The 72,089-nt window shown below is 39.0% G+C and overlaps 1 protein-coding gene across 1 annotated transcript; it reads left to right on the plus strand.

The window, feature by feature from the left end:
• Window positions 1-21,498: 21,498 nt before the first annotated feature.
• RND3 (Rho family GTPase 3) lies at window positions 21,499-41,179 on the plus strand. The gene is made up of 5 exons (XM_066280397.1): window positions 21,499-21,907; window positions 22,396-22,483; window positions 34,402-34,511; window positions 37,420-37,554; window positions 39,192-41,179. Exons 1-5 carry the CDS (start codon window positions 21,758-21,760, stop codon window positions 39,441-39,443), a joined length of 735 nt encoding a protein of 244 aa, XP_066136494.1. The 5' UTR covers window positions 21,499-21,757; the 3' UTR covers window positions 39,444-41,179.
• Window positions 41,180-72,089: the final 30,910 nt, after the last annotated feature.

Genomic DNA, 72,089 nt, shown 5'->3' on the forward strand with positions numbered 1-72,089 from the left:
AATTTTTATCATCATTGTAACATTGTATTTACAGAAAACACCTTGTCTCACATTTATTAAATTGCAACACTTCATGAGATAGATAAAATTATCTCTAACTTGAAAGTAACAAAAATCAGATGCTGTTAGATTGACTTTCTCAAGGTTATAACACTAATTAGAAATACAAAACTAAGTATTGTAATTCTACCACCACCAACGCAACAATGAGAGGTCACAGCTTTAGAGATGAGCTTTCAATCACTGACATATTTCAGATTGTATGATGGTATCAAGTGAAGAGCCCTTGGCTAGAAGAGTTAGGAGGCCTTATTAACAGTCTTATTTCTTTTAACTAATCATCTACACCTTCCTGGACTTTAATTTCTTCATCTGTAAGGGGTCATATATGATGACTTTTCTAAAGTTTTTTCCAGCTTTCATGGTTGATGTTTAGGCAATATATCTCCAAATAGTATTGTTTGGGACTAAATAAACTTTACTTTGGAAATGTTTTTCTGAGCACGTTGCTGTGGATTTAATATGCAATGTCCTGCCCTTAGTGGGATGGATTTCATCATGAGTTTTTCCAGGGCACCAAATTAAATCTAATAATATTTAATAGTGAGGACTCTTGTCTAATTAGGACAGTCATGCTCACTTAATTGAGATGCCTCTAGGTGATTGTGTGCTATATCTAAAGAACCTGACGTGACCAAAGACTGATGATGCTTGCAGCTTCTTCAAATAATTCTGTTAGTGTCAAGTCAGCAGAGCAGCAGTACACAGCAAACTTTCTAGAAACATCATCTCTCCTAGGTGAGAAGAATCAATATTGTCAGGAAGAAGATTACTTTTCAGTTCTCTGAAAAAGATTAATTAGTAAACAGCACTCATGCTTCTACATAAAAAGCTACTCACCGATAGCTGGTTGAGTGTGTTGAATGCTTTACAGAGGCAGGCAAGACAGCAGACACAGTTGCACGGTGTCTGCCAAAGAGAATCTTATTATGAGACTTTAAGAAAAGGAAAGACTTCAAACATGTAGACACACAGACTCTCATCTTTACTAGCCCAATGTGAAAAGAAAGCACAGGGTCATAGTTTCTTCTTTACAATCTCTATAACCTCAAAAGATGCTGAATTTAATGCCTGCTTGTTTTTAGTCACCAGTCTTCTCTCTGTTTAGATTAAATGAGGGCTCTGTTTCTTCGTTTTTTAAATTGTTGCTATATTGAGGTTTGTTGCCATTGTACCGTATTATGAAAATCTTGACTTCTTTCAATATAGCTCATCCTATTGTCCCCACTTGTGGGAAATATATGACAATATTTTCCTTATAAAAATCACTTAAGGAAATTTTATAACAGAGAACATGATTATTTTAATATATAAAATAAAATATGTTAAAATTTTATCTTTTATTTATTTATTATTTATTTATTGGACACATAGAACTATGAATTGTGAATTGATTCATTTCAGGGGAGATTTTGGCTTTATCTGATATATGTTTATATCATATAATAATGAACATGTCTTAGAATAATCATAACATTTTCTGAGTTGCTGAACAATGCACACCTACAATTTATTCGTAAGCCAACAACCCAAAACCACATGTTTCATATAATCACTATAGGCTCACATTGCTTAATTTATTTTTCAAGAGGCGGAGGTTTCAGATAATTCACTTAATGAAGTTAAAGGTGTAAGTTTAATTATTGCTTTTCAGCAGCTTACATTACATTTTGGCTCAGTAATACCATTGAAATTTCCTCTACCCCAAGCAAGAATGTTCCATGTCCTCAATTTAACCCCTCTGAACCAGTGCTTACCTACACTATTATTAGCAAAAGTATTTTGCAACTCCGCTAATGCGGAGTTACTTATCTCACCGAGGCACTGCATTGGGCAAGAAACAAGAAGTGGAGGTTAAGAGGACTAAGGTGCTGAAGTTAGGTGGATTTCAGCACCTGGAAAAGAGACCCAAGTGGCTCCCTAGCAGAGATAAACATTTACTTAGGATTCCTCTTTTCGTTCACTTTGGTTCTTCCTCACCTCCATGTCTTTCTTAGTAGTGAATTGACAGTTTTCACTACAATGGAACTCAATAATTTGGGACATAATAAAATATTTACTAGCTTTTAAAAAATAATCTGATTTTGATTTTTGTTTTTACTATTTGGTCCTTGTCATAAAAGTTTTAATTTATGAGATAATGAATGTGTGTTTCATATTAGTTTAAAATACTTTTAGTGGCATTGAAAAGTCGCAATTTGGGAAGCAGAGTATTATACCATTTTTCTAATCAGTGTTGTGTTCCTAGTAAGTGCTCAATAAATAAAATGTATTGATTAGATAAATGCATTTTATTAAAAAACTCATATAATACTTTATCATGATTCTGGTCTTTCTGATTGCTTTATATGCCAACTTCAAGCATTAAATAAATTGCTTCAGTCCAGAGTTGATATCTTTCTCTTCATGACTATATGTTTGACATTATTTATTCTTCTAAATAAGGTCATCCTGTGACCTGCTGGATTTTTAAGACTCTCTACTTACTTTGAAATTTAGATTTATCGAATCAATTTATGAGGTTAAAGTTATGCTACCCCCCTTCACAGGCACAAGAATCTCCTCAGCTACAGGCTCAGGTTTCACCTTCTCTGCATTCCACAGAAGAGTTTTAAATTTAATTCTGGACTTTAGAAGAACCTGGATAGTAGCTTGCAGGGTTGTGGGTGGGATAGCAAGGAAAGCAAAGTGAAGTGAAAGTCAGATGGCTGGTCAATGTCGCAGAAGTGCCTCAGTTAATAATTTGTCTGTGACCCCGGTTTCTTGAAAAAGGGTGTCTGTAGACCTCAGTTTCAAGAGCTTTACAATAAAGGCACTGAAATCAATCTCTCTGACCTTATATTAAGATATTAATGCTTTTTGTTTTTTGGGTTTTTTTTTTTTTTTTTTTTTGCTTTTCAAAATTATCCTAAGAGCACCTTATAAAGCTATAGTGATCTGAACCTAACAGCTAGTGATATAACAAAGGTCATTTTCAGATTTATTAAATATCTAAATATACAGTGTGTCCGTAAAGTCGTGAACTTTTGACCGGTCACAGGAAAGCAACAAAAGACAATAGAAATGTGAATTCTGCACCAAATGAAAGGAAAACTCTCCCAGTTTCATACCTATTAAGTGCAGTTTGATGTGGGCTCACGCACAGATTTTTTAAGGCTCCTTAGGTAGCTATCCTGTATAGCCTCTACAGACTCGTCACTGACTGATGGCCTACCAGAACGGGGTTTCTCCACCAAACTGCTGGTTTCCTTCAACTGCTTATCCCACCGAGTCATGTTATTCCTATGTGGTGGCGCTTCATTATAAACGCATCATTATTCACGTTGCACTTTGGTCATGGATTCAAATTTAGCGAGCCACAAAACACACTGAACTTTCCTCTGTACCATCCACATCTCGACTGGCATGGCCGTGGGCTGCTCCACTGTATACATGGTGTTACGTCATCATCTGCGCATGCGCACATGCTGCCACATCATCCTACAGAAACTGGGAGGGTTTTCCTTTTATTTGGTGCAGATTTTATATTTCTATCGTCTTTTGTTGCTTTCCTATGACCGGTCAAAAGTGCACAGCAAAGTCAAGCAATGATCTAGAGGCTTTTTTTTTTTTTTTTTTAGTGAGTGGAGGGGAGGCAGAGACAGACTTCCACATGTGCCTGACCAAGATCCACCCCGCAAGCTCATTAGCGGGTGGTGCTCTGCCCATCTGTTGAGATCAGAGTCATTTTTTTTTATAGCCTGAGACGAAGGCCATGGAGCTAATCTCAGCACCCGAGGCCAAATTGCTCCAGTCCAGCCCTGGCTACAGGAGGAAAGGAGAAGAGAGAGAGAGAGAAGAAAGAGAAGGAGGGGTAGAGAAGCAGATGATCACTTCTCCTGTGTGCCCTGACGGGGAATCGAACCCAGGACATCCACACTCCAGACCAACACTCTACTGCTGAGCCAACCAGGCATGGCTGATATGAAAGCATTTTACCCTTTAAAAAAATCTATCAAAAATATAAAAATGAAATCACATTTAGTTATACATTTAAATAGTTGCCTTTTTTGGAAAATGCTTTAAGGTATTAAGACAATGCTACTAAGTTTCTATATTTATTTTCTGTTGTGGACTAAATTCTGCCCTCCACACATTCATATGTCTAAGTCTTAACTCCTAATGTGACTGCCTTTGAAGCTAAGGTCTGTAGGAGGTAACTAAGTTTAAATGAGGTCATAAAAGTAGGGCCCTTATCCAACAGAACTGATGGCCTTGTAAGAAAAGGAAGCTCTCTTCATCTTTCTCTCTGTCTCTGTCTCTCAATCTTTCTCTTTTTGCATGCATACAGAGGAAAGGTATTGTGAGGACACAAGGAAAATATGGAAGATAAGGTAACCAGAGAGAAACAAAACCCAGCCAGACTTTGAACTTGGACTGTCTAGCCTTCAGAACTGTGAGACATAAATTTCTATTTTTTTTTTAATTTTAGTAAGAGAAGGGGCAGCAGAAAGACAAACTCCCACATGCTCCCTGACAATAATCCACCCATCAAGCTTACTAGGGGGGTGATGCTCTGCCCATATGCCCATCTAGGGCCCTTGCTCCATTATAACTGGAGCTATTTTTTAGCACCTGAGAAGGAGGCCCTGGAGCCATTCTCAGTGCCCGGTGCCAATTCACTCCAATTAAGCCATGGCTGCAGAAGAGGAGGAGGAAGAGGAGAAGGAAGAGGAGGAGGAAGAGGAGGAGGAAGAGGAGGAGGAAGAGGAGGAGGAGGAGGAGGAGGAGAGAGAGAGAGAGAGAGAGAGAAGAGAGGGGGAAGGGTGGAGAAGCAGATCGGTGTTTCTCCTGTGTGCCCCAACCAGGAATCAAACCGGAAACATCCACATGCTGGGCTGATGCTCTACCACTGAGCCAACTGACCAGAGCAAATTTCTATTGTTTAGTCATGCAGTTCATGCTATTTTGTTAGGGCAGTGCAAGCTGACCAAGATATTCTTCAAATTTATTACAAGTATACAGAAATGAATAAAATATTATGCTGTAGAGGTCCATAGGAGTCCTCAGAATAACTCTAGAGTTCTTCTCTCTGGAATGCTTGGGTGCCTGAAAATAGTGACATCTAAATGCAAAAAAAAAAAAAAAAGGATCACTCTACTGAGTTGTAGGAGGGAAGGTCTGACTCTGGTAGATCTCTAATCCCCATTAGACTTTGTGGAATTGATATTCAGGTAATATATACCACATGTATAATTTTAAACTAAACAATTGCAAAGTCTGTCTATTAACAAAATCTCAACATGACCTCTTAAGATCCATTTTGCCTAAGAGAGGGGTGCTGGTGTTTCCTCCAATGTGAAGACTACTGTGGGTGTCCTATAGGGCTGCAATGTTTCACTATCAGATTTCTTGAACTTACACAACTTGTTCTGCCTTCACTTACAACAAGTAAGCATAGGAACAGCAAAAAAAGGTATTACAGAAATCTGAGATGAATGTTACTTTCCTAGTTACTAGAAACAAAAGAATGTAATTGAGTCATCATTCACAAGCCGAGAAGTTCAAAGTTAAGTGACTTGCTCACAGTGTAAAAAAGGAGTCAAAATCTGAAACCATATGGAATTTCATTGTCCAAGTTCTTATCCAACCCACTACACATAACTCCTCTTTCTACATATGGTGGATTCAACTGGAACTAAATAATGTGTGCAGCAGATTCCATGGCATAACAACATGTATTAGAATATCCTATAATGGGTGGATATTACTTAATGGAAAACAACCTAAAATAATGAGATATATATTTTAAAACAATTAAGCCATTTCAAGCAACTCTTTGTTATATGTAGTTGTTTTTCTTCCTTTATAAATTATCTAGGATGTGCCCAAGTCAAATGGTCCCCATGTATGTTCAAGAGAAGTAAACTTATTTCCTTTTTTTAGCTGGTTCTCATTTTGTTATCTCTCATAGAGGTTCATTCTTAAAAGAAAAATAATGAATTGGTGTGTGACCTTTGTCAAAATTATTTGTAAACACTCCTTCATAATGGAAAAAAATCAACCTTGAAACCAACTAAAACACAGTTATTTTTCTTGACAGAAGGTGCTTGCTTTAAAAAAATTTTCAATTCACTTTCAACTATCAGAAAATGCTATATTGTTTTATTTGAAATACAGGATCATTTGGAGAGAATGTAAGTGACAACAAAAGCAATCTCTGATTGCCTGAGCAAATCAGTCAAGTTGTTGCAAGCTTACATGTCTGAAATTATGAAATACATACTTAATGTTACTTAAACTTTCTTTTCGTTTAAAAACTTTTTGCCTTATAAACAAAATCTACCACAGTATTTATCTTTCATTGCTGTTTTTCAGGTAGTTTTAGTAACAAGTCTTTTATTTTTCAAATAAACTGGTAAGTACATTATTATTTTGAACAATTCACAACTTGACAACTTAAAATTTTACCACAGTATTGCTCAAAAAGAACTCCATTTGCAGATGACAAGTAGCATTATACTCTCCAACAGATCTTGTGAGAGCATTCTGGTCAGTCAACAGAGTGCTTAGGTAAATTGCTCCATCTAACACCACCACGCTGTAGTTTACAGTAACAGATAAATGTGGCAAAGCTCAGCAGGAAGTCAGCTCACTCTAGAGATGGTGTTGGATGGCTCTAAGAACAAGAGTATTTAATTGGTTTCAAGGTTGTTTTTTTGTTGTTGTTGTTGTTTGTTTTTGTTTTTTACAGAGACAGAGAGAGATTCAGAGAGAGGGATAGATAGGGACATACAGACAGGAACGGAGAGAGATGAGAAGCATTAATCATCAGTTTTTCATTGTGGCACTTTAGTTGTTCATTGATTGCTTTCTCATATGTGCCTTGACCGTGGAGCTACAGCAGACCAAGTAACCCCTTGCTTGAGCCAGCAACCTTGGGTCCAAGCTGGTGAGCTTTGCTCAAACCAGATGAGCCCGCATTCAAGCGGGTGACCTCAGGGTCTCGAACCTGGGTCCTCCACATCCCAGTCCGACGCTCTATCCATTACACCACTACTTGGCCAGGCAGATTCAAGTTTTGATTCTCTGTTCTTAGAATGAGTTTTTACAAGAAATAATAGGCAAAAAGTAAGGGCAAATAAAAATATCAAATAGGAAATGTTAGGGCTCTTGAACAAATACGTTGTTTACTCCTGCCATTTGTAGAGATAACCATTTTAGATAGATAAAACTATATTCTAATTTTAAAAAATCAAACTTCTGGAGGACAGATATTATGTTATCATACTAACAAGTAATAATCCTTGCTACATGAAACAGTTTCTTTACATGCTTCCTAAAATTTTTCTGTTGCATTTTATTGTACATTTTCTCTTATTCGTCTTCAGTGATTTGAAATCCCTTGTTAGAAGAAATCAAGAGTGTCTAGTCATCATCTTTCAAATAAGAAATTTTCATCAGCTTGATGATAGGTACTATATCTAATATAAACATTTCCTTCTCTATAATGAATAATGTCACCTTCTTGCATTTTTGAAATGTCATCTCTTCCCATTTCAAAGTCCCAGTTCACTCTGAGAACTGGAAGGGAAGGAGCAATAGATGAGAGACTGAGAGTTAAAGTTCTATTCACAATTCTGCCACAAAATAACTGTGTGCCTTTGGAAAAAATATTTCAAACTTTCTGAGTTCTGTCAACAGAAAAATGTGAACTTTGAACAGATTTATTTCTAATTATTTCCCTATCTCTGAAAGCAAAATTCTGAGGCTTCCCTGAAATCTATCAAGTTTTCTCACGTTAATTAAGATCTAGAACTGGACACAGCATGCTGGTGTTAAGTGTAAAAGGTCATTATTGTGACTTACATTTATTCTTATTTCTGAATCCTTTTCTTATAATAATATTTATTTTCTTTTTCTTATCAAAAAAGAGGCAAGGAGGTGAAGAGACAGACTCCCAGCATGTGCCCCAACCGGGATCCATCCTGCAACCACACCCTGTCTGGGGCACTTGCTCTGCTGCTTGGCAACTGAACTCCTCAGTGCCCGGGGCCAACTTGCTCATTCAAACCATGGTTATGGGATGGGGGGAAAGAGAAAGAGAGAGAGAGAGAGAAAGAGAGAGAGAGAGAGAGAGAGAGAGAGGAGGGAAAGGGTGAAGAAGTAGATGGTCACTTTTCCTATGTGTCCAGACCAGTAATTGAACCTGGGACTTCCACACACCAGGCCAATGCTCTACCAACTGAGGAAATCAGCCAGGGCCATAATAATATTTTTAAATTCTTGAACTTCAGTGGTAAAAAATAATAATTTTATTGTTCATGCTAACCTTAAAGCTTTTATTTTCCTGCTAACTTTGCTCATCTTAATTAAGATTATCTTTGAATATTTTAAGCTTTGTTTGTAAGTGTATCAGCTGAGGATATACTTAATTAACATTCATTTTGTTTGCTCATGATTTTTTCTCCAACCTATTATTTTATTATTATAATCTGGGAAACCATAGACTTACCAACCTGTCCACTTGGCAAAACATCATTTACTCCCTTAATTACCATTCCCATAAATTACCAGGTGAAATATTAAGCAGTATCAGGACTTCTGCTAGCCCCAGAGAAGTACCACCAGTGTTGACATTGGTCCTCTGACAAGTTCTATCTGCATAATGACCATGAGTTATGTGAACCACACAGAGCCAATTGACACTTTTTCCATTTCCTTGTTTATTTGTATTATATTTAGTGCATCTATGTTCTCTTGATCTATTTTTCTTGAGAGATAGAAAATTGCTCAACCTAAGAACCTATTTAGATAATATAAAACAAAAGGAAGCACACCATGTAAGGAAAAAGAAAAAAAGCAACAAAAATATTATAACCAACTAAATTACATTAATAAATATATTAAATGTATATGGATTGAAATTTCCATTAAAATCAGAGATTATCAGAATGGATAGTAATACTGACCCAATAATATGCTGCCAATATGAAACACACTTTAAAGATAAAGTCACAAATAATTTAAAAGTAGAAAGAAAATATATACCATCCAAATACTAATAATAAAATTAATATGACTGTATTAATGTCAAAGTGGGCTTCAAATAAGAAGTATTATTCAAAGAGAAGAGGAAAATTTTTAAATTATAAGTGACTAAATTGATTTTAAAATATGACAGTTTTCAATGTGATAAACCTAATAACGTAACTTTAAAGTGCATGAAAGAAAAATTGACAAATCTAAATGGGAAAATAGATAAAGTCACAATCATCACTGGAGAGTTTAACAGCCAGCTCTCAACAATTGATAGAATAAATAGGTTTTTAAAAATCAATAGCAATGTGTAAGATTTGAACAGCACTATCAACAAGTGACCTAATAGACTTTTATAGAATACTGCATCTGATCGATGCAGAATAAACACAGAGATAAGCCACGTTCACAGATTAAAAATATCAGTATTTTTAAGATCCCATTTCTTCTCAAATTTACAATAGATTTGATGCAATTTTAATCACATACCCAGCAGCGATCTTATGTGTGTGTGTATGTGTGTTTGACAAATGGAAACTGAAATTGATATGGAAAGATATGGAAATATAAAGAACCAAAAGTTACTAAAGTAATCTTGAAAAAAATAATTAGAGAATTTTTGCTACATTTCAAGACAGTTGAAAGCTATAAAAATCAGGAAGTGTGTTATTAGTGTAAGGATAGATAACAGGTTAATAAAACAATATAGAGAGTACAGAAATAGACTATACATCTATGGTCAAAAACAGTTTTTACAAATATGTCAATTAAATTTAATAATGGCCCCAGACAGTGGCTCAGTGGATAGAGTGCCAGCCCAGTGTGTGGATGTCCCAGGTTTACTTACCGGTCAGGGCACACAGGAGAAGCAACCATTTGTTTCTCTCCCCTTCCCTCACCCACTTCTCTCCCTCCCCCCCTCAGCCAATGGCTCGATTGGTTCGAGCATTGTCCCTGAGCACTCAGGATGGCTCATTGGACACGTCAGCCTCAGGTGCTAAAAATAGCTTGGTACTCAAGCATCAGTCCTAAATGAGGTTGCCAGTTGGATACTGGTTGGGGTGCATGTGGAAATCTGCCTCACTATCTCTTCTCCTCTCACCTAAAAAAAATTATTAGGAAGATAGTTTTTCCCCAGCAAAAGATGCTAAATAAACCAAATATCCATACACTTTTTATACTATACAGATTACATAGCTAATGTAAAAGCTAAAAACTAAATTTATGAAGAAAACAATTGGAGAATATCTTTGTAAAATTGGGGTAGGCAAATATTTCTAAACAGAATGCAAAAGTACTGACTATAAAGAGGGAAAATCAATAAGCAAGACTCAACAGAATTCAAAAGACATCATTAAAGAAATGAAAAGAAAAACCACAGGCTGGGATAAAATATTCACAATACATACACCTGACAAATATTACTCAGCAATAGAAAGGACCAAACTACAAATACATGCAATCACGTAGACGAATCTAAACATTACGTTGAACAATACATGAAATTTGGTAATGCACAACACTAATCTATGGGAATAAAGTCAGAATAATAGTTGCTTTTCTGAGAAAAAAGATTGGGCAAAAACATAAGGAAGCATTCTAAGGCAGTGTTTTATATCTTGTTTTGGGATATTGATAACATGAGCATATACAATTGTCAAGTTTCATTCCTCTGTACATTCAGGATCTATGTTTCTTACTGTATGTAATTATACCTCAATAAAAGAAAAAAAGTCCCTCAACTCAAAAATCTCTATGATCCAGGCCCTGGCCGGTTGGCTCAGCGGTAGAGCGTCGGCCTGGCGTGCACAAGTCCCGGGTTCGATTCCCGGCCAGGGCACATAGGAGAAGCGCCCATTTGCTTCTCCACCCCGCCCCCCCCTCCTTCCTCTCTGTCTCTCTCTTCCCCTCCCGCAGCCAAGGCTCCACTGGAGCAAAGATGGCCCGGGAGCTGGGGATGGCTCCTTGGCCTCTGCCCCAGGCGCTGGAGTGGCTCTGGTCTGCCGGAGGGGCAGAGCATCGCCCCCTGGTGGGCAGAGCATTGCCCCTGGTGGGCGGGCCGGGTGGATCCCGGTCGGGCGCATGCGGGAGTCTGTCTGACTGTCTCTCCCCGTTTCCAGCTTCAGAAAAATACAAAAAAAAAAAAAAATCTGTATGATCCATATCATATCATGGGAAAGTATAATACGACAATCTATACAGTTTATATTTGTTTGTGTGCCTAGAAAGAAACCAGTTCATTTGACCATATGGCAATCTGCTCTTCAGAACTGGACTTGAGTGGATTTTTCTCAATGCCTTGTAAGTGAATTATTTAAACAAGACAAAAATTAAATGTCTTATTGGCGAACGACCTCATCATTTCGTATAGTTGGCTTAACAGTCCCAAATATAGAAGTTCTTGGGAGATCCTGCCCTCCTACTCCTGGAAGCCTGGTGCTGTAGTCTGATGGAAGGCAGGCAGTGGAGGAGAGGAAGTGGTTCTTCCTATTTATCTAAAAACAATCTGAGTCATAGCCAATGACATGTTAGAATTGTGCAAGATCTCAGAGGTCATTTAGGTTAGCCCTCTAATTTTACAAGTTGGAAAGCTTGACACCCAGATAAGTTGCCCAAGGTAACACAGCTAGTTAGTGGTAATAAAAATGTCCATATTCCCAAAACCATGCGCAGTTATTATATCTGATGGTTTTTATACCTATAATTACACACCATTTTATTTTTCTTCTTTTGATCAGATTCATATATGTCCTTTATTTTTGGTTATATTTATTATTTAATATTTTCACCCCTATTTCTTACACATATTTATGCATATTATTAGGACACATACTGCTCCACACTTTTATTTTAACTTAACAGTATATCTTGAAGGTTAATTTATTTTAATATCTACCCACCATTTTCAAAGTAAAAATGAGTGAATCATCAGGGCATACATTGTTCAGTCTTCTTTGGAGTCCCCCTCAATCCATTTAAGGCTTCCTTTGATATATATTTGAATCAGATTTAGACCAGAAAGGAAAGATTGAGTAACTTAACTGTCTTTGCCTAAGCCCATAAGCCTCTAGGGCTGGCTTAGGACAGAGAAAGTTTCATTGCAAGGTAATTGTGTTTCATTTCTTCCAGCAACTTCTCCATTGAAGCTTTAAGATTAGAGAGGGGAATGAAATGCATCAATGAATCAAACCCTGTTCCATTTTATAAATTGAACACAATCATTAATTTGCATTTAGTTTAAATATAATAATTTTATGATTTTTTAAAATTTAAGGATAACATTTTTAGGATGTAAGCAAAATTTTTCTGCCTCAAATTTTGCTCAATCTCATTGTTTTTATTCCTGTGTAATTTTAGAAAACCTGAAGACATTGCTTGTATCTCAGATTTTCTTTGGAGATCAATTTTACAGTCTAATACTCTGTTTATATTTTAATGCAAATTGATTTTCCTGTAGATGTGAAGGCCTTGGCAGGCTGGTGTGTGTGAAAACAGTGGCTATTAAGGGTCTAGAATTACCAAAGTTGTTTGCCCTCTGGAGGACTTTACCAGACATTTTGAACCATTATAGAAAGAGGTTTTCAGGGTTAGAATCAGTGGTGGGATCTAGCAGGTTTGCACCAATTCAGCAAAACTGATACCTAATTTTTGGTTGAGTTTGGCGAACCAGTTGTTAAAATGGCACTTGTCATCAGGGTTCTCTCTAAGGTGGGTGCCTCGGCAGCCGCCCAGTGTAAATCACAAATTTACATTCCTTACTCTTTTTTTTTTTTTTTTTTTTTTGTATTTTTCTGAAGCTGGAAACGGAGAGAGACAGTCAGACAGACTCCCGCATGCGCCCGACCGGGATCCATCTGGCATGCCCATCAGGGGGCGACGCTCTGCCCACCAGGGGGCGATGCTCTGCCCCTCCGGGGTGTCGCTCTGTTGCGACCAGATCCACTTTAGCGCCTGGGGCAGAGGCCAAGGAGCCATCCCCAGCGCCTGGGCCATCTTTGCTTCAATGGAGCCTCGGCTGCAGGAAGGGAAAAGAGAGACAGAGAGGAAGGAGAGGGGGAGGGGTGGAGAAGCAGATGGGCACTTTTCCTGTGTGCCCTGGCCGGGAATCGAACCCAGGACTTGTGCACGCCAGGCCGACGCTCTACCACTGAGCCAACTGGCCAGGGCCTTTTTACTCTTTTTTAATGTTCATCTGCGCAACAGCATCCATAGTAATGTTCATTCTGTCCATAGGTGAAAAAAATTACAAGTGAGGACGCCAATCAAGAAATATCTTTAACAATTTTATTGGTTTTTGTCAGGTGTTATTTAATTTTTTTCATTAATATTTTAAAACTCTTCCTATAGCATAATCTAGTTTTATGTACCTCTTTTATTGTTCTTATTTAAGTACTAAATGCATAAAATAACTACCTTTCGGTATATCTTTTTTTATACTTAAAATGGTCATTATTAGGGCAGAGATCCAGTTGTTAAATTATTTGAATCGCACCACTGGTTAAATTGCTATTCCCAGTCTCTCTACTCACTCACCTGAATGTGTTTAAGAGCCCTGTGATATATTCTGTCAGCATCAGTCAATTTGGGAGGTCTCAAGATGTCTTTGAGTTGATGAGCTGCCTCAGGAGATATGTTCCAGCAAATGGCAACATCTTCTGCTTCTCTTCTTCTAATTCTTGTGGCCTAACTTTCCAGGGCTCCTCAGAACTGTAGGCCAGGTAGCACTCAACAAGACTCTTAAAATGCCAACTGAGAACTCTAGGGGAAAAGAAAACTATAAATTCACATATATAGAAAGCATCATTTTGGGCAAGTTTCCAAGATGCATTAATTGGGCAACAGCTAGTCAGCTTTTTTAGAAAATGAATCAAAGTTGAATGCCTTCCATTGTATATTATAATAAATAATCCTCTCCTAAGGATGCTAATATTAGTCTTTCTTTCTAATTCATGGCTTTTAATTAAAATAAATACATTCATATTTTTATTATTTTTTTCTTTTCTCACCATGCCAAGATTTCTTATGTACACAAAATTTGGTCTCAAATGTCTGTTTTAATTGTGTATGAACCACTGTAAGTGCCCTGATGCCAACATGTTAAGAGCCTTTAGTGACCTCATCTAGTATTACCCTAGGCTTTTATATGTGGGACTTGATGACATGGGGTATTCCCGAGAGCAATCATTTGATTGATGCCATAATGTTGCTGTGACAATGTGGAAACACTGTGGGACATTTTCAGAGGCAGCATGGAAGCTCTAACCCAGAACAAGTATACTGGCAGAAGCCCTCAGTAAATATTTATTAAGACCAATGGCTACATACAATGTGCTGAAGGTAGCTTTTTGCTCTGAGTTAAAATTAAGATGAATTATATTATTGATGTATTAGGACCTTCTCTTTGCTTTTAAAGCACAGGGGAGGGTTTTTTGTTTTGTTTTGTTTGTTTTCTTCACATAACCTACATATCTTGCTAGTTACCAGACATTGCATCATAATGCTTACACATTCATTTAACCTACGGCTGGTCTGTAATGGCTTAGTGACTTTGATGTGACCTGCAGAAAAGTCTTGGATAAGGGCCTCGATCATACGGTGGTGAGTCATTTGACCTATGCTTATGCGACCAGTTTTAAGGCTGTAACAGTCAGTTCATAATCACATTCAGCAGTGCTCCGTGAGTACCAGCCAGCATTGTAAAAAGCAGTGCCTTTCAGAGGGCGTGTTTTGGAGGTTGGAGTGAATAAGGAGGGCATAGAAAGCCCTTTGGATTACAAGATGCTTATGAAAGGCAAAATTCTTGTTGGCTGGGATAAAAGAATGTTTTTCTTTTCTCTCAAAAAGGTTTTCAAAACTTAATGGTGAAAGATCTTGAGCCTTTGGGGTATACATTGCAGGATGCCCACTTCCCCTAAAAAGGTGTCAAAGGAAAAAGTAATATTTTGGGTTTTAATTTACGGCCTTGGGATAAGAAAAATTTCACTATAAGGATCTTTTAGAATAAAAACATGAAATGTTTTGAATAATAAATAAAGCAAATAAAATAATTTTCCTTCCATTTCTACAAAAAAAAATGATTATTGTCATATTTTCTACAGTATTTAACAGATAAGGCATAAACTCCTTGGTGAGTGCTACCTGTCCAGCAAAGAATATGATCTGAAGTACTGAATCCGCTCTGCTGAAGTCAAATCAGTTGTGTCAAAAGGAAACATCTTTCCTCCCTAAAAATTGGTCTGAAGCAGTAGTTCTTAGATTCTGGTCTGGAATCACTGGTGATCCATTATAACCCTTGTTCATGGATTGCACGAGATTCAAGTTCTAATATAGCCCCATTCAAGGCATTCAACTTTACATAAATATATTAGAGTATAAGAGCTAGACAATTCTTTACAAGTTTGCCATCAAAATTATTGCAAATTGACCTCTAATTCTCAGTGCAGTCTCCCAGGGAACATCCATGGCCTTTTTCCTTTATTGGTTGGTTGGTTTTATTTACCAAAGCCCATTTCCCAAACAGAAATTGAGAGCTGCTGGTCTAAAGAGCAACAGCTGCAAATTGAGGTTAAATGCTTTCAGATATATTGTCTGTCTTTGTCTTTGCCAAAGCTAATTACTCCTCTCAAGTTATTCTGGGCAATTATTTTCTCTTTCCTCATTCTGAGTTCAGGAATAATAAAATAGTGGTTACTGGGGTGTTTTTGTTTATAAGTTCGATCTAACAGTTATGCCTTTCATTAAACAAACACTAACCTCAACTAAATGTTTACATATACCCTCCCCCACGTTTTCTGAAGATTTCAACATAAGGGATGAGAATTTCCACAAAAGATTTTTCCAGAAACTTTATAGGACATCTTTGACTCCATCTTTTAAATCTTACGTTAAAATATTGAATGCTACTTGACCATGTATGTAACCATGTCACTCAGTTTTGTACATCTCATCAGATTGGCGAAATCTCTAAAAGATCGCCTGATTTATTCTCAGTAATAATTTTTTCTTTGATTACTCCTAAAACTCTGCAAAATGTATACTTTTTGAATGTACTATATACTTTTCAAAGGGAACAAGTTATGAAGAACTCATTCTTTAAATTCTTTTCTGAGGAAAGTTCCTTAGATATTTATCATATTGCACTAACAAGTTGATATCAACTTTATTTGGATGTTTAGTAGATTAAGGAGTCAATAAGTCTTACAATTCTGTGTTAATCATTTATATGTTGATCTTTTGTTTTCTTTTCCTAACAAACATTGAAGTATAAATGAATGTCATCAGGAATCAAGACAATTAAGTTTGGAAGGGGCATTTGGGAAGGGCTCTGTGTGCCCTATAAAATAGAGAACCAGAATTATGTAGTCTGAGTTTCTAAAGAATGCAACAACTTCTTTGTCAAATTTGCTGTAAACAAAGAAAATAATAATCAATTGGGCAATGAGTTACTATTTAGTGTTCACCCAGATGTGTCATTACCTTTTGGTTAAAGAGTGAAGACTAAGTCCATACATCAGCAGTCAACCATATTAGCAGTCAGCATTAATGAGGAAAAACAATACAAATTCTGAAACCCAAACTGGAGTACCCTGACCAAATGGCCTACACAGCTTATCTGAATGTCCTTGACAGGGCATACAGCCATAATTTTAAGAGAAAATAAAGGAAAAGGAAAAGGAAAAGATTCCATTCCGAGGGAACACATTCTTCCCAAACAAGTACAACCCATTAAATTTTATGAATGTTTTCCCTCAATTGCTTTCTCAAAAAAACCCCCAACAAACCAGAATTACCTACTACTTTTTTGATGTTACATAAGGCCAGCTGAGTGACCATCCCAATGAAGAGAAAACCGTGAGAGTATCACCCTTCAGTCCAGAGCAGTTGACAACTTTATGCCTTGCCCTTATTTTTATATCAAAGTTCATGTATTGGAAACTAGTTCATATCCACCATTTTATTAAATTCTCAAAAAGAATGCCTATGACTCATATCCATATTTTCTGACAGAACATCTATGAAGGCATCCTGTATGTTTTCTTGTTTTTATGCCATCTCTTTGCTTCATTGATGATGCCTGTAAGAGACCTGTGCTTTCTCCTCACGGTGCATCTGCTCCTTCAGACACTTCTGCTGGAGCCTGAAGAGAGGCAGGCAGCCGTGAATAAATAATTAGGATTATGTCTTACACTGTTTCACTGGGAGCTGAGATCTCCATAAGACACTGAACGTGAAAAGGGGGTTGTCTGCAGTGTTTTTCTAAAGAAGAATGTTCAAAAGTATAGGGCATGATATTTTCTACACAGTCTTATTGTGCAACTTAAAGGAGGCAGATATTATTTTATTTTAAGAATGAAACTAAGGAAAATAATTCAGTCAGTGGTTCCCCAAGGTCAGACAGCATCTGAGATTTCAGCCTGGACTAAAACCCAGATTGCCAGACTTGTTGTCCAGTGAAAGAACAGAGCATTGTTGTTGCTCGGACCTACACCATCCTTAGATGGCGATTTCCTCTCAGTTTGCCCTCTCAGTGCTGCTCATGTCAGGTGGCTTGCAGTTTCTATGGGAGTTGAGACTTCACCCTAATAAATAAAGTGTTAACAACAAAGAAAAGAATTTTAAGCTCAAAGCTCTTTGGGCAACTGAATATTGAAAACACACGGTTTATTAACCAATCTATGAGGAAAGGTTTACTATTTGTTTCCATCTTCTTTTGAACTTAGGAGTAAATTAGAGAAGGAGAGAGTAAAAGGAAGACAAAGGAAAATAAACAAATAATAGCAAAGGGAAGGACATTAGGTAATATATAGCCAGGGGAAGTAGCTTAATAAAAATATTAAATAACACACTTATTAATAAATACTAACGCAAGAATAAGCCCTATTTTGCGTACTCACCACTGTCAGCCTACGTTGGCCTACCCCTGTATGACCCCCAGATGGGGCTTCACATATTCCAAACGAACGTTTCTCTTATGGAAAAAGTTCGCACTGCAGTCTAAAATTGAAGTTTTTTCTAGGACTTTAGGTATCATTTAGGTCTGAAAATCTTACTGAAGGTGAGCAGTTTTGTCAAGGATTCACTTATCAGAGTGACAGACGAAGACCTAGAACTGGAGCTTCTCATTCATTCATTCATTCATTCATGTAATCATGTCACTACCCTACTTCAAGCCATCCTAAGTCTGACTAGACCTTGCCTCTAGGATGAAATCCAAACACTATAGGCATGTCTCCATTGCCCAGTTATTTTATCCACACCTGCTTCTTTCTGCTTCCCTACCAATTTTCTCCCTTTCTCAGCAGGCCCCAGTCACTCCAGCCTTCTGAACTCTGTTCCTTAAACCTGCCAAACTCTCTCCCTCAGCACAAGCTTTTCACTACCTTTTCTCTTGCCTTCCACTGGATCTTCTCATGGCTGATGTGTTCTTACCACTGAAGACTCAACCTCCTTAGGAAGGCATTGCCAGGATGCTATGTGTAATCCCCACCCTGCTATGTTTAATTATGCCATCCATTTTTTTTTAATTTATATATATAAAGAGCTTAACAAATTCACTCTTATTTGTGCACTTGTTTCATTATTTGTTTTCTTTGTTGTGTAACTCTTGTCTGGAATGTGTGCTCTGTGACAGTAGCAAACAGGTCTGACTTGTTTACTGTTATAGTCACAGTTCCCAGAACAGTGCCTGGCACATAGAAGGTGCTTAATAAATGTTTGTTGAACTTAATTCTAAATGAATTTAAATATACATATTATATGTTTATATATTTATATAAAATTTTGAATACCTATCCTCACAGAGCACTAGAGATTCAAAGGGAGAAAAGGAAAGAATTCTTGCCCTGAAGAGACTCAAAGCCTAGTGACTTCATGGAGTTGATTTTCTACTCCATTACACACTCATTAAGTTTCACTCAGCAACTAGCAGATTTCCTGGAGATTCAGGTAATCTGATTTCCAAAAATAGTCATCCACTCAGATTCTAGACTATTCATTGGTAAAGTGATTATACCTCTCATTTTGCCTGGGACAGATCCTATTTACAACTACTGTTCTGATGTAATTATTTTGCTCTCAAAAGTGTTCCAGTTTAGCCTGACCTGTGGTGGTGCAGTGGATAAAGTGTCAACCTGGAAATGCTGAGGTCGCCCGTTCAAAACCCTGGGCTTGCCTGGTCAAGGCACATATGGGAGTTGATGCTTCCAGCTCCTCCCCCCCCTTCTCTCTCTCTGTCTCTCTGTCTCTCTCTCTCTCTCTCTCTGTCTCTCCCTCTCCTCTCTAAAATGAATAATAATAAAAAAAAAGTGTTCCAGTTTATATGCTAAACTACTCAGATATTCTATTCCTTGTCAGCCAGTTCCTAATAATTGGTAATTATTGGTAGTTAGAGTGCTTTAACAACACAGACTACATCAATTGAATAATGTGGAAAGTCAACTCATATATCTAGAAAGGGGCAACTTCTTAAGGTAAAAGTCTGAGGGAAATATAGGATGGCTCTACTCTCTCAGTCCCAATTAGTGAGGCCACTAATGAGGCCTGGATTTCCCAAGATAAATTGAGGAGTTTTGAGCAGTGCAAATAAGAGTTATATGCAAAATATAAAATAGGTTGATGATTCTTTATTGTGCCAGAAACTAATCCTCAAACTTAGCTTACATTTCCTCATACTAATTATTATGACTTCTACTTTACAGATGATGAAATTGAGGGTTACAAAGGTTAAATTAACATCCAAGGTCACAGAGCTAGAAATTAAGAGGTTTAGAACCCAAATACGCCTCTTTGTGATCTCCTGCCCCAACCACTAAGTCACTAAGTCCATTGCTTCTTAGACAAATAAGTAAACAAGCACAGAAGTTGACAAAAGCTTCCTCTACTTAAGTTGATTTGGGGAGTTTAGGTTAAATAGACCATGCTATGTAGGGTACTTTTCTACAAGACATTTTTCTGTCTACAACATGCCAAAGTGCTTGGTACATCTTCAAGGAGTGATGTGAGCATAGTGTCTACATCACTAATGGAGCCACGGCACCTTTTTTTTTCATCAGGAGGACTAAAGTTTTGCAGATTAAGCTTTGGCCAACGTTGCTTTAGGAACTTGAACAGGATCAGCTATCCTCTTCCCTGTGTGTCAGCCTTCCATGGTGTAAACAGAGACCCGTACACTGAGTCCACATCAAGGTCTTCCTTTGTGGGCCTCCAGTTTCCTCAGCTCTGTAAGGAAGAGAAGATCATCCTTGTAACCCTGAGACTTCATGGTGATAGCATCTAATACCTATATCCATGCTTTTAACTATCTTTCATTGTGCCTTCTCATCTGCCATACTGAACTTTCTGGTTTTTCACTTCATCTTCTTTTTATTTACAAGCCTAGAATTCTTCACAGGGGAATCGATAAGTTGGTTTTGGTCAACGTTCTTACTACTTAAGTCAAAGCTTGACCATTTAGAGCACATAAGATAGAGATGAGGAAAAAAAGAACTTCGCATACAACAGAGCGAGAACAAATACATGGGCCAGTTTTAGTCCTCTCTGACACTTTTGAGGTTGGTGAGTGAGGGAGGGGGGTGGATATGAAGGAGGGGTGGGTAGGGGTGGAGGCTTGTACCTGCATTTTTCAACTGAGCATGTGTTTTCTAGGTACAGCCTAGGGTGCTTCTATTCCAGGATGGGGGAGGCAACAGATAAAGAAATTAAAGGGCAGAAACTTAATCCCTCCTACCCATTCTCTTTGCAACAAGGGCAATACTGACCTTGAATGTTTCTGTACCCATTGCGATAGAGTTGAGTTTCCAATGGCTTTTGTCAGTCATTTATGAGTGTTCTCCACTTTTCTTTCTTCTCTGCTCCTACCATCCTTGCTCACTCCTCAAAATCTTTCTGCCTCCTCCTCAGTGACTGAAACTGACAGGTATCAGAAGCCAATTTATTACTGTGACCCAGGCAAACCACGGTCTGAAATAACCTGGCTTAGCTACTGTTTTATGGCCTAGATACCTGAGACAAACCATTCTTCTCCAAAACATCCACTTAACCCTTCCCCACCCAAGACCTGCTTCCTATGTTTTATAAGGATGTCTTAACTTGGGTGACAAATGTTTTTCCTTTCATACACGTTTATGTGACTTCTGCAGATCAGTCATATTGAAACTTTTTTAAAAAAAATATGCACACAGATTCAATTTTCCATCTCCTCCTGGACTGTACAGTCCCATCCATCTGCAAAGTGTCCTTGGAGTCTTCAAGTTGTCCCCCAGAGCTTTGGTTGGGGAAATAGATCCCGCACGGTCACCCTAGAGGGCGCACTGTTTACATTTTCTGCAAGTAACCAGACAGCGCTCGCTCCCAGGCTCCATAAAAGGGGAGGAGGCGGATCAGTTTCCTTCTCTCATTGAGAAAGAGGATTGGAAGGCCGAGCGTATAAAGCCGCGCAGAGAGCGTGAAACAAAGCAGTCGGATCGGAATTGGACTTGGGAAGCGCGGTGTCTTGGAGTCAGGCATAAAACTTGGAGGGGAGTAACGAGCCTGCTTCTCCAGCTCTGCTCCTCTGCGCCGCGCTTCAAGGGTTCCCACCAGCCTTGCGATTTTATTTTTATATCTGTGTTTTATATAGAGAAATATATATTTTTTCCCTTAAGAGAAAATTCCTGTTTCAAGAGAAAATAAGACAAGATCAATGAAGGAGAGAAGAGCCAGTCAGAAATTATCCAGTAAATCTATCATGGATCCTAATCAGAACGTGAAATGCAAGATAGTAGTGGTGGGAGACAGTCAGTGTGGGAAAACCGCCCTGCTGCACGTCTTCGCCAAAGACTGCTTCCCCGAGGTGAGTGTGGCAAGCCGGAGCGGGGGTGGGGGTGGGGGAGCGCGTGGGGTCTCCTGTCTCCGGGTGGATTTCCGTTTGCTTTTCCCTTTCACCCATTTTTTTTTTAGGCCGTTTTTTTTTCTCACCCCTTACAACTTTCCCCGTGGTTAGACTGCCGGGAGAGGGAAAGTGGGCAGGAAAAATTTAGGGGTTGGGACGCTCCCGCACATTCTGCTGTTAGCTTCTGAAACTTGTCCGGGCCTGTGTGCAGAACCTGGGGTGGGGAGATTTGAATCCTCAAGTCTTGGAGAGCGGGTGGGGCGAGTGAGGAGTCAGACGGGACTTTACATACGCATGTTTAGTGTGCTATCTAGTGTGTGCCTTTAAAAAAAAAAATTTAAATTGGGTTTTAAATTGAGAAGGCAGTTTTTCAAAGGGTGTACTGCGGTGTCGTGCATTTTAAGATAACCGCTTTGCGTTCTTTCCTTCTGTCCATTTTGTTTGTCCAGAATTACGTCCCTACAGTGTTTGAGAATTATACGGCCAGTTTTGAAATCGACACACAAAGAATAGAGTTGAGCCTGTGGGATACTTCAGGTAAGAATCATCGAACCTCGTGGTGCTTGGTGCAGGTTTCCAGACGCTCCGGGTTGCGGAGCGGGTCTTGGGACCGCGCGCCTGGCAGCTCTCAGTACCGGCCGGCGTGCCACCAGCGCTCTGCTCCCCTCCGTTAATGTTGCCTTTTCCGAGGAATTCCCAAGGTCCCCGCTGGTTGGAAATTTTGGCCCTTCTGGTGGGAGAGAGGGGAGGGCAGTGGGGAGGAAAAGCGCCGTGTGCCCGCACGGTGACCCCGCGGTGGGAAGCGCTTGTAGCCAGGTGGCCAGGGACGGCTGGCTCGCGGGGCTTTGCCCCAGTCGTTTTGCAGCTGCCAAGGTGGCTGGGTATCGGGGTGATGCGTGCGCCACCGCGCAACCACCTGGCTCCGGCGGGCACCCATCCAGGATCTAACCTACTGATTATCTGGGACGCGGGGAGCTCGGCGGGGGTGGTGGGAAGTGGGAGGTGAGAGAAAATCCCTGAAGCTACGCAGTTACGCTCGGATCCCGCCCTTGGGAGTGGGGGGAGGGAGTAAGTGCGCGCAGGCAGCCGCGGCGCTCGTGACGCCTACCGCCAGGAATGCGCTGGCAGCCGGGGCAGTGCGCGGCGGGCTGGATCCCGGGTCTCCGCTCCAAGCGGCCGTTCGGGGGGCCAACCTGCAGATCCGAGTCCCCCAGCTTCCCCTCCCCCGCTCCTCGTGACTACGCTCTCTCCCGCCCCGCCCTTGCCATTCCCTCCTGACCCCTGTTGCATCACCCCCCGCCTGGCTACAAGGCCGCCTCGGCACTGTTCGCCTTTGACCTTCCCGTCCAGTTGAATTATTGGCTTCGTGGTGAATTATTTTCAAGAGTCTGGGGTTCAAAACTGGGTTATCGCCTTCCCACGCGCCCACCCATCTACCTGGCGCGTGGCGGTGATGGGGAGGGCCTGGTACCCCGCGGTGGTAGGGGAGGCTTCCAGCGCGCTTCTTTAGGGGTCCCGGAGGGGTCTAACTCGGTGATTGTCGGGGGCACCACCTGGAATCCTAGTATGGGATCCGGGTGCCGGGGAAGGGGGGGGGGCGAGGGAGCCCGTTTTGACCGAGGAGATTGCCTGGGTGGGAGGAGCCACCGCGCTTCTGTCTGGGGGCTCCGCGACGAGCCGAGCCAACTCCCCAGCAAAACCAGGGCGCAGGTGCGGACACGCAGGTTTTGCTGTCAGGCGGCGGACGCCTCAAAATGGAGGAACGCTGACTGGGAGTAGCCTCGTGGCGGTGCTCCTGGGCAGTGCGAGTTCTCCACAGCTTTAGGCTTTAACCTCCGGAGTCCCGGAGGGGTCGGGGTTTGAGAGCACGAGGAGGGGCCCAGACAGGCGAGGGCCGCTGGAGGCAGTCCGTGCACAAAGGCGAGCGGGAAGTCTCGCACGAGCGCCTCTCATGGTCGCTGCCAAGTGCTCCGAGTTCTGCAGTGAGAAGCGCCGACTGTCTTTCCCGGGAGATTCAGACTCTTCCTCGAGCATTGCCAAGGGCAGCAGAACCAGGACCTCATTGTGTTTTGATGCGGGGGTTGCACACACAGTCTCGCAGCTGTAGGGAAGGTGTTCATAGACAGAATGCGAGTTTTTTCTTACTTCAGTAGTTCCTATCAACAGCATTGTCACCGAGTCTAGGACAGTACTTAATGGGATCTAATTCCCAGACAGTATCTGGTATTTGTTATACCTGGTGGGCAGGACAGCTGGTTTGGTACCAATAATTAGGACCAGTACTAACACCCATCTCACCCCCATCCCTTGTTTGGACCTAATGCATGTTAAGTATTTAGGGTGGGGGCCCTGAGTTTGATCCAGTTGCTGATAGGAAGCTGTGTTTAGAGTTTAGCTACTGGTTACCTGGGTTTCTGTGTACAAATTCCCTACCTCCCTCAGTCTCAACATCTGAAAAAAGAGGGGATAGAGTGCTAGATAATGTGCAGTATCTCTCCCAGTCGTTTGCTTCCCAGTCGTTAGCGCACTGCACAAGCAAGTCTTTTTGTTTCCCAAGATGATGTTGGTTGGCTTAAGTCCTTAGTCCCACTGGATCTGGCATCCTGTGCTGGGGTTTTCACCAACCACAAAGCAGGCCAGGTTCTGAGCAGAGCCACTGCTTCCTGGTGCGTTTAGGACTGAGTCTCATTTGGGTAGGGGAGGAGCATGGATAGGCTTATAAGAATGCTGGATTATATACATGCCCTTTCTCGGGCTTCAAGAGTCACAGGACCACCAACAGAGATTTTTCCATTAGGCGCCCAAAGGGCTAAATTGACGTTTTTTAGGAGAAAAAAAAAGACATTGTTTTTCAAAGGCTAGACAACAAACAAAATGTTGGCAGTTTATAGTTTGAAACTATGCTTCACACGTGTGAATTAATATCACTTCAGGTATTTTCCTGTATTTAATTCAAATTATATGGTTTGTATACATAACGTCATGTCTCACACAGTAGTCACACAGTAAAATCTGTTGCATGAACAAATGAATATGCATAGTTTCCAAGGAGATGAGATTTCCTGACATTTATTACCACTAAATTACCTGTGCACAGAGAATGGCAACTTTATAAACATTGCCTTTCATCAAATTAAAGATAATCACCTGAAATGAAGTCTATAGTAAGATAATCACTTGTATTTTTATGTAATGGAACAAAACCTATGCATATTTAACTAAAACATAAAGGTTTGAACAAACTGTGATTAAGAAAATATCACTGCAAAATTATTCCATAATGAAATCTTTGAATTGAGGTTTATACAAATGGGGGGAAAAAAGGCATAAGGGGATTAGTTAGAACCCCATTATGTTCTTTGTGAAACAAAATATTAGTTAGTTAAACAGCTACCAAGCACTGCTTAAATTCTAAGAATAGACTGTTTCCACCAAAAATGGTTTGTCATTCATGAGCAAAAATACATGTAGCAAGAATCATTGTATCAGCAACTAATCATTTCAGTCCTTAACATTTTTTCATTGCTATTCCTCTTACCTTTTCATGGTAAATTTCTAAAAAGGATGATTTTTTGACAGATGTTTGACATTTTCTTTGCTCACTGAGACATTTGTTTAGTTCAGGTTGTGAAAATAATTGCATGTACCTTATGCCTCGTGATATGTTTATTTTTTCCAACTGTTATCAATTTAACTCTGGAGATGAGATCCAAACTAAGTCTCTAAAGTCCTCAATGTCAAAAAAGTTTTTCCTTTCTAAAACTCGGTGAAAGTTAGAGATTTATTTAGGCCTAAGTTATATGCGCCTAACTTCTCTTATAAAGAGAGATTGCATAAACCTTGTCCTTTTAATGACATTCAAGTCCTGTTTAGCCTCCTAGCAGTGGGGCAGGCATTGAGGAGACAAAAGCAATTCTTCCTTTATCTGGCTTCTGTACTTGGAAGGCTTCTCATAAGAGGTCTTCTTTTCCCGCAGCAGTCATACAATATGCAGAAACAAAGCTCTGCCAGTTGGGTATAGGAAAGAACATCAAGTGGGAGTAAGCTATGTGGGGCCTCTTTTCACCAAGAGAAGAGATAATTCATTCCTCATTTCTTAAGGCACAGAAATTTAACAGTGCCTTTATTCTTTCTCCAGTTCCCTTTATTCTGCACCTACTATGTTTGTGCAGGCCCTGTGTTAAGCTGTAGAGCTAATAAAATAAGGTCTGCCCCAAAGAGTAATACAATCCAGGTGGGACGGAAAGTGAGAAGAAAGAAACTCTCCTCACTTAGTGTAGCTCATATTCAACTTCTGATGAGGTTCTTGTGCCCAAGTGCCCTGTTTCACCTGGTTCAGTGTATTTCCATTGTCAGGCATCCCTAGTGCTGATAGACCCTCCTCAGGCAGAAGACAGATCTGCCCTCCCACCTCCAGTGTGCACACTGTCGAAGGCTGTTTAAAGTCAACCCAGCTCCCCCTTTTCGTTGATAAGATGGACATTTTTATTAACAGTTGTAGAAACTCTTCAAATGACTGTCAGATTTACTCAATGATTTTCTGCAAAACCATGGGCCATGGTTTTAGCATTTGGAGCTGATAAGTTGAAGTCAAAGTAGTTCTAAATATCACATGCTTCAGAATCTGCCATATTTGCCAAGCATGAAAGCAGTTTGTAGCAGGAGCCAAGTACCTACTAGTAGTAGAAACATAGTCATTTAAGGATTACCTTATCTTTTCTTAGGTGATTTGATTGCAATGTGATGTCAGCACATGTGATTTAGGGAGTAATAATCATTCATTCTAGCTTTTAACCAAAACAAGTCAACGCACACTTTATATATGGCATATTAGTTTTAAAATACTCAATTCTGCCACTAAAATTTTCCTACAATAACTATGCTTTTGTCTCATTGAAGACACTTTTGAATCTTGTCATGATATAAGCTGCTTTTAGGCTCTTCTGCTAAAGTTAGCACTTCCTGTATTAGTTTCTAGCATTATTAGATAAGAAATAAAAATTTTAACATCTCATGGCCTGACTTTAAGGACAAACTCCTACAAATGTAAGCCTATCTGTATTATTTGTAGCTTGTATGTAAGTTTAAAGGATAGTCTTCATGACAAGCACGCTATTGAAATTTCTTATCAGCAGTGGAAGTGTTTCAGCTGTGTTGGAGATTAGTGTATAATTATTTCAGAAAAAAGCAGCTTCAAAGGAGATCACTGGTCCCTCTTTTTGTGATTTAAGGTGTAAATTAACACATCAAGGCAATACATATAGAAAAGATTATAAAACCGGTAAGCATTTTGAGGGCATTCTGTGTGCATGAAGCATGAACTCTGCTAGATGCTGTGGGAGCAGGGAGGGGACAGTGGAAAGCTGAGTACTCACAGCTCCTGCCCTCAAGATACTAACAGTCTGATCTTTGGTGCTCTAATAGTTGTTAATAGAGGGGTAAGCCTGAGCTTCTAAAGCTGGTTTCACTTAGCAAAAGGCCACAGTAGTTCTAATATGTAGTTTTCCATTGTCCAGCCCAACCCCCTGCCTTGGGACTCATTGCTCATTGAAGAACACCATAATTTCTTCCTTATCTGTAGGAGTTGACTCAGTTCTTTTTTTTTTTTTTTTTAATGGGGTGACATTGATAAATCAGGGTACATATGTTCAGAGAGAACATCTCCAGGTTATTTTGACATTTGATTATGTTACATACTCATCACCCAAAGTCAAATTGTCTTCTGTCACCTTCTATCTGGTTTTTTTGTGCACTTCCCCCCCCCCCCAACCACCACACTCTTGTCCATGTCCCTAAGTCTCATTTTTATGTCCCACCTATGTATGGAATCATATAGTTATTAGTTTTTTCTGATTTACTTATTTCACTCAGTATAATCTTATCAAGGTCCATCCATGTGGTTGTAAATGATCCGATGTCATCATTTCTTATGGCTGAGTAGTATTCCATAGTATGTATGTACCACATCTTCTATCCAGTCATCTGTTGAAGGGTCTTTTAGTTGTTTCCATGTCTTGGCCACTGTGAACAATGCTGCAATGAACATGAATGGGGGTGCATGTGTCTTTACGTACCAATGATTTTGAGTTTTGGGGGTATATACTCAGTAGAGGGATTGCTGGGTCATATGGTAGTTATATTCTTAAATTATTTGACCCTATATATGTGGTATTATTTCTGGGCTTTCTATTCTGTTCCATTGGTCTGAGTGTCTTATTTTTCTGCCAAAACCATACTGTTTTGATTGTCGTGGCTCTATAATATAATTTGAAGTCAGGTATTGTAATGCCCCCAGCTTCGTTCTTTTTCCTTAGGATTGCTTTGGCTATTTGGGTTTTTTTTTTTTTTAATTTGGGATTTTTTATAGTTTCATATAAATCTGATGATTTTTTGTTCCATTTTTAAAAAAAATAACATTGGAATTTTGGATGCACATTCCCAAAAAGAGTATTTTGTTTCTTCTACAGGTTCAGATTAACTGGAATTATGAACAAATTTTATGAAAACTTGAGAGGGGTTCACATCTGTGTTGTTATAAAAATAGAATCAGTATTTCCCATTTCTGGGGCAATGCAGACACAAAGTTGGAGAGTCAATGAGGCAGAAGTAAGGTTGCTATTTTGGAGCTGTAAATACAGAATTAGCCTTCAACTCCTAGTTTTACTGAGATACTTTAAAAATATAAGAATCCAAATATTCAATTTAAAGTGAAACTATGGTAAGTCACAGAGCTTTAGGGATAAGAGTAGATATGGATAATCTTTTTTAAGAAAAGGACATTATCCTTCAGTAACAGATTAAAGATTTTGTGTTCCATATAATACTTGACTTCCTGGAGAAAAGCCCACAGTGAGTTGAGTTCACCTTGCTACATCCTATGTCATCAGGCTCACTTTTCAAAACCAGTGAAGTGTGCACCACACCTGGTCAAACTTCTGAGGCAGCTTATGTCCTATGTCAATGGCAATTTGTTTTGTCAAAGGGGTGTGGGGGTCTCTGAGTAGAGTTATCAATAGATAGTAATTGAGAAGATATTCACAGGGCATTAGAAAATGCCTGAGGCGCAACTAATTCACTTGGCACAGCCCACCAAGTACCATGAGCTAGCTGGAGAAAGTATTGATCCTTGGTATCATATTTACATGCAAAAAAACAAAAACAGAAGACTAGATTAATGAGAAAACATCTGGTTATTTCAGGTGGCATTAGAATGACCAATAATTAAGCAAGGTTGGAGAAAACCTAGTGCTAAATGGGGATTAGATTTAAAAAGAGCTAGAGACAGGTGTAGACTTCGAGAGGGAATTTATACTTTTTTTTTTATCTGTAGTTTAAATTGAAATTGTTATGTGGTAGACAAATCTCCCAATGTAGTTTTATATAGTGCTTATTGAAAATCACTGTCCAAACTTAGAGCTATCTGTTCTGTCTTCATTCATATCTCTTACAGAGTTTAAGGGTAAAAACTTAAGAGCTGAACCTGGTTTTGGAACTTTAAGCTCCTAGGGATCATTACTACCTATGATCAAACTGGTTTTCTGCAATTTTGTCCTTGGTAGTCATAACACAAGCAACCACAAGTCTTTTGCTTCTTTGTAAATCTCTGTCCTCTCTCTTTCTCTAACAAGATTAGCTTAAGTTAGACTTCAACTTTCACAATCTTAGTTTCTTTGATAATTATTAAATGTAAGCCTGCTTCCATTTGGGAAGGATAATAAAGAATTTTACGAACTGAGTCAAATGGAAAAATATTCCTTGTTCCTGGATAGGAAGAATATAGTCAAAATGACTATATTATCCAAAGCGACATATAAATTTAATGCAATTCCCATCAAAATTCCAATGTCATTGGAATATGCATTGCTATTTGCACATATGGTTTGCAGGGCACACTTCTGGAAAGAGAGCTCAGGGTCTTACACTGTGCCAGACAAAAGTTCTGCTCAGGCTTGGTTGACATTGCTGGTTGGGAGTTTTCACTCTGAGTGGAGGTGGCGTGAAAAAAACTGGATCCAGTGGTAACTGGTGGTCATCTCATGTTAGCTGCTGTTTGGTGCAGATCTTCTCTTGGTGGCCACTGAAAATACCAAAAGTTAACCTATTTTCTCTGCCAAAGATATACAACATTCCTAATTTTATTGTTCTTGTTAAGAATTTCTTAAAAGAGAATGGAAAGTTTTCCAACTTAAGTTTCAAGTCAAAGAGGTCACATTTATGGTATATTAAACTAGAGGAGTTTTTAGCTCTCCGATACCTGTAGATCCTCACGTGTTTGAACTGGTTTTGCACAGGTTCCATAAAGCCTCCCTTTTGGGCATGAATCTTCTTACGTATATATTTAATGATGTACATATATGGTATGCTCTGTCTTTGGGAAAGGATAACGTAAACAGGCAGGTATGTGTCTGCAGAATTAGTTTCTGGGTGAGGCTCTGGGTGAGTGTTCTGGGCTTGAAATACTGCTTTCACTCAGAGGTAATGATCTTGAAGACAAAGATGTATGACCTGACATTTCTAAGACCTTGTGGAACTTTGCTGATGTTTGCCAAATTTATGGAGAATCACAAATGTGGATTTATTCTAATCTACACCCAAGCAAAGATGGGGAAGGGAGAGGGTACATATGTGGTTTAGTTGTTTCTTTACCATACAGATTTTCCTGAAGTTTTTCCTTTATGATCTGATAGGTTAATAAGAAAGGACTTTGGAATAGTGCTGTGTGCTTAAAATCCCACATGGCATAATAAGAAAGCTCAGTACCTAGACTTACTGGATTTACCACATTCTCGGGACGAGGGTACATAGATCAGCACCTACTGTGCACACTGCAGTTAGAGTTCAGTGCTTTCCCACATGGTGAAAAATGTTCAGTGCTCTTTCTCTAGTACGTATTGTGTTTAGTTCCCCAATTACCTTAGAAGATTTACACCTGCCTCCTTAAAAATATATATAGAAGTAAATGTTAATGCTTTTTTGGCTTAACGGACTGTTTTAAGACTTTCTGGAGGGATGTGGGCGGGCATTGTTCCTGTTTAACGGGCTTATTTGCAGCTCCTTACTTTGGTGTCAGGGCTGCCTCCCCATATTGCTTCTCACTTCACAGGGCCATTCCTGGAATTCCTCTCCGTCCTTTCTTGGCTGGTGAATTGCACCACACATGCCTGTGATTACACTGTGCACTCAGCTTTGCTTTCTTTTGTCCAGTAGCTTGGGCTTCAATAGAAGAGAACAGGGAAGAACTCAGAGTGCTTAAACACAGAGTAAACACTGTCAAGTTAACACAGGAGCTTTTTTTTTTTTTTTTTTTGTCTTGAAGGCCCTGCTTAGCTGATGAATTGTTAATTTTTTTGGTTAGGTAGATTTAAAAAAAAATATTCTATATCAGTTATTAACTAGGAAAAAAAAAGAGACAATAGATTTTCCTACTCCAAAAGAGTTTTAACCTTACCCCATCAAAAAATATGATGAATAAGTGGTCTTGTTACTTTTAATGATAAATTACTCTTGCAGTTAGTGGTTAGACAAATTATGCTTATTACTAATAAATGTGGGGTCAGTTTTATTACTACCTTTGGACACTCCTCTTGATCTAAAAACATGCTGTTCAATCACAGAAGTAACAGGACAGGATCATTCTTAAGCAAATCTTGTTAAAGCTTTAAAAAATTATCTCTTTATATCTGTAAGCAAGGTGGTTTATTTTCCATGAACCTTTACATACATATGTGTGTTTTCATTCAAAATAGTAAGCCAAATAAAAAAGAAGCAAACAAACCTCCATAAGAATGTGGTGGAAGTTGCAAACTGTTCCATTTTTAGTCAGGACAGTCTCAGTTTTGCAGATGTTTGGGTGTGCTCACTAAGCAGGGGAAGCAGATTGCTTGATTCTAGTAATCCAGCCGGACTCTCCAGCCCTGACACAGGCGGACACAAAGCCAGATCCTCTTTGTGGCTGATCTCGCGTGGGGGAGGGAAACCCAGTACACAAAGGGCGTGAAGGGTCTTCTTTGCAGCCACATAATGACTTAAATGATGAAACCATTTTCTTGGTAGTCCTCATTTTAATTATACTATTTTAATATCTTTGTAATTTTTCACCATCTTTCCTAAATTTTGCACTTGGAAAAGATGGTATCCATGGTTATGCAGAGTAGTTGCAGATCTGAGGTTAGCAATGATTGCTCTCGTTTTGTCACGAGTAATGTTCTGAAGGAATAAAGGCACCTGGAGACGCCTGTCCTCCCAAGTTCAGGTCTGATTGAGACTGGGAAGCGAGTGGATTTCTAAGAAAGGACATCTCTGAAGCCTAATTAGGTTTCTGACAATCCTCATTGTTGGAAAACTCTTAATTTTATGGACTTGGCAGCAGCTCCTCTCCTGTTGGCCCGAAAGAGCAGGGGAAGTCTGGGGTACATGGCTGGTATTTGGATTTTCACTCTGATCTGGAATTTTCTGACTCCATGTTTGGAAAAAAAGTCCCTAATGTTCATAGTAGCAGCTATGTTGCAGTTAGACTTTGGACACAAACTGGAGAGGCTTCAATTCAGAACTTCAGAACTTTACAGAACAAGTAGAGAAAGATGGTATATCTGTTCAGAGTGATAAGTCATTTCCTTTCCGATGCCTCTCAATATTGCTTAAGTTAGTGAATTATCTGAGTTATTCTCTTACCTTCACATTTCTTTTAAGAGTTTGAAAAGGCAGGAGCTACAATGTCATTTCAGAGAAATCCTCATTCAAATATGCCTTAATATTTTAAATGACTTGATTTAAAAAAAAATAAAAACCTGAACCATTTAAGCTTTTGTAAAATGTCTTTCGGTTGTCGGTCTGTGCAGCCAAGGTTCTGATTCTAGATGTGGGTAGGGAGTTGGTGCAGCTCATGAAAAATATTAGCTTAGGTTGTTCATCCTTAGTCGTACACTTTCTTTCTGATTCCTAGAACGTTTCCTTCTCCCTTAACTGGTAGACACACCTGGCTTGAAGTTGTCCTGTCCATGCATAAAACAGCTAGTGTGAAGGCCACAGTGTTCCCGGGTTCCCCAGAATGCTAGGAACCCGGACTATATTGTGAATAAAGGATGATGTACCCAAACTACAATAACTTCCAGATCTCAAGGGCAGCCCGTTGAAAATTTTTGTTTTGATAGAAATGTAAAAGATTATTTTAAAAGCTGCTTTAGTCTTTCTCTCCTCCCGACTTTTTGACTATCAAGGTTTTGATTTATCAGGAGACAGCATGTCATGTTTTTTCTGCTAAAATTGAATGGCGATGTCAAAATGGAATTGTTTTCAAAAAAACTTTGGCTTAGATTTTCTTTCTCTACTCTGGAGTCAACTGTGCATATGTACACACACACATATACATGCATATTTCCTCTAGTAAAATGATTTTCATTTTATTCCTGTGAAATGTCAGAATACTGAAAATGACTTTAAAATATAAATAGCACTGGCAAACTTTGATTGTATAGCAACACTATTTTGTAATAATAGGCCTCATGTCGTTGCCCATCCTTTGGGAGTCCTAAAGGAAAGGAAGAAATTTCCTAAATGACTAGAAGGTCCTATGGTTAAACTAATTGACTGGTAACTTAAACCTTCAGGGAGCCCTGCATTGAAGTCAGGCCGGCCGAGGTCCTTGCATTACGCCTTGGCGTCACTCTCAGAGATGCAATTGTATAAAAAAGTGACATGATCCATTGTGGCATTTTTATATGCTGTAGTTGTAACAGGAAGAGAAGCTATGTAGGATTCGGGGGTAAGTGTGGGTAAGCCAGCTAAAAGGTCAGTGGCTTACCCACACTTGTAACTTTGAGGTAGGGTGGCACAGTTAGCTGTTTACTGTGGTTCTTTTTGAATAGCTGAACCTACCTTTCCCTCCCTCTGTCCACGCAACCCCATCGACTGTCAGTGATTTTGAGTTTTGGTCTCTTTCCAGAGAAGTAGCTGCAATTTCTGGTGCTGGCTGCCATTCACCTTTCAATAATAGTACCAACCCAACCATAACCATAGTTAATACTTAACTGATCCCTTACCAAAGCCAGGCCCTGCCTGGATTTATTTAATCCCAAGTAGATACTGTCACCTTCATTTATGAATGGAGAGTCTGCACAGAGTCCTAAAGCAGTCCTGCTCCCTCCTTCAGTAGTGGAGGTGGCTTTGCATTCCTGGCTGTCTGGCTCCAGAAAGCTTCTTCTCTTCACCCAGGTGCCTTGGGCTTTCCTCTTAAACTGTGCAGATTTCAGAGATGAGATCCTGGCTCCTCCCTTTGAATTTACATCAGCCTTTGTTCTGGTTTTTGCATTCATTCTCAAGAATTAGAGGAGGTGGGAGTGCCCCCCCCCCCCCCCCCCCGTGTGATATTCAGGGAATTTAACTCAAAAGGGCAGGGTTAATCCCTGGCAGACAATGGACTTTCATCTGAAAACTTGTGTATCTTTGTCTCTTCTCAGGTTCTCCATATTATGACAACGTCCGGCCCCTCTCTTACCCAGATTCGGATGCTGTGCTGATTTGCTTTGACATCAGTAGACCAGAGACTCTGGACAGTGTCCTAAAGAAGGCAAGTGCTGGGGAATGAGGGCACAGTTCAGTACTGCCCCTGATATAAAATAGAAACACGTGCTTGGCAGGGGCTCGAGCAGTCCAGCTAATACGCTGCTGTATATTTTGCAGTTAGAACATATGTGTCACCAGTTTTGATGATGAACCCGCTTAAAGTTTTATTTCCTTTTAAGAAACAAAATACCCTTTAAAGAACCTCAGTGTTTATTTTTGGGGAGAAATTATGCAGCTAAAAATAATTATGTATGATTACTGTCAAGCATGTCTTCTTTCTTTTCTTCCTTCCTTCATTTACCCTATAGATTGTGTCTAGTTTATAGGTTTACATTGGACTTCAACTCAGACAGTGAAATGAATGCAATAATAGCCGTTTTAATAAAGAGGCTGTGTTTCAGTAATGATGTTATTTATTCGAAACAGAAGTAGAACTAATACAGGAGGAAGAGGGTTGTGTTTCCAGACATTAGACAAAGTGACTTGGAATTAGGTAGATGTCAGATACAAATAAAAGCAATCATTGTAAACATGTTCTAGATGATAACACATTCCTGGTTCCTGGGGACAAAGGACCTAAGGGAAGCTCTAATCAGAACCAGGGGAAGGTTAAGAAGAAGGGGGCCTGTTGCAAGTGGGTCCCAGGTACTGAGAAGGCCAGTGAGAGGAAGGGGAAGGAGCATTCCTTGGCCTCTACTAGGCTAGGACTCAGCCTCCAGGTAGTTACAGAAGGCACACGCTTGACTGTGACCAGCTTTGTCAGCCACTCGTTGTTTTCTCAGTCCTGGCCTCGAGCACCATGGGGTGTCAAGAACCAGGCCATCGGTAGAGCAGCCTCTCTCCTCTGTGCACTGAGGCTTAGACAGAGAATATGGTTCAGACTAAGGCAGTGTGTGTGTTTTTATTAATTTATATTTTCTTATCACTTTTGATTGCTTGTCTTTTGTGTCATTATCAAATTAGGATTTGAAGGTGAGTCATCACCGTCTCTTTACTAAACATGGCAAGCACAGTTGGCTCAATGAAATATGAATTTCTTAACAGATCAAAGGCTCTATTTTACTTTTGAACTTCTTTCAATTTTGAGTAATTTTTCATTTATTGCAAATAATGCTAATGTTTGTCAGATTGAGGCAAGAATACACCTTTCCTGTCTTCCGTGCTTGTAAACAATTGCTAGACATGCAGGGGAGGCCAAAGTCATTACACAGTTGAAGAACAATATAATGGCATGTCTAGTGCTTGTCTGCAGATAAAAGAGAGTGCTTATTCACTATAGAGTTCTTACTTGATGTATGTAGCATTGGATTATGCATAATTTATGATGAAAAGCCTTACTCTTGTTTTATTTTGCTTTCATCTTCTGAGACCAAATGAATAGTGACTTTAGCCTTAAAGATATTAATGAGTGTGTTTTACATTCATGTGAGGTTTAAGGCTCATGATAACCCCTGCTATAGTTTGTTTTGATTAATTGAATCCTTTAAATCTTTGAATCTGAAGAAGGTTAGAGTAGCATAAAGCAGAATAGATCATATCCTTTTTTTTTTTCAATTCACCTTCCAGTTCTTTGCTCCAGTGCCATCAAGCACATGGTAGATGCTCTTAAATAATTCTGGGAGGGAGGGAAGGGGGGAAGGTAGGAGAGAGAGAAGGGAGGGAGGAAAGAAGGAATTGGTAGATAAATTAGGGTCTTATGGAAACTATAGTGCTCCTTTTAATCCACCGGTGTACTTGGGACTAGAGTTCATTGCCCACGGTACACCTGTAGATCTGGAAATGTCTCCTCTGGTGTTCTTTTAAATTACTCCTGCAGTATGTCCTATGATCTAGTATTATGTACATGACTTCATCACCTTCAACTTCTGTGCATTCCTTTTTGGAAGGCACAGTTATGTCTTAGTCATCTGTACAACCACCACAGTAGTTAGTAAAGCACTTAATACACATCTGTGTGTGTGGGAGGGGAGATTCAGGAGGCATGGAATCCTGATCTCAGCCTCTCTCAATCCCTCCTCCCCAAGAGCCAGAGCTCTCCTGTGAACATTCTGAACTCCTGACTCCCATCCTGATTCTTATCTCAAGCTTGAGGAAGTGAAACCTCAAAAGTCATGCATTTGCTCTGTTAAGGGACAATTAAAAAGGAATCCTTTTCCAGATATTTCTGGAGATTCTAATAATTCTTGTTAGGTCATAAAATAGCTAACCCAACTGAACTAAATTGAAATATTTAACAATGTATGTAACTTTAAGCTAACTCAAGGGCGTGTGAACCACAGGCCCATCAGATGCCTTCCTGATCGCCCAAGAGATGGGACTTTGCCATGTTGTGGTCTTCGTTGATTTAGCCAGTCAAATGGCAGCTCCTTAAAGGAAGACATTCTGTTTATTTGAAATCTCAATACAGATTTTGTGACATGGCAGCTGCTCCATCCTTCTTGATGGGATCAGTGAATGCATACCTGTGGTTGTGTTGGCTCTGTCTTCTTCCCAGCCCTCCATGCCAGGAAGTGTCAGCTCAACACATCCAAGGATGTAATCACCTGTTATAGTATATAATTATACTTAAGGCACTTTTATCTTTCAGAGATACCCCAATAATTAAGAAATTACTGAAGCTACCTTCTGACAACACCCAACAAGCCTCTTGCTGTAGGGACAGATACTGAGTCATAGAAAGAGAGAAAAGATAATAATACACATAAGCCTTCCCTAATGGATCCACTTTAAAATGTAATAAAACTTAATATCTACTTAGGAGATAAATGCAAGTTTTCTTTTTCATTTGAAGTGACACTTCCTTTTAAATGTCCTTTGTGAGTCCCATTTTCAGTGTCTGCCAGTGGAGAAATTGTTTTTCATTATGTGAATGTCAGCGCTTTGTTAATTTTTCATCGTTTTTCTCCTCATAGTGGAAAGGTGAAATCCAGGAGTTTTGTCCCAACACCAAAATGCTGATGGTTGGCTGCAAATCTGATCTTCGGACAGATGTCAGTACATTAGTAGAGCTCTCAAACCATAGACAGACACCAGTGTCCTATGACCAGGTATGTATGTTGTCAGTGTGCCAATGTGGATTTTAAAAAGAATGACAGAAATGGAAAATCACTCATAATAAATAAAATAAAAATAGTCACTTTTCTTAAGGCTCAACCAGTGGTCAAGTCCAAGTGCAAGACCGTTTTCTAAGATGCAGAATGAACACCATGTGTCCAGACTGGGACCATCTATCTGTAAATACAGCTAAAAGGGGCTGGTGCTTTGGGGGCCTGAGCCGTGACAGCAAGTGTCTGAGCTCCTCCAGAGCAGCCCCTCGAGTGAGTGTCAAGGCTGCAAAGTGATCTGGGGCAAGGTTTGGCTGAAATTGTGATACTTTGATGCTTGGACCCTCTCAAAAAGCTTTCTAATTTTTTTTTTTTTTTTTTTTAGTGGTTTACTATGTATATATAAGGATTTATCCATATATATGCATAGATAAGACAAGTTTGGGAACTTTTAAAATATGAGCACTCTGTTATTTAGTAGGATAATCATGTGGTATTTGATTACTGAGTATATAAACAGTGAGTGATAGGCTACCTTGTACATATCTGTAATTCCCACTGGATTTAAGAGGGAATGTGATCAAAATCAGTAATACTCTTTAAGAAAGTTAATCTTATTTTACACTCAGCAGCACAATAAATAAAAGAAAAAGCCTTTGCCAGTAAAGTAACACTGTCTTTTAGAGAGTCCTCATTTCTTCAAGTGTTTCCCCTAAGTATTTAGAAAAGCAGAGAATTGGTTTTAGAAATGTATTCTCTTAAAACTTACAAACAGATTCTAAAGAGCTAGAATTATTTTTTAGTATTCATTATTTTGTCTTGCATTTCTAATTAACAAACATTTTGTTATTTAATTAACCGCTTTGATGCACACATTGCTATTGTTCTATATACTGGATTGTGTGTGGTCCACGTTTAGAAATTATGTATTTTATGTTTGCTTAAGTTATAGATGTCACAACAGTAAGATTCCTTTCCTCAGTTTATTTTGGCCCTAAGAGTTAATTAGATACATCTCAGAATTAATTCTGTATTCCATCCCTTGTTCCTGTTTTTTAGTACAGCCTGTTCACTAGTCTTAAGTGCTATATACACTCAGGAAAAAAGAAACTGAGCATGCCATGACATGCTAAACCAGGCTGGGGGCCAAATCACCCCTGCCAGAGCCATGTGCAGGGTGTACCCTGTATGGTCACGATATCCAGTGGACTTTCCAATAGGAGAGAATCCTCTGAGTAACTCTACTTTGCTATGATCTGGGAAACCAAAGTATCTAGTTACTGTTGGTTACACTTGATCGTGAAGATGAATCATCTCCTTAGATTCTCTCCTGCTTCTCTGAATCACCTCATACTAACTGCTGCACAGGGGCCTCACTTATTGTTGACCCAGTGACACTAGACCGGCCTGTAGCATCTCTGGGCTTTCCAGTAGTACCTCGGTCTTTACTGCAGGTATTTATGAAATAATAAAGGCGGTAGTTCAAATTTAAAAACTGGTATATTTTTTCAGCGACACTTGGAAAATTAGTTAACATGAGAAACGTTTTGGATGCGTTATGATTTTGTAGTATCAGGAGACACTTTATCACTTTCCCCAAAGACTTATTACTGATGACAGTTACTTCCCTTACTTCTCAGGGCGCAAATATGGCCAAACAGATCGGAGCAGCCACTTACATTGAATGCTCAGCATTACAGTCAGAAAATAGTGTCAGAGACATTTTTCATGTTGCCACCTTGGCGTGTGTCAACAAAACAAATAAAAACGTTAAGCGGAACAAATCACAGAGGGCCACAAAGCGGATTTCACACATGCCCGGCAGACCAGAGCTCTCGGCGGTCGCTACGGACTTGCGAAAGGACAAGGCCAAGAGCTGCACCGTGATGTGAATCTCCGGTTATCTTTAAAGAGGACAAGGAAATTTCGTGTAAAAAAAAACACCACCAACAAAACAGAAAGGTGAAGTCTGAATGAAGTACGCAGCCAAAGTCACATATTCCGGAGGCTTAGGAGGCATTGGGAAGGATGCTCATCGTTTTGGACGCCTGTCCTTAGGTTCGGCATGTAGAACAGGTGGTGAGAAGCGAATACATTGAAGAGTTCTGAAGTGTGACTTGAGAAATATGCCAAAAAAGAGATTCGAATGGGCTAGAGGTAGATGAGCAGGAATGCGAGCACCTCCGAGAAGAAAAACCCCGCTCTGAACGGTGCTTGCATTGTTTTCTTTGTTGTAATCTATTCAAGAATCTCTATTTTGATTTAATTTTTAAATGTTTTAATCTCCTTTACAAAAAGTATATATTAATATACCGTCCTCACTGGGGAACTGGCACTGTGACCTTAGCGTTTAGTTTTCTAGAGGATGTGATCTAATTTCCTTCTAGCTCATCATTAAAATGGAAATTGTATCAGGACCCATGGGATATCCAGAGAAGTTTGTGAGGCTTTGAAATCTTGCCTTCCTGAAGATAGCTGCGCAAGATGGTCCTCATGAAAGGTTTTTGCAGTCTTGCAAGATACTCAGACGGGCACTACTACGAACACCGACTAGATCAAATAGGAAAGAAGTGTCGGTTTTTACTCAGTCTGATGGTTCTGTTTATCATTGTGATTGTCATGAAAAAGTGGTAAATTGCTCAAGGTAATATTTTTGTGTGCTGTTTAGAAAAGAGGGTGTGTGATATTTTTTGCCATCGTTGATGAAAATGCAGTCAAATGAAAGGTGTCTTGGTTTGATGTCATAGAATGAATGATCCAAGGGGGAAAAAATGTAGGTACTATTTTCACCTGAGGAAATAATGAAGGAATAGTAGCAGAAAGCACAGTTTGTGAGTAAAGCTGTCAGGACTTGTTACCAAGAGTACAAAGCAAAAAGGCCTGTCATTTTGGGGATGAAGCTCCGAAGTTGGCAGCATCTGATGATCTGTTGGTGTAGTTAACTTTCTTTAAATGAACATAAGAGAAGGACCCTCTTGTCCAAGCTTTAGAGACTCTTTAGCCAGAAGTTACGTCAAGGCCGTCCTGACAGTCACTTCGCTAGCCATTCCTAGAGAGTGATTGCTAAACCTCACTTAACAGATTCTGCCAAGGCCTGTGTTCAATACTTGATCGCTGTTGTTACATAAAATAATCAGCATTTAAAATAGTTTACAGATATTTTTGACCAGTTCCTTCTAGACCTTCTTTCAAAGAAGAAACCAGATTTGACCTGTTGGCGCTTGTTGAAAACGAGCTTTCTTTCCGATGATAAAGCTTCATTTTTGAAGTGTTGAAGCTGTTGTTCCCATTCAGTTGTGGCAGGAGAGGAGATTAAGGCAATGACAACACTGAGTTCCTATGTCTTACAAGCACTTTGTTTTGTCTCCGCAAGAAAATACCATTCCAGCCATTTCCCACGACATACAGACGTTTTACCAACAACATAATACACTTTGATGCAGCATTATGCTTTGGGCAGTATTACAAAATAGCTGGCAAGTGCTTTCTGTATTTAAATATTGTACAAAGAAAATAAGTTATAACTGTTATAATGCAGAACTTTGGTTGCATTTTTTTTAATGTTAAAGTCAGTTTGTATGTTTGTTTGGTCAATGTTTCTGCAGTATTTATTAAAACATACTTTTTTTTCCTTCCAATAAAAAAGTAACCACGTCTTTGTCTAAATGTGATCTGCCCTTTATGATCTACTCCCTGGTTCAGCTGTTTATTTTGTTCTGTGACAGAGATGATTACAGACAGAATTGGGCCTCACATTTCCAAACCTAGTAGCCTTTGGGATTTTTGGATTCTTAGAAATAGCAACAGTCTTTTTGGGGAAAGATGAATCTGCATATATAAAAGGTTTTAAGGATGATTTTAAATCACAAGAAGAAAATGGAGCATAATTAAGCTAAATGATTTCATCATAGAGAGAGCCATGATACTGCTTGGGATTAACTTGTAGAAAATGTGGAAATTCCTTGGACACTAGTAATGACACAGTCTGATGCAGTCTCAGGTCATAGATTTAATTCTGATGTCAGAATTCAAGGCGGGTTGCCACCCTTGCCCTCTGAGATCCAAGCCTCAGCCCCTAACCCAGCCATCCATCTTGCAATTCCTGTTTTTGTTCCTACACGCCAATTGTATAGATGACCCAGGACCCTGCTATTGTAGCAATAAGGGGAGGGAAAAAAGCAAAACAAAAATGGCCTTGTGTACAGTAGCTGCATCTCAGTAACAGAGGATATAGCCCCCCACAGTGACCCAAAAGGTGTAAATAAAGGAAGCAGGGAATAGTTTAGGACCATGGGAAGCCTGGGTCCCCATAAACCCAATTGGTTCTGTGTTTAGCTGAAACTCTTACACATAACATTTTACATAAATGCCCAAAGATACTTGGAGTGGGACTTTAAAACTTGGCTATTCTTTCTGTACAGTCATGTCATATAAAACCATCCTGTGGCTCTTCTTTTGTTTTGTTTTTTTTGTTGTTGTTGTTGTTGTGGCTTTAGAAATCTTGAGGTATAGTTATTTGCTTGAAAAAATTCCCAGAAATACAAACCAAAGGGAAAACCCAAGGATCTAGCCTGAGTCAGTGAATTAAAGTGTATTGACATTACAGAGGGTCAGCGAGTAGTAAAGGAAATAAAAGTACTTTTCTAATCCTTGATGTTGAGTAACTTCTAAGCATAATATCTAAATCAGGCTTGCAAGAAATGAGTTTCTCAACAATGACTGGGCACAGGGGGGAAAGCAGCTGAGGTTCCACTGACCTTGGCAGCATTTTACAAGTTGTACAGTGATGTTTCCCTCTGGTGAATTGTTCCTTTCCAGCAGCTTTAATTTCTTAAACCAAAAGGAAAAAAAATTTGTCTTCAGCCCTGGGCACGGATGCCTTCTTTTACTCCGCTGACTTTTTGCTTCAGCAAACATTTATTCTAAGCATGCTGCGAACATTCCTTTCTATTGATTAATGATCATGATTAATGTCTCTTTAAATACCAAAAGGTGATTTTCAAACTCTGAGTTAAGACTGTAATTGTGTCTTTCATGCTTCTACTAATCTTTTCCAGAAATAGTTGCTGGGAAGATTTCATTCTTACAAGGAATGTGCCTCAAGTGCAAATTTAGAAATAACCCAGGGGATTCTTTCTTAATAGAAGGAATAAAAATAAAATCACCTTATCCTCTAAGACTTGAAACTCTTAGAGCTGCGTATCCTCTCTTTAATGGATTATTCTGACATTAGCATTCTGGTCTAAATCTTCCAGTTTTTACTTCGTCATTCTTTCATTAACCATATATATTTTTAAATTCCTACCATGTGCTGACACTTCTTGGCTTGGCCCTTAAATCCTAAGTTCTGCCTCAGGGAGTTTATGATCTAGTAGAGGAAGATGGTCACAAAGCACACAGTGCACCACACTAGGGTGGAATCTCCGTGGACATTGTCACAGATACTGGGCTGGTGGTAAACATTTCCAAATGTTTCCTGTAGTCAGGAATACCGATGCAAAAGCTGCATCTGTACCCCACATTTATACTGCTATAATGAAATGGTGCAGAAGGAATTTTCAAGTGCATCTAATGGTTCATTCATTTATGGTTATTACAGAAGAGCAATATAAAGGATTGTGGTCAGTCATCACTGTATCTGAACAATAACCTTGGATTTTTGTGGCTGGTTTGAAGTCTAGTAAGGGTAAACACTTCAGATATGAACAGGAAGGACCCCCAATCTGTTTGTTACAAAATGTTGCTGTGTTGCTACAATTTCTTAATTTCTCTCTGTGAAGTCTATAATTGTAAAACATACTGGAAAAGTGGGAATGAAATATAGTTTAAAATAAATGAAGCGAAAATTATAAAATGAAATTTACTTTCAGGAGATTACAAAAAATGATGCTATTTATAGAATACTTTGAATATGGAAAACAAATATTAAATATATATATTTAGTGGGAGTCTAAAAGACCTAAAACATATTCACTGACAGTGAATTATAAAGCTCCTAGTTTCTGCCCCTCTGGAAACACAGGAAACAAATTCCAGTGAACCCTAAACCTGCAAGCTTGGCAAAGCCAATTCACTCTGGGGTATATATATTTTTTCAGATTTTATTTCTTTTGAAGGGAGCCATTAGTGTTCTTCTTCCATGAACACTGAGTTACAGATGGTGGGCTTCTAGTAAAAAAAATTTTTTTTAAGGCATTTTACAATGAGGGAGAAATAAAAGCTGGGTCAGTATATGATCGACTCCACTGTCAAAGTAATAACTAATATTGAAATTGCATAAATGATGTGCCAAACACTGTCCTAAATGGTTTATACAACAACTCACACTTCCTCACAAAATATTCGGTAATTTAAGCACCGTCAAGTTTACTATTTTACAAAAAAATGAAAGCTAGACATTTTCCTCAAGGTCACATAGAAGAGTTCAAATGAGACAGTGCAGTCTGGGTCTGCAACCCCATGCTTGCTTCATCAGGAGACCATTGTGTCATAGACAGATACTGCGTGATTGCAGAATAGAGTCCCAGGTGGATGGAAGCTGAATGTTATGGGCATACGTGAGCTTTCTGAGCCAGAGGGTGGCTACATCCATCCTGGCTTCCCCAAGTCAACACTCACCAGTCCTTCCTGTGATTCTAGCCACTTCCTGACACCCTCCTCCTGTCCCATCCTTTTCTCTCTACCTTCACTTCCATGTTTGCCCTGCTTCTTGGGTGGTGAGAGCATTTTGAGGGGACAATGAAAAGACCTGTCTCAGCGTCGGCCTGGCGTGCCGGAGTTCCGGGTTCGATTCCTGGCCAGGGCACACAGGAGAAGCACCTATCTGCTTCTCCACCCCTCCCCCTCTCCTTCCTCTCTGTCTCTCTCTTCCCCTCCCGCAGCCGAGGCTCCATTGGAGCAAGGTTTGCCCGGGCGCTGAGGATGGCTCTGTGGCCTCTGCCTCAGGTGCTAGAATGGCTCTGGTTGCAACAGAGCGATGCCCCAGATGGGCAGAGCATCACCCCCTGGTGGGCATGCCGGGTGGATCCCAGTTGGGCGCATGCGGGAGTCTGTCTGACTGCCTCTCCGTTTCCAGCTTCAGAAAAATAAAAATAAAAAATAAAATAAAAAGACCTGTCTCAATCTGCTCAGGAGTCATAACAAAATACCATAGGCAGGATGGCTTAAACAGATATTTATTTCTCACAATTCTGGAGGCTAGAACTTCAAAATCAAGGTGCTAGCCCATTAGGCGCCTAGGGAAGGTTCTTTTCTGGATTATAGACAGCCACCCTCTCACTGTGCTCATGTGGCTTTTCCTCGCTCTGCACAGGAAGAGAGAAATAAATCTCTTCATCTTCTTATAAGGCCACCAATCCTGACTGCACTTATGACCTCATTTAACCATAACTAGCTTCTAAAAGTCATCTTCAGCTACAGTCACATTGGATATTAAAGCTTCAATATACAGGTTTTGGGAAACACAGTTCAATGCATAGCAGGACCCATGGATGGTTGACACGCATGGCCTTCCACAGTCCAAGGCTTCTTGAAATGTACTAGAATGATAGCATTTCACATCCATAGTTCTAAAATCTTTCAGCCTAAGATGGACACTGGAGAAGCCAGCATTAAAATTAAGAAACTTAAGTATAGAGAAAACTTTGACACCCTGACGGCTGGGCAACTACTCAGTTGCACCTAATTCATTTCTGAGTAAAACAGATATAAATGATAGTATAAATGATAATGAAATGTAATCAACTAGATTAACAACATTCTCCTGATTGCAGATTCCTTATTTTGAAGTTTGAGGAGGATGTTACTTTATTTACTTTTAGTTTCTGCAGGGTGTACCCCCAGCAAATTGCTATTGAAAGGTGTTGAAGCATAGCCAAGAGTTACTTTCTTTCCCAATGGGCAGACACAGTCCCAAGCAACAGGGTGGATAGAGGAAACCTGACTCAATTCAAATAATGCAGTGGTTTCCATTTGACTGATCATCTTCAGGGTCAATTAAGCAACCATCAACAGAGCTGAGAGAAGTGTTCCGTGCACCTGACATCAGGATCTTGTGGTAAGGGTTTCCTTCTCTCATAGGGCTGTTGTGCACTTCTGGAAAAGATATTTGTTCTGCTCCTCTTGTTTGTCTAGTTCCCACCCTGCTCAGCCCTGTTCTCCGCCCTCTCTTTACCCAGCTGCGCCTAACAGTCTTTTCTGACCCTTGATCATCCGGTGGGAAAAAGGCCAAAAGCAGTCCGCCAATATGACTTGTACAGTCTTTTTAACGTCGTCAAAAGGCCTCAAATGACCTGGATTTTCCTGGTTACTTTGAGCCCAGCTTTTTCCCCATTTGTGAGTGTGGACCTCTAAGTCTCTTTCTCCCTAGATAGCAAAACCTCCAGGGTGTCTTGAAATGCCCTTGACTCTTAGTTCCACAAGGAAAGGGCTATATTTTTCTCGCCAATGTATACTCATGACTTGCTACAGTAGGTAGTAGATCAATTAATGATCAGCTTGAATTACCAAAAGGAAGGGTGCTCTTTGCATGGCTAAACCTGACTTGAACCATCTGCAATACTCTAGATTAAGCAAGGCTCTTAGGATTGCCCCAGTAATCCCCAAGGTGCTCATTTGGGCCTGGAATTAATGCTAAGGGGAGGACAAGGCTTCACAAGAAATCTCGTGTCATGACCGTCTGGTGTATACTCACTTCACCTCAACGTCCCCCCCGCACCTTGTCCCCTGCCCCACTGCAATATTTCTACCCCCCGGAAAATGTAAGCATTTGGGAATGTCATAGAGCACATTCATTTCATTTAGCTATAATGCACAGCTAATATAATATTATAATATTATTACAACATATTTTATATTATTTTTATTATTTGAAAATTTTTCCCATTTTCCAGTCTTTCACATAAGAAGTGTAGAAGTAAAAGATGTGACAAACTGCCCCCGGAGGCCATTGGTACCTTCTACAAACTTCAGGTTCCCTTCAGCTCTCGGCACATAGTTCTTCCTTTTTTTCTTACCACTTATTCATACTCTAAGCTATATTATTTTTTTTCCTGCTTCTTTCTTCTCTGCACATAATATTCACAAACATGACTCTTCCTACAAAACTGTGACACAATAAATAACCAGATGCAAGCAAACATGGTACTAGAGTCCTTCCTTGTCTGTGGTTTCTCTTTCCATAGTTTGTTACCATCAATCAAAGTCCAAAAACATTAAATGGAAAATTCCAGAAAAGAACAATTTATAAATTTTAAATCACATGCCATTCTGAGTAGTGTGATTAAATCATGTCCCAACCGGGACATGAGTTTTCCCTTTGTCCCATGTACCCACGCTCCCCATCCCTTGCTCACGCGGTAGCCATCTCAGTTATGAGATGGATTGTCACAGTATTGCAGCACTTGTGTTCAAGTTACCCTTATTTTTCTTCTTCGTGGCCTCAAAGTGTAACAGAGCAATAGGAAACAAATACAAGCATGCTAAATAAAACTCTCTTCTTCCTTACATCTTAAAGTTGGTTCTTTTAGATTATGAAGGTATGACCTTTACTCACAGAATTACTACCACAGACCCAAAGCACTCCTTTTAAGAATAGTCTTTCTGCCCTTCCTGATGAGTTTCAGAAATCTTCACTCTCTTACTCATGTCCTGTTGGCCTCCGATGTGGGCAGTCTCAGCAAACAGCCCCTCTACCATCTCCTGATATCTTTCTGGGTAGATGATATTTATAGCCCTAAACCCGGAAGAAACAGAGTATGCGAGGAAAAATAATTAGTGTTCTGGGATAAAATTAATCCACAAACAATTATGTTCAATATTTACTGTGGATATTTAGAGAAACAAAAGACCTAGCTCCAGGTTTAAATAACGCAGATAAAGTTTACATGGCCATATATAGATATTTAGAGTAACATGAGGCAGTGTATGACAAGGGACAAATGGACAATCAGAGAAAAAATATTGTGGGTGAAGCAGTTTTAGAAATTTTCTTAGAAGTGTTGAAATTTTGTAGGGAAAATTTTATGAATTATTTTTTCTTTAAAACTTAATGAAAGCTATAAATGTTTTATCTTTAAAAAATACATAAATGCATATACCCATAACACACATAGACACATAATATTTTACACACAATCTCAGGAAGTTCACAGGCTTGCCTTGGTAATTGTTCATGAATCTATGCTCTCCAGGTTAGAAATTCCTGTGTCCACCACCTCTATTATACAAACAAGAGAACAGAAGCTCAGCTACATTCAGGGACTTATCTAAAATCACTAAAAGTATGCTAATGGGTAAGATTAAATCTAAGCCTTTCAATTCAGGAGTCACTGTTCTCCCAGACCTTGACCCATGGGCATGAGGAGGGCCAGTGACTGTGTGGTTGCCATTTGATGAGGTTAGAACACATGGGCTCTTAAATCTGGATGTGGTACTCCTAGCAAATGCAATAGAACTTTTCTGAGAGTGAAAAATAATACAATAGGAATCATGGTTTGAATGGTGCCTTTTGCTTCTGTGGACCCAGTCATTCACATTGTCAACAAATACTTTTTGAGTACTGGCCATGTGGCAGACACTGTGTTCTGTACTGGGCACAGAGAGAGATGAATTAGACCTTGTCCTTATGGGTGCTAGTCTAATGGGTGAGAAAGACAAATACAAATAAAATCACAAGTCAGAGAAATACGTGACACTGGAGCGGTGTACCAAGACGTCTTCTTCTCTCTCTGTTATTATTGTGTTTGATGCATTCTGCTCATGTCCTAAATCTCAAAGACAGATTCTTAGAGGACTTAGAAGACAAAAAGGCACCATAAAAAACAACTTACAGATGGTTGATATTTTTTTCACTGTAACTCTACAGAGAATAATGACTAGTTCAATTCTGTCAATAAAAAAAAAATGGGTTTCTTTGTCTTCCAAAAACAAATGGATACTTTTCCTGAGAATAAAAGAGAGAAGGCTCAGGTGCTCTCCTTACGGCATGTAGAATACTTGCTTTTCATAATCAATAATAAAAAGAGCAATATGTTTTCCTATTAAAGACATAAGCACTAGAATGTCAGTTTTGCTGTAGAAAAGTTGGCCCAATTAATTTCAAGAGCTAAACAGCAGTAATAGCTGAGCTCTCCTGAAGAACAGAATTCAGCAATTGAATTCCAAACCCTTAATGCCATAATAAAGGACAATGGGAGTGACGTCATTCCTTCTCATACTAAGCCGGTTTTCTGTGTGAGACTTTAATAACGCTCACACCAGGGTCAGTTAAACCCACCTCAGGCAGGAGCTAGTCACCCTCTCTCAGATTTAGATGAAAGGTGGTGGGCAATCCTTTTAATATTGACTTAATTATGAAGAAATCGGTGTCTAGAGAAAAGGGACTAAGATTGCTTCTATTCTTAAAGTCTCATTTAGATATATTGAATGAAACCTTTAAGCTGTATAAAGGTTTGTGGTTTGCAAAACAAGGTCCTGAAATGAAGCCGTCCGCTAAACTTGTCAGGTGGCCATTTCATATCATGGCTACTCTTGACTCTCAGATGTCCTGAGAAGGTGGAAATAAAATTACTTCCTGGATGGAACGTTGCCCAGTTCCTTGGCATCTTTTGACATCATTCAAAAGAAAAAAATAGATTGAATTTCCGATTTCCTAATGTCACAAAGCAGGGTTAGTAAAGGTGGGAGAATGATGGCAGTTTGCGAGAGACCACAGGCGGAACCCTAAATGACGCGCTTTCTCACCCAGCCGACACCAGAGCTCTGCATTTATTTGTATGTATTACTTCCTTAAGTCTTGCCCGTAATTAGGTGGTGAGAAAATATTTCTAAATACGGTTTGACTCTAATCAGAAACCAGAAGAGAATTATCAATTGGGTTGCTTCTCATAAAATAAGGGTAGGAGAAAATATTTAAATTCATTTTTCTTGCTTTTGTTTCTAGTTTAATGGACAGCAAAGGAAGTGATAAAAGAAGGAATGGAGAGACTGCAATGCCTGCTACCCTCCCTGGTGAAGCAACAGAAAGCTTTGACCTGTGGCTTCCAGGTGCTTTAATCTTCAGGTTCCACCATCCTTGCGTGATTTATCAAGTCCAGCCACTTCTGCCCCTTGTTTGACAGTTGAACCTCATCCCTTATCACATTCTCTGTTTCCTACTCACTGGTTCCTCCCCTCTTGGGCCTGCTCCACCCTTAAGAAGCTTCTTTAAATTCTGCTACATTGACTTTCAGTCTGTGGACCGTAATCCCTTTAAATGGAGCCTCCAAATGGATCTTAATCTGATCCTAAAATTTATAGGCACTTATTCTATACGGGGGTTATTTATATAATATATGTAATATATAAGCTTTTTTCCCTCCCAAATAAAATAATAAATGATTAATGTATAGTCTTCTTCATTCCTTTATTTGCCTGAAAATTAGAAAAGGAGAGAGAGAGAGCCTGTCCCTGTGCTCTCTGACTGCAAGCGGGCTATCCCTTCTGCCGGAAATACTCTTCTCCCTTCCTTGGTTGCCTTAGTTACCTGGCAGGCTCGTTCTGATCCTTCAAATCTCCACTCAGGATTACTAATCTAGGTATATTCCCACCAACTTTACAAGATGGGTTAGATGTCCCTATTATCTGGATCTACGGGACTTTCCATGTCATAGAATATGTTACAATAAAAGACAACCAGCCCTGGACGGTTGGCTCAGCGGTAGAGCGTCGGCCTGGCGTGTGGGGACCTGGGTTCGATTCCCGGCCAGGGCACATAGGAGAAGGGCCCATTTGCTTCTCCACCGCCCCCCCTCCTTCCTCTCTGTCTCTCTCTTCCCCTCCCGCAGCCAAGGCTCCATTGGAACAAAGATGGCCCGGGCACTGGGGATGGCTCCTTGGCCTCTGCCCCAGGTGCTAGAGTGGCTCTGGTCACTGCAGAGCGACGCCCCGGAGAGGCAGAGCGTCGCCCCTGGTGGGCGTGCCGGGTGGATCCTGGTCGGTCGGGCGCATGCGGGAGTCTGTCTGACTGTCTCTCTCCGTTTCCAGCTTCAGAAAAATACAAAAAAAAAAGACAACCATATCTGCCTTATTCACCATTATAACCAAACATTTGGCCTGGTTTCTGGCAATAGCAGGCTTTCAATCAATATATGTTTACTGAATAAACAACATAGCTAATATTCCTTATTCATTCTCCCTGCCAGTACTAGCCGCCTCTTACAGAGAAAAAGAGAACATCCCATGGTTATGCTCTTCTGAAGCCAGCAGATTGGAATTCAGTAAGAACATGTGCTGAATTAAACATGTAGTTCGGAAAGGAGAATGGAAAACTATAAAAAAGAATATGGAATACAACTAACTATATTTAAGAAAGTAAGAGGCCTGACCTGTGGTGGCGCAGTGGATAAAGCGTCGACCTGGAAATGCTGAGGTCGCCGGTTCAAAACCCTGGGCTTGCCTGGTCAAGGCACATATGGGAGTTGATGCTTCCAGCTCCTTCTCTCCTCTCTCTCTCTCTCTCTCTCTCTCTCTGTCTCTCCCTCTCCTCTCTAAAATAAATAAATTAATTAAAAAAAAATGTCTTCCTTTAAAAAAAAAAAAAAAAGAAGCCTCCCTAAAAAAAAAAAAAAAAGAAAGTAAGAAAATAATCTTGGACATTTTAATATGACCCTGAGTGAATATACAAAAAAAAGTAGGCAATTGTGTTTAAAAATATATATTCATTCTTTGAATGGGCAGCAACAGTAAGAAAAAAAGTCTTCAGAAAATCTGGACCTCAATTTCCACTAAATTTTCCAAGGGATTTAGTCAATGGAAAATATGACACTGGTATCAGGCTTCCAAAACAAAAGAGGGCTCAAAACAGACTTTCTTGCTAATATGAATAGTAGCCTCAGTGCTGCTTTCAAGTAGTCTATGTCATTTCCTGATAAGAAAATGAAGTAGGCCCTAGCCAGTTTGCTCAGTGGATAGAGCATATAGACATGCAGGTTAGATTCCCGGTCAGGCACATATGAGAAGTTATCATCTGTTTCTCTCTGCCTCCCTTTGACCCTTTTCTCTCTCTTCCCCTCTCGCAGTCAGTGGCTTGGGTTCAAGCATTGGCCCCAGGTGTGAAAGATAGCTCAGTTGAGTAGAGTAGTGGTCCCCAACCCCTGGCCCATGAACCGGTACCGGTCCGTTGGCCATTTGGTACCAGTCTGCAGAGAAAGAATAAATAACTTACATTATTTCTGTTTTATTTATATTTGTCTGAACAATGTTTTATTTTTCAAAAAATGACCAGATTTCCTCTGTTACATCCGTCTAAGACTCCCTCTTACCCTCTTGACGCTTGTCTCGGTCATGTGATACATTTATCCTTCCCACCCTAAAGGCCGGTCCATGAAAATATTTTCTGACATTAAAAAAAGGTTGGAGACCACTGAATTAGAGCATTAACCCCAGACAGGGTTGCTGGGTTTATTCCAGTCGGGATGCATGCAGGAGTCTATCTTCCTTCCTCTCACTTAAAAAAAAACGACAAAAAAAAATGAAGTAACAAGTCTTCATTTCAAAAGCTACTCATGGAATTCAGCTTTATTGTTCTGTTGTCATTATTCAATAAGGGAGTATTATCAACATTTTTCAATTTTACTTAAGAAATAAACAATAGAGGCTAACAGAAAATAAAATTAGAGTACAAATTTCTCTAAAGAAGAACTTGCTAATGGGAAACACTAAGACCAAAAAGGACATTGAAGGAAGCATCGAAGTCCAAGAATAAACTTTCACCAGTCCAGAGGTTAGGTGGATGAAGCTTTCCCAAAGCAAGATCCCTTCTAGCACTTAGCTCCATGATTTATGGAGTCATGAGTTCATCATATGCACCTCAGTGTGGTCGATAAGACAGAAATGGGTTCAAATTCTCAATCACACACTTCTTCATTGCTAGATATGTCTAAGACTCAATTCTCTCTTCTAAGAGATGGATATGATAATAGTTAAAATAGAGGTTTGCTATGAACATCTTAACTTTAATTATTCATACATTAATTCATCATTCATTTAATTTTATATATTATTGTGGAAAGAGTCCTTAACATAGAGCTATCTTCTTAACAAATCTTTAAGTGTACAATATAGTATTGTTGGTTATAGTTACAATACTGTACAGCAGATTTCTGGAGCTTATTTATCTACTGCTTTTAGGTCTCTGCATGATTAGTGCCATCCCATGAAAGCTCTTCTTACCCATCCAACACTGTCATTTTACCCATCAGATACTGACATAGCACGGTATGCCCCTCCTTCATAGCCCTTATCATAATTGTAACATGTATTTAGATCTGTGACTATTTGATTAATGGGTGTCCTGGTACCTAGCCCAGTGCCTGGATCCCAGAAGATGTTGAATGAATTTAGGCTGATGTACGAATAATTGAATGAATGCATATATGGATTATAGACTGAGATATATCATGTTTAGCTCAGTTCCTGGCCTCTGGAGTGATGTCATGTACTTGGCTAGGAAAATTTTCCCATTGTTCTCATGGGAAAATATCTTTAGGACTTTTGGGTTTGTTTCTGCTTTGGCTCACTTCTTCAGAAATGCATGTAACTTCTACATCTGCCAACAAGCTAATTCAGAAGACAGTTGGGCATGTTCAGGACTTAGAAGATTTCATAGCACAGTTTCTTCTGTGTTGCTACCTAGCAAAATTGCCCTTTCTTTGTCATCTCCTCCCTGCCTATAACGCTGGCAACCTTGCAGACAAACTTGCCTCAACCAAGTCCATCCCAAACCACAGGGACCACATCCCCAATGTAACAGACAATTACACAGTAGTGACTTTTTTTTTTTCTGGCTAGCTTATCTATAATTTTTTATCCTTTCTGCTTTTTTTCTCACTGTCTCACAGTTCTTGTTCTTTCAGCCCAATGTAATTACTTATGTTACTATGAATCACTCTCCATCCTTTTACTTCTGGAAACATTCTCATAATACCTTAGTGTACTGCTGAGGCTAAATAAAGATCAGGGGTTTCTTCTTACAAAATTAAAAAACTAAAGACTAGAACTAGATTACTGAGAACAAAGTTTTCTGAATCTAAATACCTTTGTGAGGCCTTCAAACTTTGTCATGTGCATTGCTGTAATAAACCACTAAATTTGTTAAGAGAGTAGATCTCAAGAATTCTCATCACAAGGGAAAAAACTTTTTTTTTTGGTATTTATATGAGATGATTGATGTTAACTGAAGTTATTACAGTACTCATTTCACAATATAGTGAATCAAATTATTATACTGTACACCTTAAACAATAAAAACTTTTTATATACTGAAATCATGTACCTTCTTTATATCAGATATATGTATTTTAACAATGAAGTGTACTTGGATAGAATTAAAAATGAACTCACTCATGCTCTATATGAATTAGAATGATCAAATTACATTGTGAGATAGTGTAGCATAGCATAGTGTTTTAGAGATAGAAAAGAATTCTATACATTTCCCGCCCTATCTCCTCATGATGAACAAACTGAAGAGCATCACAAGGAGGCAAAAAACATACCACTCCCAAGAATATTAACAATTTATGTAGCAACTTTCAATAAATTTAGATTGTCATAAAATTATAAAAGCCATTACTAAAATGAAAGGCTAGAGTGTTGATGAGTAAGGTCTGGGTCATATTCCTCTTTGTATCCCATCACAGCATCTTTCTGGTGGGATACAAAGAGGAATGGGTTTACTGTTTTATTGAACAAACAATGCAGAGCAATTTTCCTGAGCTGCTTTACCCACTGTTTTCTCTCCTACCTCCTTATTTCTTCTGCTTTTATGAGCAATGTGATTTGGTGGAAACCAATAGCTGACATTTCCCTTTAGAGGAATAGTTCCACATAGGCTTATTATAGAATCAAGCCTACTTTTCCCCAATGTTGATGTTTGCTCACACATTAATATAAAAATACAGCTAAAGAAAGACCTGCTTTTTCTTCTTTTTGGATGTCTAGATCTCTGTATAAAGCCAAACAATGAAATTAGCCCTAATGTAATATTTGCATAAAACTCAGGTTCTAATCTCTGTATATTGTTGGTAGGAAAACTCTTATGTTTGATAATTCTGAGAGAATTCCTTTTTGTTAACAACACAATTTTTTAAATCTTCCTAAAAGAAACAAACTCATAGATGTAGAGGATGTAGAGAACATTTGGATGGCTAACCATTGGGAAGATAATTGGGGGAATGGGTGGAAAAGGTGAAGGGGTTAAGAGGTACAAATTGGTTGTTACAGAATAGTCATGGGGATTGAAGTACAGCATAGGGAACATAATAAATAATATTCTAATAACTGTGTGGTGTCAGATGGGTGTAAGATTTATCAGGATAATCATTTAGTAAGTTATATAATGTCTAATCACTAGGGTGCTTACCTGAAATTAATATAATATTGTAGGGCAACTATAATTGAAAAATAAAAAAATGATTGAAAAAACAGAATAAAATACTAATCATTTCAAAAGTAAAAAATAAATGGTATTATAAAAAAAAAGGCCTTGGCTGGTGGCTCAGTGGATAGAGTGTTGGCCTGGCATGTTGATGTCCCTGGTTCAATTCCTGGTCAGGGCACACAGGAAAAGCAACCATCTGCTTCCCTCCTCCCCCTTCTTTCTTCTTTCCCCTTTCCCCTCCTACAGCCAGTGGCTCAATTGGTTTGAGCATGGCCTTGGGTGCTGAGAATAGCTTCATTGGAGTGCATCAGCCTCAGGTGCTAAAGATAGCTCAGTACTTGAGCATTAGCCCCAGACGGTATTGCCAGGTAGATTCCAGTTGGGTACGTGCAGGATTCTGTCTCACTATCTTTCTTCCTCTTACCTAAAACAACAACAACAAACAAAACAAAACAAAAAAAACAAAAAAGTTTCACCAAAAAAGTAATCTTAAATCAGCTTTATTTTCTAGGTATCATTCAGTTTCAGAAGAACTAGGTATGCATCTACACTAAGACACTGTGAATCAACACAGTTTTGAAAATTGATGTTATCAGTTTAAGATTTAAAGTGCCTGAGAACTTTAGAGAAAATAAGTTTTTGAGCTCATACTAAATATTTACTTATGTGATGATTGTGATGTAGGTGAGTTTTTAAGATGTAGACACTCAAGCCACAAAGTTTGCCACATTGTCATCTGCCCTGGAAATAAATTAATTACAAAGGGAATCTATGGATGTATGCTTATTTTAGGGAAATAAGACATAAAAAGCAATGTCCTTTATAGCAGTGGTCTCCAACCCTTTATGGGCCACAGACCAGTTTAATGTGAGAAAATATTTTCACAGACCGGCCTTTAGGGTGGGACAGATAAATGTATCACGTGACCAAAACAACTTCAAGAGTGAGTCTTAGACAGATGTAACAGAGGGAATCTGGTCATTTTTTAAAAATAAAACATCATTCAGACTTAAATATAATTAAAATGGAAATAATGTAAGTTATTTATTCTTTCTCTGTGGATCGGTACCAAATGGCCCATGGACTGGTACTGGTCTGCGGCCCGGGGGTTGGGGACCACTGCTCTATAGCACCAATTCTATGAAATGCCCATTCTCTGTTCTAACCACTGTCTCCCAGGATTTCAGCTTTACCCCATTTTACTTTGTTCATTCACCAGTCTTCATACACATATACTTCATTTTTTATTACCTTTATTTACCCATTTAGTTTTGGCACTTGACAGTTAATCAGGAATCAGATGACAAAACCATTTATTGCTGGGTCAAAGGTGGTATAAGATGTATTTACACCATTATTTCTTAAGCCTCCTTCATCGTCACCACCGCACCACCATCATCATCAAGACACAATGATTTACCTGTTACTCTAACTCTATTTCCACGCATCCTCTTCAGCTGCCCTTTTCTGTTTTGTTTTTTTTTCCCTTAATTTTTTCTAGATCCAAAGAATAAAATAAGGAGAAGAATAATGAAACTAGATTTGTGGAAGTTCATTCTTTAAATCAGAATTCCTTTGTGAGGCCTTTAAAAAATCACATTTGTTCATTCCTTTAAATCTTGTCATATTCTAAGAAGGAGTAGAGGTGACTTATAAGACATGTACAAAAGATAATAAAATAAATACATAAAAAAAGTGGGGAAAAGAAAATAAATTGAATCAAGGCCTATATCACATAAATCTGTAATTACTTTAAAGTAAATTAAACTTTGGTTTTCCTAGAAAATTAAACAAAGAGGGAAACCTTCAGATAGCTATAGGTCATAAAGGCCCTTAAAAAATATAAAGCTTTAAGTGCAGCCCTAGTTTTAATAGAATGATTTTTAATAAATATCTCTACAATTGAGAGGAAAGACAATAAAGAAACAGCATCAGTTCAAACTTTCATAGACATTTTGTATTTAGATACATAAATTCTCCAAAATCCCCTCTATCCAAAATAGGTTTTTTAAAATGAACAAAATTGCACTAGATGTGTTGATTATTCATCATCATGTTGATTATCTACCATTCAGTCAAACTTCAAAGAGTCACACTTATGTCTTTGATCTGTCTGTGTCATACAAGCTACAGTTTTTATCCCCTAGGGTACCTCAGTCTAATTGGAAAAACATATGTGTACACACAATTCCAACAGAGCAAAGAACATGCTAATGGAAAGATATATAGTAACTCAATATGTTGGATACACACAAAATTATAGAAATCACGGACACAGATCCAAATCCTAGCTCACCTACTTCTCTGTTGCTAGATGTATCTGAGACTCAATTCTCTTTTCTAATAAATGGTTGTAATAATAACTATAGCAGGTTTGCTATGAACATTTGGATTTGTTTTTAGATCTTATTGTAATTAGCACTATTCCAGGAAAGCATCTGTTAGTCCATCCAACGGTGTCACTTTCCTTATCAAACAATCTCATAGCGCCGTGCGTCCTCCTGCATAGCACTTATTATAGCTATGACCTTATATTTATATCTGTGATTCTTTGATTAACGTGTGTCTCAGTACCTATCCTAGTTCCTGGGTCTTAATCAATGTTCAACAACTTTAGATTGATGAATGAATAATTGAATGAATGGGCATATGCTTAGTTTCTGAACTCTTGAGTGATGCCATAGCCTTGACTAGGAAAATTCTCCCATAGAAAAATATAATTATTAATAGGTCTTTTTAATTTATTTTATTCTATTAAGTGAGAGTCAGGGAGGCAGAGAGGCATACTCCCACAAGCATCCTGCCTGAGATCCACCTGGCAAACCCCCTACCAGGCAATGCTGTGCCCATCTATGGCGACTGCCCCATTGCTCAACAACTGAGCTATTTTAGCACCTGCGAGTAGAGGCCATAGTGCCATCCTCAGTGCCCACCACCAATTTGTTTGAACAATTCAAGCCATAACTGCAAGAGGGGAACAGAGAGAGAGAGAGAGAGAGAAGGGAAGGAGTAAAGAAGCAGATGGTGGCTTCTCCTGTGTGCCCTGACAGGGAATCGAACCTGAGATTTCCACACACTGGGCTGATGCTCTAATGCTGAGCCAACTGGCTAGGGCCTTTCATTATTAATAGTTCCTTATCTCTGTATCTAGAAATTCACTAGATAATAACTTTAAAAGGGCTATGTCTATAATCTAGATTAATTTAATCCTACTCCATATTTTATAACACTGATATGAATAAAAGATTCACCTTGTTTTATTCTATTGAGGAAAAGAGTAAACTCTTGGTTTTAAGGTTAGATAATTAAATTAAAAAATCTTTTAGAGGAGTGACGTCACGGAAATGGCGCCATGAGCAGCGCGTCCGACAGATCTCCCCAAAATCACAACAAATTTATCAACTAGAAACAGAAAAATTTATCCTCGGAGCATTCTGGAGTTCCACACAAACTGAAAGCGAAAGGACTGTTATCACTTGAATCTGAGAGACGAGGGTGTGGAGGAAGCTACCGCAGGGACGTTCATTCAAGCCGCAGAGGGAGTACGCCTGTGGTAAGTCAGCCCACACTCGGGAGCGGTGCGCGCCCAGTCCAGTTGCAGAGCGAGCACCGCTAACGTTCCCAGCGGCCCGCGCACTGCGAGAGAGAGTCCCCTGCCACCGGTGCCTGGAGCACCCCATTCGCGCGCGTGCCCTGGGCATTCCACGTGCCCAGAGCGCCCTACTGGCCCGCACACCCAGGGTGCCCCATTATCCTGCGCCCGGTGCACCCCAGCCGCCAGCAGCGGGGCAAGCGTGAGAGGCGCCAGGGCGGTCTTCCCTACTTGGGAGATTCTCTCCGTGGGCAGGGCACCTCACCCAGCCATTCAAGCTAACAATCAAGCATTGGGGGAGGGGCTCGCAGGCAGCCTAAAATACCTTCAGGAGCTCAGCTGTGGACCCAATCACTGAAATTAGCTTAACCCATGAAATCTGCGCACCCACGGGTTCTAATTGATAAGATCTCTCTCAGTTCGGCGATCCAAGACAAGAGGCATGTTATTTTTTAGTGCCTCTTGCTAAAGGGGCGGGGGCAACTTCTGATTGATAGAGCCTCCATATTCAGGGATAAATGCTAACAAGAGGGACTTGGCAGATAATAAGATCTATACTACACTAGTCGCAAGCAGAGACTAGTGCCTCTTCTTCCCAGCCAAAACAGGCTACAAAGTGTGGAAAGCCTGGGTTGAGTGGTCCAACTGAATGCTAGGTGCTGAACAGTCACCTTGACAACAATTGACTCCCAGCCCCGCCTGATTACACTGGAGGCTCTGACTGCCAGAGCCTTTCCCAAAGCCTTGCGCTGAGTGGGGATAGAGTGGGGATTTCCCAGCTCTTTGAGCCTCTTACTCCCCAGGCAGAAGCAGTTGCAGCCTCATATCTGGATCACCAGGCTGCTAATTCAGGAAGGGGGGACTAGGAGAGAGACTCCAGGAAAGCAAACTCTCTCATCGTTGGACCCTGCAAACGCCAACAAGCCTTGACTACCAGCAAGACTAAAGCCAATTATATGACATTGCCATAGAATCCCATCAACTGCAAATCCCTACCTAAGTGTGACACAGGGGCAGAGCCTGGGGTACAGAGTCACCGACCAGGAAGAGGGAGAGAAAAGAAAAAGGAAGAAGTTAACCTCTCAAAATCAAGAAAAATCCACAGACTTTACAACTTGTTCCACTAATTTTTTGTTGTTGTTGTTTGTTTCTTCTATCTTATTGCCTTTATTATTATTATTTCTATTTCCTCCACCTCGGTCCTTCTATTCTCTGCCCATCTTATGCTTCCCTTTTCTTGAACTACACTACCCATGAATGTTACATTTTATTTCTCTTCTTCATCCTCACCCTCCTTTAAGGTTATACTCCAAAACACTTAATTCTCACTCTCTCCTCTTTTGTTTTTTTTTGTTTTGCTTTCTTTTGTTTTTTTTCTCTTCCTTTTTTTTCTTCCTTCATTTTTCTCTTTTTCTTATTTTTTCCTTTCTATTCGTTTTTTCTTTTCTCGTTTTACTTTCCTCCCATTTAATCCTCAATCACGAACAAATTAGTTAATTTGGGACTCAAGGGGTTTTTTTGGCTTTATTTTTCTTTTTCATATTTGTTTTTGTTTTTCTCTTGTTTGTTTGTTTATTTTTGTAGCATTTTGGGTACTTTTTACGTTGCTTTTTAACTCACTAGCATTCCTCCCAACCCAAGGTTTCCATTGTATTTAGTCTTCGCTCCACTTAATACAACAGATTTTTACTTATAATTTTTATTTTTTTCTTCTTTATTATTCTTTTTTTTCCTCCTTTTTTCTGGTTCCCTCTTATCCCTCTCATTATATCTCTTAGTCGACCATCACTTACAAGCAAATCATCTTATGCTTGTCTAAGATTTTCTTCCTTTTTTTTTTTTTTTTGCATTTAGTAGGTCCCTACTCCCTTTTTTGCCCCTTGAACTCTTCACCCCAAATCAGGCCCTCCATTATAGGCAGTTTTTGTTCCATTTAGCATAATATAATTCAGAGGTCATCACGATATTTCCCTGAGGAGGGGAGAGAAGGGAAAGAGAAGAAAGAAAAAAGGGGGAAATAATAAATTATTATTGTGTTTTTTTTTGTGGGGTGTTTTAACTTTTTTTTTTTACTTTTTACTCTTTATTAATTCTAATTAGTGCTATCAACAAGACCACCCTCAGATGCCAATAAGAAAGAGGAAATCGAATATTATGGATACAAAAGAAAGAGAGGTAACACAAATAGATGTGGAAAAATCTATGGAGAAAAGATTTGGCCCTGGCCGGTTGGCTCAGCAGTAGAGCATCGGCCTAGCGTGCGGAGGACCCGGGTTCGATTCCCGGCCAGGGCACACAGGAGAAGCGCCCATTTGCTTCTCCACACCTCCGCCGCGCTTTCCCTCTCTGTCTCTCTATTCCCCTCCCGCAGCCAAGGCTCCATTGGAGTAAAGATGGCCCGGGCACTGGGGATGGCTCTGTGGCCTCTGCCCCAGGCGCTAGAGTGGCTCTGGTAGCAACATGACGACGCCCAGGATGGGCAGAGCATCGCCCCCTGGTGGGCAGAGCGTCGCCCCTGGTGGGTGTGCCGGGTGGATCCCGGTCGGGCACATGTGGGAGTCTGTCTAACTGTCTCTCCCCGTTTCCAGCTTCAGAAAAATGGAAAAAAAAAAAAAAAGACAACATATTGGAAGCCTTGGAGCTAAATGACAGAGAATTTAAAATAGAAATCTTAAAAATACTCAGAGATATACAAGAAAACATAGAAAGGCAATATAGGGAGATCAGAAAACAACTCAATGAACACAAAGAATATATTACCAAGGAAATTGAAACTATAAAAACAAATCAAACAGAAATGAAAAACTCAATTCACGAGCTGAAAAACGAGGTAACAAGCTTAGCTAACAGAAAAGCCCAGATTGAAGATAGGATTAGTGAAATAGAAGACAAACAACTTGAGGCACAACAGAGAGAAGAAGAAAGAGACTCAAAAATAATAAAAAACGAGAAAGCCCTACAGGAATTGTCTGACTCCATCAGAAAGAATAACATAAGAATAATAGGTATATCAGAGGGAGAAGAGAAAGAAAATGGAATGGAGAATATACTCAAACAAATAATAGACGAGAACTTCCCAAGCCTGTGGAAGGAACTAAAGCCTCAAATTCAAGAAGCAAAGAGAACACCAAGTTTTCTTAACCCCAATAAACCCACTCCAAGGCACATCATAATAAAGATGACACAAACCAATGACAAAGAAAAAATTCTCAAGGCAGCCAGGGAAAAGAAGAGTACAACATATAAAGGAAGGCCTATTAGATTATCATCAGATTTCTCAGCAGAAACTCTACAAGCTAGAAGAGAGTGGACCCCAATATTTAAAGCCCTGAAAGAGAGGAACTTTCAGCCAAGAATACTATACCCATCAAAGCTATCCTTCAAGTATGAAGGAGATATAAAAACATTCACAAATACAGAAAAGATGAGAGAATTTATCAACAGAAAGCTCCCACTCCAGGAAATACTAAGGGGGGTTTTCCAACCAGATTCAAAGAACAAAAGAAAACAACACCACAAGTAACAGCTCCACCAAGAACACAATAAAACCAAACTTAAACTGTGACAACAAAGGAAAAAAAGGGGGGAGAGGATGGAGATTAACAGTAGCAAAGGACGATGAAGTGCAGAAATACTCATAAGATAGGGTACTACAATGAATATGGTAGGTACCCTTTTCATTACTTAATGGTAACCACCCTTGAAAAAACCACCACAAAAACACTTGACTTAAAAAAGGTAGCAACAGAGGAAAGAAGTATGGAACACAAACAAACAAAAACAAATAATAGAAAAACAAAAGAGAAGAATCAAACTAGATACAAAACTAACAGAAAGCAATTTATAAAATGGCAGTAGGGAACCCACAAGTGTCAATAATTACACTAAATGTAAATGGATTAAACTTACCAATAAAAAGACACAGAGTAGCAGAATGGATTAAAAAAGAAAATCCAACTATATGCTGCCTACAAGAAACACATCTAAGCAACAAGGATAAAAACAAATTCAAAGTGAAAGGCTGGAAAACAATACTCCAAGCAAACAACACCCAAAAAAAAGCAGGTGTAGCAATACTCATATCTAATAATGCTGACTACAAGACAGAAAAAGTAGTCAGAGACAAAAATGGTCATTTCATAATGATTAAGGGGAAGTTGAATCAAGAAGACATAACAATCCTTAATATATATGCACCAAACCAAGGAGCACCAAAATATATAAGACAGCTACTTATTGACCTTAAAACAAAAACTAACAAAAATACAATCATTCTTGGAGACCTCAATACACCGCTGACGGCTCTAGATCGGTCATCCAAACAGAGAATCAATAAAGATAGAGTGGCCTTAAACGAAATACTAGAACACCTGGATATGATAGACATCTACAGGACACTTCATCCCAAAGTGACAGAGTATACATTTTTCTCTAGTGTACATGGAACATTCTCAAGAATTGACCATATGTTGGGCCACAAAGACAATATCAGCAAATTTAGAAAAACTGAAATTGTACCAAGCATATTTTCTGATCATAAAGCCTTGAAACTAGAATTCAACTGCAAAAAAAGAGGGGGAAAAACCCACAAAAATGTGGAAACTAAACAACATACTTCTAAAAAATGAATGGGTCAAAGAAGAAATAAGCGCAGAGATCAAAAGATATATACAGACAAATGAAAATGAAAATACGACATATCAGAATCTCTGGGATGCAGCAAAAGCAGTAATAATAGGAAAGTTCATATCACTTCAGGCCTATATGAACAAACAAGAGAGAGCCGAAGTAAACCACTTAACTTCACACCTTAAGGAACTAGAAAAAGAAGAACAAAGACAACCCAAAACCAGCCGAAGAAAGGAGATAATAAAAATCAGAGCAGAAATAAATGAAATAGAGAACAGCAAAACTATAGAAAAAATCAATAAAACAAGGAGCTGGTTCTTTGAAAAGATCAACAAAATTGACAAACCCTTGGCAAGACTCACCAAGGAAAAAAGGCACAGGACTCAAATAAATAAAATCCAAAATGAAAGAGGAGAGATCATCACAGACATCATAGATATACAAAGAATTATTGTAGAATACTATGAAAAATTATATGCCACCAAATACAACAATTAAAAGAAATGGAGAGGATGACGTCAGAGTAATGGCAGGGTAGGAAGCGATACCGATAAATCTCCCCCAAAACTCAACAAGATCTTCAACCAGAAACAGAAAAACCTATACTTGGAGCTTACAGATGCTTCGCAATACACCCAAAGGTATGATTGAGTGAAAAATTGGCTAAATATATAACCAAACCCCGAAGGAAATAGGGAGTAAGAAATGCTCCTCCTTCCTCACTAACCTAAACAGGGTGGCTTTCTCTGGTAACTGTGAATATAGAAACTGAGGCGGGCAAAGGGGGTGAATAGATCCAGGCCGCCGCAGCACAAACGGCCGAACCAGGGTGTGGCCCAGAGATCCAAGCCGAGGAAAATCTGATCCTGTGGCAACCCGGGCAATACAAGCTAACACTTGCGCCAAACCCAAACAAAGAAAGAAAAGCAGAGCGGCCATATTACCCGGTCTCCTGGTCGGTGCGCAGTTAGTGGACGAGAATTTCTTCCTGGGAAAGCCACGCACGGGAGGGAGTGAGAACTAATTCCAACGGTGGAGATTTTCCGTGCTGGAGGGTGTTTCACTCAGAGGGAACCGTGGCCGGCCTCATATCCTGGTTTGCGCACGCAGATAAGGAGTGAGCGATTCCTCCGAGTGCCTCGGCAGTGCACGCCCGTGTTATCGCACAGAGGGGCAGAGTCAGGGGCCTTTGTGTGGGCCAAAGCAGAATCTCGAGCTGCCCCAGCGCCTTGCAAAAGCCGCGCACGGGGACGGAGCGAGAGCCAATTCCAACGCTACAACTTTTCCCTACGGTTGGGGGTTTCACTCAGAGCGTGAGACTGCTGGCCGGATATCCTGGTCGCAGACAGTGAGTGAGATTTTCCTCCAAGCGCCCCGGAATTGGGCGCCCGCTTGTGTTACCGGACAGAGTGGCAGAGCCAGAGGTCTTTGAGTGGGCAGAAAGCCCGCCTGATTATGCTAGCAGCTCTGACTGACTGAGCATTACCCAGAGCCTATCCCATTTTATTATATTTGTTTGTTTGTTTCTCTTATCTTCATTCTTGATACTTTTTTTCCTCCTCCAATTTGGCCGATTAACTCTCTACCGGTCTTACTCTCTCCTCTCCTTGAACTACACTACCCATAAGTGTTACATCTCCCATTATCTTTTCTCTTCTCTTCCTTTCTCTCTATGAGGGTTGCACTCCAAAACCCTTAACTCTCTCTCTCTCTCTCCTTTCTTTTTTCTTCTTTTAGTGGTTACCTCTTTTTTTCTCTCTCTTTCTTTTCTCCCTCTATATTAGTTTCTTCCTTTCTCCTTTACATCTCCTCTCATTCAAACCTCAATAACAAACAAATTATCTTATCTGGGACTCAAACCTATGTTTGTGGCATTTTGGGGGGTTTTTACTTCACCTTTTTAACTCACTAGCAGTGCTCTCATCCCTGGCTCTCCATATTATCTAGTTCTTGTTCCACTAAATACAATAGTAATTTTTTAATTTGTCCCCCCATTTTTCCATTTTCCTCTTATTCCTCTCATCATAACTCTTAGACAACCAACACCTAAAAGCAAATCATTTCATTCTTGACCCAAATTTTTTCCTTATTTGCTCTTTGTGGGTCCATACGCTCTTTTTTTTTCTTTCCTTTTTTTTTTCTTTTTTCTTTTTTTTTTTTTTTGCCCCTTTATTACTTTTCCCCAATTCAGGCCCTCCATCACAGGCATTGTTTGTAATAATTCACAGTCCACCACAAGTTTTTCTCAAAAAAGAGGGGAGAGAAGAGGAGAGGAAAAAAGGAAGGGGGGAATAATTTCCTTTTTTTTAATTTTTATTTTATTTTTCTTTATTTCATTATTAATTTTTTTTTTAAAAAAAACAACTCTTTTCGATTTTTTATTTTTTTATTGTTATTTTTTTAACTTTTTATTCTTTATTAAATCTCATTAATACTATCAACAAAACCACCATCAGATGCCATTAAGAAAGAGAAAATTGAATATCATGGATACAAAAGAAAGAGAGGTAACACAGCTAGATGAGAAAAAATCTATGGAGAAAAAATTTAATATATTGGAAACCTTGGAGCTAAATGACAGAGAATTCAAGATAGAAATCCTAAAAATCCTCCGAGATATACAAGAAAACACAGAAAGGCAATTTAGGGAGCTCAGAAAACAACTCAATGAACACAAAGAATATATGTCCAAAGAAATTGAAACTATAAAAACAAATCAAACAGGGATGAAAAACTCAATTCATGAGCTGAAAAAAGAAGTAACAAGCTTAGCTAATAGAACAGGTCAGATAGAAGAGAGGATTAGTGAAATAGAAGACAAGCAACTTGAGGCACAACAGAGAGAAGAAGAAAGAGACTCAAAAATTAAAAAAAATGAGATAGCCCTACAAGAATTATCTGACTCCATCAAAAAGAATAACATAAGAATAATAGGTATATCAGAGGGAGAAGAGAGAGAAAATGGAATGGAGAACATACTCAAACAAATAATAGATAAGAACTTCCCAAGCCTGTGGAAAGAACTAAAGCCTCAAGTTCAAGAAGCAAACAGAACACCAAGTTTTCTTAACCCCAACAAACCTACTCCAAGGCATATCATAATGAAATTGACACAAACCAACAGCAAAGAAAAAATTCTCAAGGCCGCCAGGGAAAAGAAGAATACAACATATAAAGGAAGGCCCATTAGATTATCATCAGATTTCTCAGCAGAAACTCTACAAGCTAGAAGAGAGTGGACCCCAATATTTAAAGTCCTGAAAGAGAGGAACTTTCAGCCACGAATACTATACCCATCAAAGCTATCCTTCAAATACGAAGGAGAAATAAAAACATTCACAGATACAGAAAAGATGAGGGAATTTATCATCAGAAAACCCCCACTCCAGGAATTACTAAAGGGGGTTCTCCAATCAGATACAAAGAACAAAAAAAAACAGAGCCACAAGTAAAAGCTCCAAGAAGAACACAATAAAACCAAATTTAAACTGTGACAACAACAAAAAGAAAGAGGGGGAGAAGATGGAGATTAACAGTAGCAAAGGACGATGGAGTGCAAAAGTACTCACAAAATAGTTCGCTACAATGAACATGGTAGGGACCCTTTTCATTACTCAAAGGTAACCACCATTGAAAAACCACCACAGAAGCACATGAGATAAAAAAGATAGCAACAGAGGAAAGATGTATGGAATACAACCAAATAAAAACAAAAGATAGAAAAACGAAAGAGAAGGATCAAACAAGACACAAAACTAACAGAAAGCAAGATATAAAATGGCAATAGGGAACTCACAAGTATCAATAATTACACTAAATGTAAATGGATTAAACTCACCAATAAAAAGGCACAGAGTAGCAGAATGGATTAAAAAAGAAAATCCAACTGTATGCTGCCTACAGGAAACTCATCTAAGTAACAAGGATAAAAACAAATTCAAAGTGAAAGGCTGGAAAACAATACTCCAAGCAAATAACATCCAAAAAAAAGCATGTGTAGCAATACTCATATCGGATAATGCTGACTACAAGACAGGAAAAGTACTCAGAGACAAAAATGGCCATTTCATAATGGCTAAGGGGACACTGAATCAAGAAGACATAACAATTCTTAATATATATGCACCAAACCAAGGAGCACCAAAATATATAAGACAGCTACTTATTGATCTTAAAACAAAAACTGACAAAAATACAATCATACTTGGAGACCTCAATATACTGCTGACGGCTCTAGATCGGTCATCCAAACAGAGAATCAACAAAGACATAGTGGCCTTAAACAAAACACTAGAGCACCTGGATATGATAGACATCTACAGGACATTTCATCCCAAAGTGACTGAGTATACATTTTTCTCCAGTGTACATGGATCATTCTCAAGAATTGACCATATGTTGGGCACAAAAACAACATCAGCAAATTCAGAAAAATTGAAGTTGTACCAAGCATATTTTCTGATCATAAAGCCTTGAAACTAGAATTCAACTGCAAAAAAGAGGAAAAAAATCCCACAAAAATGTGGAAACTAAACAACATACTTTTAAAAAATGAATGGGTCAAAGAAGAAATAAGTGCAGAGATCAAAAGATATATACAGACTAATGAAAATGACAATACGACATATCAGAATCTATGGGATGCAGCAAAAGCAGTGATAAGAGGGAAGTTCATATCGCTTCAGGCATATATGAACAAACAAGAGAGAGCCCAAGTGAACCACTTAACTTCTCACCTTAAGGAACTAGAAAAAGAAGAACAAAGACAACCCAAAACCAGCCGAAGAAAGGAGATAATAAAAATCAGAGCAGAAATAAATGAATTAGAGAACAGAAAAACTATAGAAAAAATTAATAGAACAAGGAGCTGGTTCTTTGAAAAGATCAACAAAATTGACAAACCCTTGGCAAGACTTACCAAGGAAAAAAGAGAAAGAACTCATATAAACAAAATCCAAAATGAAAGAGGAGAAATCACCACGGACACTGTAGATATACAAAGAATTATTGTAGAATACTATGAAAAACTTTATGTCACTAAATTAAACAACCTAGAAGAAATGGATAAATTCCTAGAAAAATACAACCTTCCTAGACTGAGTCAAGAAGAAGCAGAAAGCCTAAACAGACCTATCAGTAGAGAAGAAATAGAAAAAACCATTAAAAACCTCCCCAAAAATAAAAGTCCAGGCCCTGACGGCTATACCAGCGAATTTTATCAAACATTCAAAGAAGACTTGGTTCCTATTCTACTCAAAGTCTTCCAAAAAATTGAAGAAGAAGCAATACTTCCAAACACATTTTATGAGGCCAACATAACCCTCATACCAAAACCAGGCAAGGATGGCACAAAAAAAGAAAACTACAGACCAATATCTCTAATGAATACAGATGCTAAAATACTAAACAAAATACTAGCAAATCGAATACAACAACATATTAAAAAAATAATACATCATGATCAAGTGGGATTCATCCCAGAATCTCAAGGATGGTTCAACATATGTAAAACGGTTAATGTAATACACCATATCAACAAAACAAAGAACAAAAACCACATGATCTTATCAATAGATGCAGAAAAGGCTTTTGATAAAATATAACACAATTTTATGTTTAAGACTCTCAACAAAATGGGTATAGAAGGAAAATATCTCAACATGATAAAGGCCATATATGATAAACCATCAGCTAACATCATATTAAATGGCACTAAACTGAAGGCTTTCCCCCTTAAATCAGGAACAAGACAGGGTTGTCCACTCTCTCCACTCTTATTTAATGTGGTACTAGAGGTTCTAGCCAGAGCAATCAGACAAGACAAAGAAATAAAAGGCATCCATATCGGAAAAGAAGAAGTAAAGGTATCACTTTTTGCAGATGATATGATCCTATACATCAAAAACCCCAAAGAATCCACAAAAAGACTACTAGAAACAATAAGCCAATACAGTAAGGTCGCAGGATACAAAATTAACATACAGAAGTCAATAGCCTTTCTATATGCCAACAATGAAACAACTGAGAAGGAACTCAAAAGAATAATCCCCTTCATGATTGCAACAAAAAAAAATAAAATACTTAGGAATAAACATAACAAAGAATGTAAAGGACTTATACAATGAAAACTATAAACCATTGTTAAGGGAAATTGAAAAAGATATAATGAGATGGAAAAATATACCTTGTTCTTGGTTAGGAAGAATAAATATAATCAAGATGGCTATATTACCCAAAGCAATATACAAATTTAATGCAATTCCCATCAAACTTCCAATGACGTTTTTTAAAGAAATAGAGCAAAAAATCATCAGATTTATATGGAACTATAAAAAACCCCGAATAGCCAAAGCAATCCTAAAGAAAAAGAATGAAGCTGGGGGCATAACAATACCTGACTTCAAACTCTATTATAGGGCCACGACAATCAAAACAGCATGGTATTGGCAGAAAAATAGACACTCAGACCAATGGAACAGAATAGAAAGTCCAGAAATAAAACCACATATATATAGTCAAATAATTTTTGATAAAGGGGCCAACAACACACAATGGAGAAAAGAAAGCCTCTTCAATAAATGGTGCTGGGAAAACTGGAAAGCCACATGCAAAAGAATGAAACTGGACTACAGTCTCTCCCCTTGTACAAAAATTACCTCAAAATGGATCAAAGATCTAAACATAAGACCTGAAACAATTAAGTACATAGAAGAAGACATAGGTACTCAACTCATGGACCTGGGTTTTAAAGAGCATTTTATGAATTTGACTCCAATGGCAAGAGAAGTGAAGGCAAAAATTAATGAATGGGACTACATCAGACTAAGAAGTTTTTGCTCAGCAAGAGAAACTGATAACAAAATAAACAGAAAGCCAACTAAATGGGAAATGATATTTTCAAACAACAGCTCAGATAAGGGCTTAATATCCAAAATATACAAAGAACTCATAAAACTCAACAACAAACAAACAAACAATCCAATAAAAAAATGGGAAGAGGATATGAATAGACACTTCTCCCAGGAAGAAATACAAATGGCCAACAGATATATGAAAAGATGCTCATCTTCTTTAGCTATTAGAGAAATGCAAATCAAAACTGCAATGAGATACCACCTCACACCTGTTCGATTAGCTGTTATTAGGAAGTCAGGTAATAGCAAATGTTGGAGAGGCTGTGGAGAAAAAGGAACCCTCATCCACTGTTGGTGGGAATGTAAAGTAGTACAACCATTATGGAAGAAAGTATGGTGGTTCCTCAAAAAACTGAAAATAGAACTACCGTATGACCCAGCAATTCCTCTACTGGGTATATATCCCCAAAACTCAGAAACATTGATACGTAAAGACACATGCAGCCCCATGTTTATTGCAGCATTGTTCACAGTGGCCAGGACATGGAAACAACCAAAAAGCCCTTCAATAGAAGACTGGATAAAGAAGATGTGGCACATATACACTATGGAATACTACTCAGCCATAAGAAATGATGACATCGGAACATTTACAGCAAAATGGTGGGATCTTGATAACATGATACGAAGCGAAATAAGTAAATCAGAAAAAACCAGGAACTGTATTATTCCATACGTAGGTGGGACATAATAGTGAAACTAAGAGACATTGATAAGAGTGTGGTGGTTACGGGGGAGAGGGGGGAATGGGGGAGGGAAAGGGGGAGGGGGAGGGGCACAGAGAGAACAAGATAGAGGGTGACGGAGGACAATCTGACTTTGGGTGGTGGGTATGCAACATAATTGAACAACAAGATAACCTGGACTTGTTATCTTTGAATATATGTATCCTGATTTATTGATGTCACCCCATTAAAAAAATAAAATTATAAAAAAAAAAAATTCAAAGAAAAGCATACATAATATAGAGTAACCTCTAAAAAAAAAAAAAAAAAAAAAAAAAGAAATGGATAAATTCCTAGAACAATACAACCCTCCTAGACTGAGTCTTGAAGAAGCAGAAAGCCTAAACAGACCAATCAGCAGGGAGGAAATAGAAAAAACTATTAAAAACCTCCCCAAAAATAAAAGTCCAGGCCCAGATGGTTATACTAGTGAATTCTATCAAACATTCAAAGAAGACTTGGTTCCTATTCTACTCAAAGTCTTCCAAAAAATTGAAGAAGAAGCAATACTTCCAAACACATTTTATGAGGCCAACATAACCCTCATACCAAAACCAGGCAAGGATGGCACAAAAAAAGAAAACTACAGACCGATATCTCTAATGAATACAGATGCTAAAATACTAAACAAAATACTGGCAAACCGAATACAACAACATATTAAAAAAATAATACATCATGACCAGGTGGGATTCATCCCATAATCTCAATAACGTAATACACCATATCAACAAAACAAAGAACAAAAAACACATGATCTTATCAATAGATGCAGAAAAGGCTTTTGATAAAATACAGCACAATTTTATGTTTAAGACTCTCAACAAAATGGGTATAGAAGGAAAATATCTCAACATGATAAAGGCCATATATGATAAACCATCAGCCAACATCATATTAAACGGCATAAAACTGAGGACTTTCTACCTTAAATCAGAACAAGACAGGATTGTCCACTCTCTCCACTCTTATTTAACGTGGTGCTAGAAGTTCTGGCCAGAGCAATCAGACAAGACAAAGAAATAAAAGGCATCCATATCGGAAAAGTAGAAGTAAAGCTATCACTTTTTGCTAATGATATGATCCTATACATCGAAAACCCGAAGGACTCCACAAAAAGGTTATTAGAAACAATAAACCAATACAGTAAGGTCGCAGGATACAAAATTAACATACAAAAGTCCATAGCCTTTCTATATGCCAACAATGAAATATTATAAAACGAACTCAAAAAAATAATCCCTTCACGATTGCAACAA

Source organism: Saccopteryx bilineata, chromosome 5 (assembly GCF_036850765.1).
Source record: "Saccopteryx bilineata isolate mSacBil1 chromosome 5, mSacBil1_pri_phased_curated, whole genome shotgun sequence".
Classification (NCBI taxonomy): Eukaryota; Metazoa; Chordata; class Mammalia; order Chiroptera; family Emballonuridae; genus Saccopteryx; species Saccopteryx bilineata.

Coding starts and splice junctions, on each gene's coding strand:
- RND3 (XM_066280397.1), top strand. CDS start 21,758: ATGAAGGAGAGAAGAGCCAGTCAGAAATTATCCAGTAAATCTATCATG. Junction 21,908..22,395: donor CCAAAGACTGCTTCCCCGAG/GTGAGTGTGGCA, acceptor TTGTTTGTCCAG/AATTACGTCCCTACAGTGTT. Junction 22,484..34,401: donor GAGCCTGTGGGATACTTCAG/GTAAGAATCATC, acceptor GTCTCTTCTCAG/GTTCTCCATATTATGACAAC.